General features: G+C 43.6%; 1 protein-coding gene across 1 annotated transcript; it reads left to right on the top strand.

Moving 5' to 3' along the window:
• The first annotated feature begins 12,208 nt into the window (after positions 1-12,208).
• On the top strand, positions 12,209-66,380 carry GNB1 (G protein subunit beta 1). The gene is made up of 11 exons (XM_069948987.1): positions 12,209-12,671; positions 41,395-41,495; positions 47,057-47,095; positions 47,202-47,308; positions 48,190-48,253; positions 55,523-55,685; positions 56,311-56,377; positions 57,048-57,249; positions 57,947-58,163; positions 61,696-61,807; positions 63,668-66,380. The coding sequence occupies exons 2-10, from the start codon at positions 41,439-41,441 to the stop codon at positions 61,800-61,802; spliced, it is 1,023 nt and encodes a 340-aa protein (XP_069805088.1). The 5' UTR covers positions 12,209-12,671; positions 41,395-41,438; the 3' UTR covers positions 61,803-61,807; positions 63,668-66,380.
• Positions 66,381-72,089: the final 5,709 nt, after the last annotated feature.

Genomic DNA, 72,089 nt, shown 5'->3' with positions numbered 1-72,089 from the left:
GCAGACAGTAAAAAGCTGAGTTTAAAGTTGCATAGGGCCCATTTACTTAGGAAGCCCAAGTTGCACATATGGTACATACACCGCTATATAGATTGCTATTGCTAACATATGGCTGATCTGGAGGTACCTATATATTTAGTTCTCTTGAATAAAATACATGTTCATGCACATATGTAAAGTTTATATTGAATGTGTTTGTTGGAAGAAATGTAGTTGTATTGTATTGTATCATTGAACAGCCGCAAATTCCTATAGAAAACCTCTCCTGCTCTGGACAGTTCCTGACATGGACAGAGGTGGCAGCAGAGAGCACTGTGTCAGGCTGAAAAGAAAACAATATTTCCTGCAGGACATACAGCAGCTGATAAGTATGGGAAGACTTGAGATTTTGAAATAGAAGTAAATTACAAATCTATATAACTTTCTGACACCAGTTGATTTGATAGAAAAAAGATTTTCAATGGATAACCCCTTTAATTCTGACAAGACACTTTAAAGACTGTGGGGGGTGGTTTAGTCGTTATTCTCCTGTCCTGGCAGGTGAGAAATCCCCTTTAAGATCTGGATCAAAGAAAAATAGCTAAGCTCCGGGTTTATACACATATATTATTGTAAATTATTTGAATTGTCTTTTTTACCCCGTTCTTAGATAAATTTAAGTGAAAAATAATAATGTTTGCTTGCCAACATAGGCCGATGCAATTGTCTAACTCTGAAATACAGCCTATGCCACAGTCATGCAAAGTATACAGAACCATTTCTCCCTTGATATAAATAAAATCTTTTTTTGCCGGCTGAGTCATTCATGTGGGAGCTGCAGGATCGGTAATAAATGTCCATGCCCAGAGGACACGGGTAATATATATTTACACTGCTTTACCTTCCACAGCATATAGAGATTTTACGTCATTATGTTACAGACACAGAGAAACTGTGATAGCGACAATGACAATCTCAGGTAATATAACTTCTATATAACATGCGAGTCAATCGGATTTACCTAGGTTAAAGTCTTCCCTAAAACAGACGATTTTGCCAGGGAAGATATGGACTTTGGAAATTACACCTATGAGGGGAGATTCTTGCATCTGTGCTATGCCCACAAGTCCCAGATGGAACCCGGCCTGTCAGCTGTCAGTTTGGGTCAGCAGACCTGTGATAAGACTAGGACTTGTATGAGGGCCTGTTCACATCACGAAATCGGCGCTGAAATTCTGTTTGGAACCCTTGCCCGCAGACTACGCACTGAATCCTGTCTGCTATCTCTTTTAATGGGAGGTCTCACATTCGTTCACTCTCCGCGCCTCTCCGCTCAAAGAATTGACATGTAAATTGTTTGAGCGGAGTGCTGCCGAGACGTGCAAGGCCTCCCATTAAAAGAGATAGCAGGCAGGATTCGTCTCGGAGTCCGCGGGCGGGGTTTCCGAGCGGAATTTCAGCGCCGATCCCTTAGTGTGAACAGGCATATTGGATATTGGATTATACTAGTATGAACCCACCCTTAAAGGGGTAGTGCGGTGTAAAAAAATTTTTCACAAAATAACACACATTACAAAGTTATACAACATTGTAATGTGTGTTAGTTATGTGAATGGCCCCCGTCCCCATGTTTCCACCCCCCGCCGCTAGACCCGGAAGTGTTATTCTGCATACTCACAGAATTACTGTCGACCCCTTCAGTGACGGCCGCCATCTTAGGACAAATACGTCACTCTTCAGGAGGCCGGCCTGACTGCTCCAGCCTTCCCTCATGCAGGCCCCCCTCCAGCGTCTTCTGTTATGCTCAGCCAATCGCGGCTGAGCAGCTGATGAGGCGGCATGAGGGAAGGCTGGAGCAGTCAGGCCGGCCTCCTGAAGAGTGACGTATTCGTCCTAAGATGGTGGCCGTCACTGAAGGGGTCGGCAGTAATTCTGTGAGTATGCAGAATTACACTTCCGGGTCTAGCGGCGGGGGGTGGAAACATGGGGACGGGGGCCATTCACATAACTAACACACATTACAATGTTGTATAACTTTGCAAAAACTTTTACACCGGACTACCCCTTTAGGTGAATGGCCAAGGATAACTTGAGTCCACCAGAACAGAAGACATTCCTACAGAATACCTCTCTGTTCTGGCTCATAGATGGGCAACCTGAGCAGGAGAACTATGATGTCCATATGCCCTAATAGCGTATGTAGGTAGGGGTTACTGATGTTGCATAGACGCATGCAACAGCTTCCAGGTAAGGGCCCTATTCCATGGGACGATTATCGTTCGAATTATCGTTACATCGTTCGGATCTAAATGATAATCGTTCGGTTGAATAGAAGTTAACGATTAAACGACGAACGAGAAATCGTTGATCGTTTAATAAGACCTGGACCTATTTTTATCGTTGCTCGTTCGCAAATCGTTCGCATTGAATAAGACGTTGTTCGGTCGTTCGCAGTAGCAATGGACGCAATAGCGACGACAAGACGACCACGAGAACGATCATAAGTAACGATTATTGTTTCATGTAAATGAGTGAACGATTTCAGGCCGTTCGCAATAGCGGTCGTTTGAAATTGTTTATCGTTAACGATTGATGATCATCCCGTGGAATAGGGCCCTAAGACAAAGTTCACATTAGTATTGGATCTATGTTTAAGGGCTCCATCACTGATTCCAGAAACATGAAAGACCCCATTGAAGTCAATGGAATCTTTTTGGGATCCATTGGTGTCTGTTATGCAACAGCCCCAAATGTAATCTGTGATAGACTGTCCTGAGCAGCGTTCCAACACAGCTGTAAACCTAGCCTAATATTGGTAGTTGAGAAGCAGTAGCAGTCAGCCTTGGCCCTGATATCTAATGGGGTCCAAAGGTCCCTCTTCTATATAAAAAGATACCAGTCATATAAATAAAGGTTCTGTAGATGATGGGAGCAAGATTTTGCAACTGCTGCAAATGAATTCCTGCCGAAATGCAAATGATGATGATCGCTATGGAATATGTTGGTGCTATATAAGCAACAGGAGGAAAGACCTATAAAAATGATTGCATAAGTATTTAATACTCCTGGTTCCTGTTGTCTTATGTGACAGAGGAGAGTTTGGGGCTGCAGACATTCGAGCTGGGTGTGACTCCCCCGCTATGCCCTGAGCATACTAAGCCATGATAACACTTCTATCCTACATAATAATCACTGGTCTCCAGCACGGGCGATGCGTGGAGATCACAGTGACCGCCAACTTGGCAGACAATTCATGTAATGCAACTAATGTGAAGCTAATAGAAAGATTCCTGGTGGCAGAATAACTAACATATGGACTATTCACAGAATTTATAGCAAGCTGCCATAGATATGAAGCAATCCGATCTAGATCTAATTGGATTTTCATCAGATTTTCATGTTTGGGCAAAGAGGACTGATCCTGACCTCTAGTAATCCACCATTTTGGCACGGAGCGTCAGTGTATCATTTACGCCTTTCTCTAATATACAGTTCTTTAGCTAATAGGACAATAATTCTAGGTTTTATATAATCCCTTTTATCCCCATTTGTGGAAAAGAGTAAATTAATAAAGGTATTTTATCTATATGTGCTGTATACTGTATTAACCCTGAACATGCTGGTGATATGGTTTTGGCTTTCATGCGGTCCAGAGTACATGTATGGTTTACATATTGATAGAAAGCCGAAACCATATATCGTATATAAAACCATACATTTAGGGGATCATGCTGACTAGTCGTTCTTATTGTCTCTTATTTATCACAACCAGTCTTTTTCTGTAGACATTTTATGGCATAAACGCAGCCTATTACGTGGCTCGACTATCATACGGACATACATCACGGCTGTTGTACAATGGCCGTGATCATTACGAGAATATACGTTGCATTTCTGTCCACGGGATCCCGGCCGGAGCTTATACACATAGTATACACTCTGGCCGGGATCCCTAGCGGCGCCGCAAACAACTGACATGTCAGTTTTCTGCGTCCACTATTCATTGAATAGTGGGCGCAGAAAACCATGTCAGTGCACACAGTGGAGCGATCCGCTGTTTCCATAGCGTGCAGTGTAAAGTTCTGATGTGGGCGCGCACAGATAATGTTTTCAGAGACTGTCCGTTTCGTGACTTGGCCGGGTCACGGAACGGCGGGTCTCTTACGCTATGTGAACATAGCCTAAGGGTCCATTTACACAGAGAGATTATCTGACAGATTATCTGCCAAAGATTTGAAGCTAAAGCCCGGAATGGACTATAAACAGAGATCAGGTCATAAAGAAAAGCCTGAGATTTCTCCTCTTTTCAAATCCATTCCTGGCTTTGGCTTCAAATCTTTGGCAGATAATCTGTCCGATAAGCTTTCTGTGTAAATGGACCCTTATAGAGCCCATACAGCTGATTCAATGATCCACATGTGAAAAACATTATTCAGATGCCTAATGGTGGTTTTACACGGAGCGATAATTCGCCCAATCGCACGATTAACGATTTTGAATGAACAATGTTTTTTTTTATAACGATCAGCGTTTAGACGGAACGATAAATCGTACGGACAATTCGCTATGCGATCGCTTTGCGATCGTTTAAGCCTATCTCACACATAGGTGAAATCGTTAAAAGACTGTTTACACTGAACGATCTGCAAATTTTTTGCGAACGATCAACGATGATTTGAGAACATGTTGAAAGATCAAAATGAACGATTTATCGCTCGTCGTTTGATTGTTCGCTGAGTTTAAAAGTACGATTATCATTCGAATTCGATCGTTATCATGCAAATTCGAACGATAAATCGTTCCGTGTAAAAGGACCATTAGTGCCAAAATGACTTTTACCACCTTTCTGGCAGGTGATGGACGCCCCTACATGGGCCGAATATTCTTAGACCTCTTTGTGCAACACGCTATTCAGTGTAGCTCCCAGTTCCCTCAAGAAACCCTATAAGCTGTTTCATTGCCTTTTTATATTAGAGTAAAGGTCATATTACACGCCAAAGATACTGAGAGGAAAGCGAGTGCCGACCTGTCAGGTCAGCGTTCGCTTCCTCCTTGTTCCCCGCTCGTTACTTGTGCTATTATACACAGACAGCGAGCGGTAGGGACTACACAGACGATCCTTAGATCGTTCAGAAGGCCCATTGGAGTCAGTGACGCTATGCCGCCATTTCTATTACAAAGAGCATCACGCAGCAGACCGTGTCATGAACATATTGAAAAACCATGATCAGCCGACATTGTGCATCTTGGTCATCATGGTCTTTTACATGTCACATGTTACACCAAACAATTATCGGCCGGAAATACTGAGAACAAACAACAATCGTCTGGTGTAATAGGCCCTTAAGGGTGGTGTACAGAGAGATTATCTGCTATTCAGGCCGATTCGGGCAGATATCGCTCCATGTAATAAAGGCAACGATCAGTCGAGGAGCGGATCATCGGCTGATCATTGTCTTTGAACATTTTTAAACAACAGCGGGCTCCGACATCACATCGCTTCGTGTAATAGCTGATACAAAGGCAACGTCCAATGACAGTGTAAAAATATTAATAAATACGTATACTTACCTGTCCAGGCTTCCCCGTGTCATCCTGGCTTTGGCGTGCAGCCGCCTCTGATGCCAGGAGACACCGGGAGCGAAGAGAGGTAAGTGGAAGTATTATTTTCTATCTATGCAGCAAGGACTGCTCTTCAAGCCTTGTAACATTCTTGGTAAGTGAGCTTACAGTTACAGTTACCTCTCTACCCCCCGCTGATCTCCGTATGGGGTCCCGCTGGCTCTGTTATAAGTAGAGCCACGGGTATGGCGCATGACCCACGGTTCTATTTATTCCTAGGGAGCCGATGGAAAGGGACGCTTTTCCAGCGTACTCGGCTCTTTCCGTCGCTCCATAGAATGTATAAAGTCTCGCTCTCCTAGTTTTCCCTTATTCTGTGGATAGGGGAAAAGTCATTTTTTTCCTGGAATACCCCTTTAATGTATTCCCTATATACAGGATACTACAAGAACCTACATACAACCTTCATTAGTTCTGCATTTATTGAAAGGCGTTGTACAAAGTGAGAAAAAACATGGCTGCTTTCCCCAGAATCCGCAATACACCTGACCATGGGTCGCATACAGTATCACCACTCAGCACCAATAAAGTGAATGGGACTGAGCTATATCACCACACACAAACCTTGGACAACTAGGGCAGCGTTTTAAAAGGAAGCAACCGCCACTCCTGCAAAATCCAACACCAATTTATAAAAAAAAACAAAAAAACACTACTATCTGGTTGCATCAAAATTATTAACAATGCTCACAATGGCATGAATACATATAGTACATACTAATGGTGGAAAGTTTTTGAATGGTCCAACTAAAAATAGTATCCAGACATAGTGTAATATGAGACTATGTATATATATGTGAGTTACAGGTCATGACATCAGGTTTAAAATGTCCCTGTCACTTTAAAAAACCTTTGACCTATCACACAGACATGTCAAAAACTTTGGATCGGACGGTGTCTGGGTGTTCAAATCACAATGGATCATTAGGTAGAGGTGGGAGAAGTAAGCGAATGTGTTCTTCACTCCCTGACTCGCTTCTCTATCCAACTTATTGCAGGAGATGGGTTCCATAGACTATATACAAGACAAGCTCCATAGATTTACAATGGAGACTATCTCCTGCGGCTAGGCGGGGTGTGCAGCAACCTAGGGGGAGATGTGCGCAGCTGCCAACTCACTACTTATGGTTCTATCTAGTGATCGGTGGGAGTCTGAACACCCAGACCCTGACCAATCGAAACTTTTGACATGTTTAAAAAATTGTTTTTTTTTTGTTTTTTTTTTAAAGGACAGGGACACATTTAAGATAAAAAAACATTCAGTGTAGCAAGTATATAATAGCATAGGATGTCTGGGAAGGATCAGCTATAGAAATATACAGTATATACTTCATGTATATACTGTATATACTTCAGCATGTCACTGAATTTCACTGGTGAAGTTAAGCAGGCCTCTTTCAACAGAGCAAAAATTTTCAAAAAACAAACAAAACACGATTTACCGTTATGTTCTGGGGGAGGGACTGCAAAAGTGTTGGACAAACAACATGTCAAATCCACCACGAAAGTCACAAAGTGCTAAACCAACATAAAAGTAGAACAAACCACTCATGCATCTCAGGTGGTAAAGTTCAGACATAGACTAAACAAACCTATCGTTCTAATACGGCAACTGAACATCTGATTAAAAAAGAAGAAATTACCTGAACCTGTAGAAATATTGGAACCTGTACGCAGCATTTGATTACTGGTGGCTGAAGAAGTTGGATGTAGCCCTAAAGCTGCCTGGAAAACATGGATACAGCCATAGGCCACAGGCTGTATCTATGCTATGCAGGACTCCCAAGGGTACGAGAGTATCAAGGATGGATAGCCCCTTAAAAACAAATGTAACATCAGTACATTCGCTTTAAAGTGTCACTGTCGTTTTAGTTTATTTTTTTGTGCAGAAATCAATAGTCCAGGCGATTTTAAAAAAACTTTGTAATTGGGTTTATTAGGCAAATATGCCATTATCTGCATTCAAAAAGCCTTTCCCCAGGTCCTCCCCTCCCTCCTCTCTCTCATCCACTGCTCATTATCAGGAAATTTCAACTCTTTTACATCAGTCGAGCCCTGTGTAAACTATGGAGAGGGGAGGGGGGAGGAGGGAGATTAGTCTGCAGCAGAGAACAAAGGATTACACAGCAGGAGCTGCATGAAAGATGGTATTCAGAGGTCAGAGAAGTCAGTGCTGACTGTCAGAGGAGAAAGCCTGGTGATGTAGCTGTAAATTAACTCTTTGTTGTCCTGTTTTGGTGCCTCATCTCCCTCCACCCCCTCCCTTCTCCATAGAGAACAATGAAGACAGGGGGGAGAGATTCAAACTACTTTTTCATGTTAAAAATGCATTTTTTGGCTAATAAAAATTACAAAGTTTCTTAAAATCGCCTGTACTATTGATTTCTGCAAAAAAAAAAATTAAAACAACAGTGACACTTTAAGTTTTGCACATGAATAGACTGGCGCTGGAAGCGGGCCGGCCCACCTTCAGTTCTTCAGCTCAGGCCTGTGCTTGGCAATAGCCTGGCGCACACCGCGGGAAGCGGGCCGCTGTTCAAAAAAAAAGACAGCGGCACCGGCGCCATTCTATTCATGTGCAAAACTTAAAGCAAATGTACTGATGGTACAGTACATTCACTTTAAGCGACATACTGTATCTCCGGATCTGCCTGCCTACCATTACTCAGAACTTGCTACAGCTGTGTTTGTCAGCTAAAGAAAGCTCATTTGTTTAAATTTGCATACTCTTCAAAATGTAAATCTTGCATACAGCTAGTTACAGTATTCCAGTGTAAAGTCAACTATGGAAATTCATCTTTTTTTGTGTGTAAGAAGCGGTATGTATTGTTACATGGAAATAGCGTGGTGTGTGCGGTTATAAAGCTTATGCGTGTAGCACCAGCCTATATGCAAGAACATGTTAGACCTCCTTCATTAGCCGAGTGTCTTTATATATTTTTTTCCCACTGGCTTAGCTATAGGGAGTGTTTATGGGTTGCCACTGGGACTTGGTTATTGCCCAATGGTCTTCTACAACGTTCTTCTTATTTAACGGTTCAAGACATTGTTAAACGTATTATTGCTCACAATCGTATGTGATGGTTGGAGTACTTATTAAGCGTGCTTTTTAAAGGTTTATTGCTGACACGCTTGTCCTCAGTTTATACTCCAGCAAGTTTTCCATTTATGCAAAATCTGCCGAGTTATGATGTTGTCAGCTCCCGTCTATAAGTAAGGGTACTATTATGGTGCGTTCGAATTTTAGCAATAGCGATCGCATTTGAGCGATAATCATTCCGTGTAAACAAAGCGAACGATCAAGTGACGAGCGAGAAATCGTTCATTTTGATCTTTCAACATGTTCTCAAATCGTCGTTGGTCGTTCGCTAAAAATTCGCAGATCACTTCGTGTAAACAGTCTTCAAAATCGTTAAACGATCAATTGGGCAAATTATAGCTTCGTGTAAACAGACCATCAGATGACCCGATCAATAATGTAAACTACTACCAATATGTTAGATCAGCACTCGTTTACTAGGCCTATTACCTGGCTTAATGATTGTTTAGCAAGGGTTGCACAGACATCGTTAGCGATGTCCATGCAGCCCTTAACTGTATAAAGTACCTGTCCACAGTCCCGGGGTTCTTCTGCCCTCTGCTCACTTCCCGGAGCCACCACGGATAGTGATTGTCTGAACGGCCTGTCAGTTTAGAGACCGCTTTAAAGTTACAGCGGCAGCTCCAGCAAGCGAGCAGAAGCGGAAGAACACTGGCAGCGTGGACAGGTAAGGTATACAGTTATCTTCCACAATCGTCAGCCATAGACTGCGCATTGTTTTTACACGTAATGATGCACAGTTGGTGGCTGATTTTATGTGAGGACCAAAAGACACGATCAGCCAATGACCATTGTCATCGCCTGATTGTTGTCTCTATTACATGGAACGATAATCGGCCGCGGAGGATCAGTTGATTTCCTAGAGCTGACCTACTGACAGGACAGCACAGCTAATTATAATATAGACGGTCTGGACTGCCGCATGGACTGCCCGTATTTTATTCTTCTGTAGGACGCATCAGGCACAGGCAGCGTGTGTGATGTCACCATGCTGCCTGTGCAGGGAAAACAACTCACTTATAGGCCTGCGGCCTAACGCTGCCTGTGGCCTAACGCTGCCTGTGGCCTAGAAGTGAGTTATAATAGAAGGTGGCGCAGCGTCTCAGTACAGGCAGTGGTGGAGACATCATCACAAACTACCTGTGCCATGTGCAGGGGGAGAAGCCGAGAAAGGTAAGTTCAGCCCATTCAACTACAGGGGAGAAGCAAAGTACCATGTTGGGCACTAATGGGGGGAATAGTTACTATGTGGGGCACTAATGGGCAGAGTAGTTATCATGTGAGGCAATAATGGGGGAAGTAGTTACTATAAGGGGCACTAATGGGCAGAATAGTTACTATGTGGGGCAGTAATGGGCAGAGTAGTAACTATATGGGGGAACTAATGGGCAGAATAGTTACTATGTTGGGCACTAATGGGGGCAGTTGTTACTATATGGGGCGAAAAGTTACTATGTGGGGCACTAATGGGCAGAGTAGTTACTATATAGGGGAACTAATGGGCAGAATAGTCACTATGTGGGGCACTAATGGGCGGAGTAGTAACTATATGGGGCACTAATGGGGTGAAAAGTTACTATGTGGGGCACTAATGGGGGAAGAAGTTACCATGTGAGGCACTAATGGGCGGAGTAGTAAATATATGGGGCACTATTGGGGGAAGTAGTTATTATGTGGGGCACTAATGGGGGAAGTAGTTATTATGTGGGGCACTATTTTGGGAAGTAGTTATTATGTGGGGCACTAATGGGCGGAATAGTTACTATGTGGGGCACTATTGGGGGAAGTAGTTATTATGTGGGGCACTAATGAGGGAAGTAGTTATTATGTGGGGCACTAATGGGGGAAGTAGTTATTATGTGGGGCACTAATGGGTGGAATAGTTACTATGTGGGGCACTATTGGGGGAAGTAGTTATTATGTGGGGCACTAATGAGGGAAGTAGTTATTATGTGGGGCACTAATGGGGGAAGTAGTTATTATGTGGGGCACTAATGGGGGAAGTAGTTATTATGTGGGGTTCTAATGGGGGAAGTAGTTATTATGTGGGGCACTAATGGGGAAGTAGTTATTATGTGGGGCACTAATGGGGAAGTAGTTATTATGTGGGGCACTAATGTGCAGAGTAGTTACTATATGGGGCACTAATGGGCGGAATAGTTACTATGTGGGGCACTAATGGGGGAAGTAGTTATTATGTGGGGCACTATTTTGGGAAGTAGTTATTATGTGGGGCACTAATGGGCGGAATAGTTACTATGTGGGGCACTATTGGGGGAAGTAGTTATTATGTGGGGCACTAATGAGGGAAGTAGTTATGTGGGGCACTAATGGGGGAAGTAGTTATTATGTGGGGCACTAATGGGGGAAGTAGTTATTATGTGGGGTACTAATGGGTGGAGTAGTTATTATGTGGGGCACTAATGGGGGAAGTAGTTATTATGTGGGGCACTAATGGGGGAAGTAGTTATTATGTGGGGCACTAATGGGGGAAGTAGTTATTATGTGGGGCACTAATGGGGGAAGTAGTTATTATGTGGGGCACTAATGGGGGAAGTAGTTATTATGTGGGGCACAATTGGGGGAAATAGTTATTATGTGGGGCACTAATGGGGGAAGTAGTTATTATGTGGGGCACTAATGGGGGAAGTAGTTATTATGTGGGGCACTATTGGGGGAAATAGTTATTATGTGGGGCACTAATGGGCAGAGTAGTTACTGCATCAGGGAGCTTACTACTGGGACATTAATAAGGGATTACCGACAGCATGGGGGAAATAATGGAGTAATCACTGTGTGGGGGGCAACTACTTTTATGGGGCAATATTAGGGGGTACTATTAAGGGAATTAATACTGCATGGGCTACAGACGGGGCATTTTTACCATTTTGGGCACTTGTATATAGGTGGGTAGGAGGTGTTATAAAAGTGCAATGCCTAGGGTGAACTAAAGATATGACATGGTAGAGGGGGCAAGTTCTGTGGACGGCTCAAGGCCCGTGCTTCCTGCCATAGAGGAGCCAGCATACTAGGCTGCCACCCAGCTACCCCATAGGACACTGGTACCTGCTGGTACATACTGGTAAATGTCACATGGACACTTCCCTGACAGTGTCAGGAATGCTGCTCGACACTCTGGCAGTGTCCATTCTGGCCATTGAAGTAAACAGGGCCCATGGCTCCCCTAGATAGGTTGCCAAGGTAGAGCTGATTAGTGATGACTTTGTCACCATAGCAACATCTTTCACGTTACCACAGCTATGGGCACAGACGTTGCTATGGGCAACAGTCTCTCTTTCAGTGTTATCCCTGTCCTCCATTGCTTTCTAGCACTCTATCTGCCCTCCAGCACAGCTATTCACTAGCTGCTATCAGAGTTCCTACTGTCCCCCTCTTCCCCCCTGCAGCAGCGTGCTCCGGAAGGAGCGCTGCGTCATGACGTCACACCCCTCCCTCAGCTTCCACTGGCCCCGCCCCCTCCCTATTAGCACCGCCTGCTCGTGCGTGGGGTTTCCCGGCGCTGTCCGCAGGGTTACCGCGCCCATCTCTGCTCGATGGCTGAAGGGATCTGAGGGGGACGGCGGTTTTGTGCGCGTTGTTTTTTTTTTTCTCCTCAGTCTTCGGCGGCAGTGCGGGCTGTGACACAGCACATCCACCGAGGAGGGGGAAACCTACCGGCAAACCGACGAGAACCGAGAGAGAGGAAGCCGCCGAGCCCGCCCGTCACCGCCCAGCACGTCTCCTGCTCCCCTCATCCTCCCCGTCCCCCCCCTCCCTCCTCCGGCCGCCCTTCACCTCCCAAACGCCCTCCTATAGTCTCGGAACACGCTGTGGGCCTCCGGGGGGAAAAAGGAAGGAAAGGAAGGAGGACTCCGGCCATAGCGGATTGCAGCCCTTGGGGCACGAAGAGAGAGGCCGAGGAAGGGGCGACGAGATAGCCGTGGATGGTCACACATTGGCCGGAGAGGAGGTAAGATCTTCCGCCTTGGCCCTTTAAGACCTCCGATCCATCGCACGATACGGTTGGGGGAGGTCGGCCGCTCTGTTCTGTCTATGGGCTGAGCCCAGCGGCATCAGTGACCCCCGCCACCCCCCTACTTTATCATATTCCACATTTCAGACCCCCCCTCCCCCCACAGTGGTGGCGCCCAACGGTCCTCTCGTTCTATTTCTCTTTCTAATCATAATATTTAGAATGTAAAGTATCCAGTGGCTACAATGTATCAATGTATCACAGGTGGCAACATTGTATCCGCTCGCCCTGCTCCGGGGCTGGTAAACAATGGCCGTCACCATAGGGCTCCTCCAGCCCAGATTGGGGGGTGAGGTGGGGTACAATCTGGGGGGGGGGGTGCCTAATGGAGGATTGTGGGGGCATAATTTAGTAATCCTTCTAGGTGGGGGTGTATTAGAGGGCACAAGCCTGCCAGGAGGGGGGAAGGAGGAGGCGGTAGAGCAGGAGGAGGAGGTGGTTTCACTGGAGACATTTTGTTAGAATCTGCTGTGTTCCTTATTTACACGGCTGTGGGATTCGCCCGTAGCCTAGGGGAAAAAAATAAACCTAGGGGAAGTGGCTTTTTTTTTTTTTAATATTTTATTATGCTAGTCAATCTGGGCGAATGATGAGGCGGGTATCCTAATCTGTGATCGATGCCAGGAGCATGCACGGCTGCTGCAGAATTCATCCGAGACGGTGGGTGCAAACATAATGGTGTGGGATTTTTTATTTTTTTTTCCTTTACCCTTGAAGGCAACGGGAAAAGGGAGGGACCTGCAAGGCAGGAATGTCAGTGTCTAGATGTATATAGATCATGGTGGATGCAGGAACAACTACACATCCCCCTGTTGGTTGCAGCCCCCCACCCCCCTATTAGGATTTAGTAGGGGGTCAGTGTAGGCCTTGTACCGGTTTACCACTGCAGCTTGGTACAGAATGACAGATGCAGAAGAGCCGCCTATTAACCCCTTCCTATGTGCATCTCAGATGCATCCCAGCCCCCCTCCCCAGTCACATACTGCCTCTCATTCTTCATTCTGCTTATCTTCCCTTTTGGTCTCTGTGTATTTCTTTTGACAGGAAATGGTAAAATGGGGAAGCTTGCTGGTAACGGTTAAATCCTGCCCCCTAGTACAATGAGCATTCATGGTGCGGCCCAGCTGATAACCATTGCAACAAACAGCCGTATAATCCTTATCAAGATGGTATACTTGATATCGACTGTCCTGGCACCCGATGCAATGGGGGAAATGGGCATATTTTATTTATTTTTTTACTATTTTTTTTTTTTTTCTGTGTGGAGATTAAGAGAGAAACCTAAGAAGCAGACACCTTCTAGTATTCCTTATTAACCCCTCCCCTCATAAGTGGTGAATGAATGGGAAGTGTCAGATCCTAGGCCCAGTTACTGCAACAAGATGGCGTCTCAGCCTTTCGTTTTACATGTTAAACTCCTTTTCCTTGTGACAAGGCAGCTTTGCTTCCCATCTTGGCCTTGCATCTCCCTTAGTTACAGTTTTCCCAGCGTCAGCTTTTAGCAGCCTGGAATCTTTCTCTTTCGTGCCTGCTTGATGTAATTTTTTTTTCTTAACCCCTGATTTCTATTTCTGGTCTTAGTTTCCTCCACAATGCTGGTGGGAGGAAAGACATATCCATGATTGAGTAATATAAAAAAGTGTGCCAGTGCTTCCAAGGCTTGTACGTTTTCACCTGACCTTTGTATGGTTATTCTTTTGTATGTGAGAGCTTCAGGCTGATGAATATGGAAATGTAGAAGAATAATAGTTGCTGGCACTAATTGGTTAATAGCAGCTGATTTCTGTCCGTGTAGAGGAGATCGGCATGCCTGGTGGTTGCAATCCATGACATGATGTATACATTGTCTATGTGGCCTAGTGACTTACATTATTATTTTTTTTTTAGTAGTTTTAATGGAGTTTGCAGTTCAATGGTCTAGGAACAGTGGCACATTTAAAGGTTTTGTCCAGTGTATCCATCTTGCCATAAAGACATTTAAATTCTGCAATAATCATATCTATCTTGCGTATTGGGCCTGACACTTCCCCCATAGGTGTTGCTGGCACCTGACATTTTGGAATAATTTGTGTCTTTAAAAGTCCCCTTTGCAGGACCCCTAAAAATGTCTCAATGACTTCTAGAGTAGTCTGGTTGTCTTCCAAAGGTTACATCATCGTCCATCCCTGTAGGGCTTTGTTTACATTAAGTTTATGGCCCCAGTTGAACGTATATGCTGGGATGTAGACTTTAAGCAGACGTGGTGGCATCTGTCACCCATAGGGCCTCATTATAAGAAAAAAAAAAAACCTTTATACAGTTAACATTACCCCTCCCCCCCAACACACACATTCTCCTTAAGTATATAGTTTAACCACCCAGGTGGATCCTGATACTTTATGGCTCTGTGCTGCTAATATAACCCTATAGATAGGTTTAGCATGATTTGGATATATCCTAAAGCTGGCTATATGCATACCATGGATCTGTATACAGTTTGGCTCAGCCAACCTTTCGTGTTTTCAATGAAGGGAAGGGTTAAAGGGGTTATCCAGTGCTACAAAAACATGGCCACTTTTCCCCTTTTCTTGTCTCCAGGTTAGATGTGGTTTGCAATTAAGCTCCATTTACTTCAATGGAACGGAGTTTCAAACACCACCAATCTGGAGACGAGGGGGGGGGGGGGGGAAGTGGCCCTGTTTTTGTAGCTCTGGGTAACCCCTTTAAGCCACTGCAATTGAAATCAAACATGCCTGATCTCCCCCTCCCCCAATCCCATACACTTCAGACAATTGTCTGCGATCATAGATTCACTTTTTTTCCCCCTCATGTTTATAGGGACCCTAAATCTATTGAAGGCTTCATATTACAAGTTTCTGAACTCCTGGTAGACTCTTACATCACAGCAGGGGAGACGTTTCGAGTATAGACCTGCAGTTTACTCCTAGGCGTTGTAAACCTGTAAACCACAACTGACACCCAAACCCACAAGTGGCAGCGCTACACAGCCCTGCGCCTGTGGAGGTCTACAAGGTCACAGCCTAGTTACTATGGTCACAAACAAAAGCCAAAATAAGTCACAATTTTGGCTTTTTAGCATCGTAAATTGGTATATTATAGACTTGAGCAGGTTTTTTTTTTAAATGCCTAGTTTTGATGCAAAATAGGATGGAAAAATCTAGGCATGTGCTGTGATATCACTCATTTATCGCAAGAGGCCTTGATGCTTGTATCAGGACCTAAAGACCATTGTCTGTGACGGTCATACAGTAAGCGGTGGTTAGCCCATTCACCTAAACCAGGGATGGGGAACTTTTGGCCTGCCATCTGTTGCAAAACTACAATTCCCGTCATGCCTGGCAGCCGAAGCTTTCGCTTCGGCTGCCCAGGCGTGATGGAAATTGTAGTTTTGCAACAGCCCGAGGGCCGAAGGTTCCCCATCCCTAACTTTAAACTAAGATATCATTTAAGACACGGGTGGGGAACCTTCAGCCCTCCATCTGTTGCAAAACTACATTTCCCATACTGCCTGGACAGCCAAAGCGCTGCCCGTCCAGCCATGATGCAAATTGTAGTTTTGCAACAGTTGGCTGACCGAAGGGTTCCCATCGCTCATTTAGGGCATCCCCAGCTTTGGGTTTTGTGTAATATATAATAAGGCTTCTGGTTAGTGCATCATTTTAGGCAAACGAGAGCCTCTATGGGAAGCATTATTTCAGAGGCTTTTGCCCAAGGGTGTGTTAGAAATCTTTTTTCTAAAGGTAATGGTGGACTAGGAGACTCATGCACATCATGTATTGATCAGCAGTATTCCTGTATAGCAGAAGGTTGCAGCCATTCACTTCATTCTTTACTGACAGTATATGTACTGCAACCTACTAGAAGGATCCTTTTCCTACCATAGGCATATGAAAACCATGCTGAATTAAAGGGGTTATCCAGTGCTACAAAAACATGGCCACTTTCTTTCAGAGACAACACGACTCTTGTCTCCAATTCAGGTGCGGTTTGCAATTAAGTTCCGTTCACTTCAATGGAACTGAGCAGCAAAACCTGCACCCAAGCTGGAGACGAGTGGCGCTGTCTCTGGAAGAAAGTGGCCATGTTTTTGTAGCGCTGGATAACCCCTTTTAAGTAGTCCACAAAATACCTATCAGTCCATATTAGCCTTAAAGGGGGTTATCCAGTGTTAGAAAAACATGGCCACTTTTCCCCCCTCTCTTGTCTCCAGTTCAGGTGCGGTTTGCGATTAAGCTCTATTTACTTCAATGGAACTGAGTTTCAAAACCTGGCCCAAGCTGGAGACAACAGTAGGGGGAAAGTGGCCATGTTTTTGTAGCGCTGGATAACCCCTTTAAGGCCCTATTACTCTAATAGAAGACAACAATCAGCCAACATGAACAATGTCTGCTGATCGTTGTGGTCGTTTGTCTTTTAACATGTTTAAGGACAAACGACCAGGATAGCAACGATCTGCTGCTTTTGCTCTGTGGAACAGGAGCGGCGGCAGCGGACCGCCGCTATATCCTATCCGCTGCCCGGACGATCTAGCGATCACCCGAGCAGCTCCCCGCAGTCACCCCCCGTCTCTCACTCACTGGCGACATGTGTAATAGCGACGGCAGTGAGCGGGGAACGAGGAGCAAACGAGCACTGACCAATGTGGCCCCATGTAATAGGGTCTTTGGCCCGCCCCATGTCATTTCATATGCAAAGAAGTCTCAAAACAAAAGTAATACATCCATAAAGTGCCTCTGAGGCTTACTGCCATACAGTATGGGCCCATAGAAGTCTATGGATGGTTACGGTTGCGCTACCCATGAAATGTTAGAGACTGTTATAGAGAATGTGTCATTAGTACATCCCACTTTAAGTTTTGCACATGGATAGAATGGCGCTGTTGCGGGGAAGCCAGTGCCATGGCCCACCTCTAGTGCTTCACCCCCAGCTGGTGCCCAGGAATAGAACAGCGCCGTATGCAGGAACCGGGCCACAGTTTGAAAAAAGCGCCATACTATTCATGTGCAAAACTTAAAGCGATTGTACTGATGGTATATTCGCTTTAACATCCTTCCAGTTGTGTCTGTTTGAATCTGTATCCTATAGTGCATATAAGGTATACTGTTACCTGCCACTGACTTCACTTACACTATTGGGTTAGACCATTTGCATTTTTAGAGGACAATATGTAGTATTTAGTATGGGATGAGGTTTCTGTAATCCCAACTTCCTGCGCTGTGGGGGCAGGAAGTCTATTGTCAGATTAGGAAGCAGCCAGTCGTTGGAAGTAAACTACGTAGGGTTAGGGTGCGTTTACACAAAGATCTATCTGACAGATTTTGGAAGCCAAAGCCAGGAATGTATTTGAAAAGAGGATAGATCCCAGTCTTTCCTTTATGACCTGATCCCTGTTTAGAGTCTGTTCCAGGTTTTGGCTTTAAATATCTGTCAGATAAATCTGTCTGTGTAAACGCACCATTAACTATGTCCAGATAGATTTCAGCTGGTTCAGTAGGTGAACATATTGCATAGGTTTTTGATGTGGTGGTCCCATCCAGTTTCATATTCTCCCAGACATTTTTCTGCACATTTGTTGCGTTTTAATGCAGATGGAGCAAATATCTATTTATTCTAAAGAAAGCAGAGGACCTGCAACCTAACATTGACTGCGGTAGACTTGTCATGTCGGTGACTACCAGGAGAGCTGGGTTGAGGCCCCCTACTGTCTGCCAATGTCACACTCTATATTTGATGTAGAAGGTGCATACATCTGAAAGAACAGTTTTCTGCATGCTGGTTTGGATGCCCCTCTACATTAGTATGCATCCTTGGGTAAGACTTTTTTTTTTTTTTTTTTCCCCAGCAGGATAGGGAAATAAGATGCTAGCATAGTTTCCCAGGACTGGATCCAGCTTTTCCCAGCACCCTGGAGGAGCGGCAGTGAGTTAAAAGGCAGCCAACTGATGAGTGTATTGCAGAGATCAGATAACAAAGTGTTTTGGTCTATTAGGGTATGTGCACACTATGGAATCCTGGCAGATAATTTGTGCCCGTGCCATAGACTCCATTTTGTGCACAGGTGGATTCCGCCATTCACCCAAAGAATGAACCTGTTTATTCTTTGGGCGAACGGTGGAATCTGCCAGTGCATAGAATGGAGTCTGTGGCATGGGTGGAGCTGCAGAGGCGAGCAGCAGAATCCCAGCGGGTTATCCGCCCGGATTCCATATTGTTCACATAGCCTTACTGTAAATTCGCTCCTCTCTAGGTTTACGCTGCCTGAACCATGCCGAGTATAATACAGGCGCTGGCTCCCTACTGCAACCAACTGTGATTTACGCTGAAATCTTTTTCCCTTTCCTGTGAACTTGTGGTTTACGTTCTAGGTGCAAGTCTTAAAAACATCCAGGCAGATGTGTGACCTGAATGGATGACGCATGGTCCTAAAACTTCTGAAAAGGAAGACAAACAAGCTGGTGGTGCTAATATTAGCCTACCAGATGCTGTCATTTTTTTAAATCTGGTTTGCCGTGTATGTGTACATATGTGTGTGTATTTAATATACACCTTTTGGGCCCTAGAGGTAGGTTTCTTTTTAACAACCCATTGAAAACAAACAATCGGATGACTTGTCCTGGTGCGGGATGTCATCCTAGATCTAATTGATCATGTAAGTGACAGATCTCACCATAGACACTGGGATCATTCAGCCTTTATCAGACACAGATGATGGGAGCCTATGGCAGAAAGCAGCCGTCTAGGTTCTGTTAGCTGGATCATTTTTTGTTTTCTCTGCGAATTCATCTCCTGTAAATGGTGAAGAGTACAAACTCTTTGCTTGACTGTTCTGGGCGCCATAGGCTGGGTTCATACTGGCCTAATACGGATGCATTTCTGTGTCCCTGTTAAGGCCACAAGTTCCTGCCTGACGGACACGTTGGGTGATCTTCTGTTGTGCTCCTTGGAGTTGAGATCTTAGTATATTGCTTGCCGCCAGAGTTTGCCCTTGTTGTAAAGGTGAGGACATATCCTAGCATAGTTACACTGCTAGGTAGGATTCCCCTATCTTCTAACTGTTTACTTTTGATCCAGGGATGCGGTGCACTATCTGCACCAGCCGTGGCCCTGTCTGCCATGTTCACCCCGCCATCTTTTATTTTATTTTTTGCCCTTCCCTTTGTTTGAGTGATGAATAGAAAGACATGTCTAATGGAAAGATTCCTGCTATAAATAGGGTCCGCTTCACCTTAGGCTTGTCCTACTGCAGCGCTTCAATGGGTGCCTATCATTCCCCATAACAGTTTGTGTAGCTACAGGGTCTATTCCTGTGTAAACCATTAGTGACAGAGGACCGTGTGCTGTTATGTAATAGCGCCCAGCTCCTGAATGAATCCTATATGCCCATTCAAGAACTTTTCTCCTTATTCCCTCTGAAACCAGATTTTTTTTTTTTTTACAGCATTCCTCCTCCTATGCTTACATTGACACAGATTCCAGATAACTCCGTGGCGGATTACATACCGTGCGCGGCCTGGAACAAGCAGACGACGTGTGCGAGCCGTCAATCCCTCCATACCTTCGGCGTTTATTCCTAATGTAATTGCTAAGCTCTTCTCTGCACCATAAGAAAAGGTCACGCTGGAATATGGGGCCCGGCGGATGATTTAGTCCCTGATGATGGGATTATATTCTTACTAGGCCCGGATTTTGGCTTGTTGCATCACTATCTTTAATAATTGGCATTCTCTTTGGTTACATCCAATTAAAACCCATATGGCAAGCTTTATTATCGAGGCGTCAATGCAGGAGGCCTGCAGATTGAATGGATGTGGATGACTTTTATGATATATATATCTCTATCTATCCTTGGTGCTCTAAGAAGTTCATAGTTTAGAAAATATTGCTTTCTAACTGTAAATGTAACACACTGTAAGGCTGGGTTCACACTACGTTTTTGCTATCCGTTTTTTTTGCTATCTGTTTTTTGAAAAAAAGGATGAGAAAAAAAACATGCATTTGTGTGCATCTGTTTTTCCATTGATTTCTATTATAAAAAAAAGATCAAAACTGCTTTGATTTTTTTAACGTACACAAAAACTTAGTCGACCTCATTTTTGTGTCCGTTAAAAGAACGGATCCTTTTTGATCCGTGTTTTTTTTTTATTTATTATTTTATTATTATTATAAAGGAAGTCAATGGAGAAACGGATGCGCAAAAACGCATCCGTTTTTCATACTTTTTTATTTTTTTTTTGCAAGAGAACGAATGAAAAAAACTTAGTGTGAACCCAGGCTAATACAGTTATCAACCCCTATTATCCATGCAGCATCTAATTCATTAAGTGGTTGCAAAACTAGAACTCCCAGCATGACCGGACAGCCGTTGGCCATAAGTGAAGCCATAACAGCCATAAGTGAAGAACCACTTTTTTTTTAAAGGGATTCCCACTGTAACAAGTGCCCGCTGTGTAAATGCTATGTTACGTCTATACAGAGGACATTGAAGGTGGCTCGGATGTAGCTTCAGGCTCTTCTGACTGTAGATCCCTGGTAATAAGGACACTGCGTGTATACGTTGTTCCGTATCCTAGTGTGGCTTGTCTTCAGCCCCGATCTGCATTGTGCTGTAATCTAGCCGAGTGTTTCCTGCAGTTGCTATGAGGACCGAGTGCATTACCAGCTTAGTCTACGAAAGCTGCAAAATGGAGATCTGCTGCTGACACGGCTGTTCTTTACTGACAGGAAGCTGTCTCCATATAAAGCCTTACAGTATGGATATAGGACAGATGCACACTCATGCCAACCCTATAGATGGGCACATGTATGCTGCTGCCGCATAGGTTTCCGTATACATTGTCAGTGCATGTTCATTGTGTCTGGTTTATTTTTCCTATTCTTTAACATTAGTATATTGGAAAGATGGGGGGTCTTTTTTTAGTCTATAAGCTGGGAGAATGGGTGTTTTTTTTTTTTTTTTTTTTTTTTTTTTTTACTTTACACTATTCTGGTTTCTCTGTAACGTCTGACAAGTCTCTGCTCTCGTGTTTATAACTGGGGTACTTCACTTGAGTGGATAAATACTGTAAGGGTACGTTCACACTTATATTTTCTGCTGCAGATCTGCAGCAAATTTCATTTAAATAACTGAACACCGCATCAAATCTGCACCATCAAATCTGCTGAGGATCCTGTAGGTGTGAACGCACCCTAAGGGTCCTATTAGACGAAGCGGTTTTTAACGATAAACAATGGCAAACGGGATTGTTGTTAATCGTTAACCTGAAATCGTTCACCGTATTACACAGAACGATAGTCGTTGGTTACGATCGTTATTACAATCGTTTATCTCATCCCAGCAAAAGAAGGAACAATGTGGAACTACACTGAACGATTGGTGACCAAATGCGGAATTACAACAAACGATTAACGATTTTTAGTCAGATCTAAATCAGACACACAAATGATTTTTCAATCGTTGCCTGCAATTACACGGAACGATTATCGGTTATGCTGTGTTTACACGGAACTATTATCGTTCGAATTTTCGTAATAACAATCGCATTTGATTGGTCGTTCCGTGTAAACACAGCAAACGATCAAGCGACGCGCGAGAAATCGTTCATTGTGATCTTTCAACATGTTCAAGATTCACCCTATGTGTGAGATGAGATTTTCTTATGAATTTTCTAACAATTTATTCGTCTAAACGCTGATTTGTTATAAAAACCAAATTGTTGCTTCAAAATCGTTAAACGATTGGGCGAGTTATCGCTCCATGTAAATGCAGCATTAGTTACAATTATTACTATCGTTTACTCCATCTGGTCCCAGCAAAAGAAGGTAAGATGTGGAATTACACTGAACGATTAGTGAACGAATGCGGAAATACAACAAATGATTAACTAGTCTGATCTAGATCAATGACACGCGATTTTTCGATCGTTGCCTGCAATTACACAGAAAGATTAACATTTAAATTCGAACGATATACTGATTTCCTGCATGATGATCATCCCCTGTAATAGGGCCCTAAGACCTTGTTTGCTGTTGCCCACCTAAACCTGTGTGCTCATTTGTGTTAGAAAAATTGTGGCGAGTAGTAGTATGTATAAGTTCACACAGGAATCCATTGCACAACTTGTTCTTATTGACGGGAAGAATAGTGCAGCTTGCGCTGGCGAAATGACGGACACCATTATCGGTCAGCAGGGACGGTCGGATGTCTTCATTGTCTGTCATGCCACACTTTGGAATCTGTAATTTGTCTTTCTGCTCTTGTGACGGAATAGATGACGCAGATGTGAACTTGGCCTGAATGTTTTGTTATAGTCAGAGAAATTGTCTAACAATGATCCTCAGAGGGTCTCCTACTCGGGTACACCCAGAGCTGCTGAAAGGGAGTAGTCTATTGGCTTAGACCACAACCTCTCCCAGTGAAATCTGGTGTGGTATGAGAGGACTTATTGGAGCCTTAGGCTAAATTCACAAGTTTATTAGTTTTTTCAGGATTGTGTATTATGTGCACAGTTTTTACTCCACTATATGCAAAAATGCATCTGATGTCCGTATAGTGGGGGGAAAGTAAAAAGGGTGACACTAGCTAGAATTATGGATCTGTATTTAATGTCTGCGAAAAATACTGGTCCTAAAGACTATTGGTGTCCGTGCTGCAATTATGGTTGGTGCTAGGGCACTGTACTTTGCACACAATTGCGGATCTGCGACCATCAGTTGTTGAAGGTGTATGAGGACCTTAAAGGTGCCCATACACCTCCCACTGAATTCATCCAAACCACAGGCGATTGGCTGATTGTCTAAGGCGGAGGTGAGGAATCTTTTCCCGTTGAGGGCAATTTCCCTTCCTGTGATGACCTTGGTAGTCCTAGTTAACCCCCAGTGATGCCCCTAGTAGTCCGACACCCGCCAAATACAAGAGGGCAATGTGCATCAGAAGATCTTTGGGACTAAACGCGGCCCGTGGGCCATAGGTTCCCCACTTTTGCTCTAAGATGTATGGTGTACTTCTGTCCACCACTAGTAGATAGACGTGTCAGGCATGTTGGATTTTCACTCCTTGACCCATTCTATAAGATGTGAAGGTTCATAGCAGTAGCATGACATCTAAACAAGCGGCCGGCGGTTGTCGAAAATGTATAGATGCCTTAAGACTTGAGCTAACCCCTTTAATGTGAAGATTTTTTTGGTTTATCCTAAGTAGTCCATACACCCAGACTTTCACTAGAGATGCCTAACCAGGGCTATGTCTGTAACTACAATGACTTAATTCTAGATAACACTGTCCGTATGGTCTGAGAAGCTTGGTCCTCCCCCTCCATGGTTTGCACATGATCTGTCACTTGTTTGGGTGTGGTTGTGGGTTTAGTGCTAAACCTCAGCCAAGTGATCTAGAGAACTAGCAGCCCTTCTCCACACACAGATAAATCACTTAATCACTAATATTTTGCAAACGACAAGCGATTTTTAATTTTAAAGGATAACCATTTACACAAGGTGATGAATCGATATGAAAAGTCGTTAATGCGATTGTAATTGCGCTTGTATCTATATACTGTGAACGACTAGTGTTTACGCTCAACGGTTAACAATGATTTTGAGGTCCGCTCATAAGATGCGATCAATGACTAAGGGTCCATTTACACAGATTATCTGCCAAAGATTTGAAGCCAAAGCCAGGAACAGACTATAAACAGAGATGAGGTCATAAAGGAAAGCCTGAGAATTCTCCTTTTCAAATCCATTCCTGGCTTTGGCTTCAAATCTTTGACACATAATCTGTCGGTTAATCTTTCTATGTAGATGGACCCTTATGAACAAATTTCTGTTCGTAGTTTGATCGTTGCAGCGTTTACACTAGAAGATTATTGCTTAAATTTAAACGATTTATCGTTCTTGGGGGTGGTTTTATGCAGGATAACTGGCCCATGTAAAAGTCCTTTTAAGATATTATGTGATATATTTAAAACCGCAATCCTTTAGTTTATGGGTTAAGGCCCTGTGACACGGCCTGATATTAGGGAGCAAGTAAGCGCCGACCTGTCACATCAGCACTTGCTTGCTCCCTGCCCGCTGTCTGTGCTTTTACACTCCGAGACATTGAGCATGGGGAGAGGGGCTGTCTGGACGATCCTTAGATCGTCCATGTGGCCCATAAAAAAATAACAGTGGTCTGCTGCCACCTTTTCTATTACACGGAGTGACTGCCTGCAGACCACCGTTATTGTCATTTAATAGAACATGTGTTAAGACAATGATCAGCCGACATCGTGCATGTTAACGTCTTCTTTTAACATGACCTATTATACCAAATGATCATTTGCCAAGTAAGGTCGATAATTGTTTGTTGTAATAGGGCCTTTATAAGTACAGTGTGTCGTATATAAGGCCCCATTCACACGTCCCTGTCAGTTTCTACTGGCAGGAAATCTTGATCAGGAGACATCAAATGTCATCAGGAAAGTATCCGGATTTCCTGACCGTAATCCGTTTTTACCTTCAGGAAACCATCAGGGTAAACCTTCAGGATTTCCTGAATGAATGGGGTATGCGCCGGGGGGGGGGTCGGGTGTGCCGCAGGCGGTCAGGAGTTTGCACTGGGGGTGCTGCGGGGGTTTACCCGCGATGCTCTGGTGCAGGGAGGGGAGGATTAGGCAGTGGAACTCCGGACGCTTTCCTGATGTGCGTCATCCATAAAATACTGATTTCCCTTTAATGTATATGGGCATTTTGGACATGTTCAGATGTGTTGGGTTTGATGCAGATGTTCTCTCTTTCACTGCCTTTTTATACGTGTACTGCAGTCAGGGTAAGTTCACACATGGTGGATGTGTGGCAGCATCTGCAGGCAGGTGGATGACATTGTAGATCCATATTGTATAGTTAGAGCTATAGATATATATTTTTCTTACAATTTCTTCATATTTTACCCTGAATACATCACCCCTGTTAATGTAACGTGTGAAATCCGCTGTGCATCTGGAGCATAATAATTCCTTTATTTATAATTTATCATGCAACGCATGCAGATTTTGCTGTGGATTTACGGAGGAAAAATCTTTGTGGCGAGGCCTACCCTTATAGCCCTCTCACCAGCATCATTTTTTCTGGTTTTCAGTTGGATTAGAATGACCTCCAGTGATGTACACCATGGTTAGTCACCCTCATCTCCATCTTCTAGAATTCGGTCACACCTTGTTTGATTCAGGGGGAAAACTTCCATTTGGAGTGCATCTCGAGCCTATGGCTGTATCCATGTCTTCTTGGACTTCCAGCTTCCGAAGGTTGTGCACATCTCTACTCTTACTCCCCCTAAACCCCATTAAGTTTAATATGGTACTAGTAATCTGCAACAAAATCCACTGGTTGCGAGTTATATGTGATTTTTGCAGAATAATTTGCACAAGTAGCGCTGACACAGTTGTCACACGTGACAGAAGTGTTGTCATGGGAGCGCCAGGAGGACTGGTGTGTGTGTTGAGTGGTGTGGTAGATCCCCGGGAAGGTTCAGACAACTTTGTTATCCTACAATTTGAATGGTAAAAAATGCAAACAGCTGTATATCTTTTTTTTTTTTTTTGGGTGGTTTATGTCACCAACTTTAGAGGAGAGTTCATTGTACAACCGAAAGTACACATCCAGCATTGGGGATCAATAAATCAGCTCAGTCCAACAAGGCGAGTGCCTTTACTTTGCAGGTACATGACTATTGTTCAGGGTTTTATTTTAGTAAGTTCCAAGCGTGCAATGGTATTTAAACTTTTTTTAAAGGTAGTTTTTCTATTTAAAGGAAAACTTTTAGCTGGAAAAAATGAAAGATACCACAAATGGCTTACATGGTGGCTACAGAGCTATGTATGCAGTGAGAAAATGTGTAACTTTTATTGTAGTTATGTGAGGCTGCAATCGCCTAAATAAAATGCTTTTTAATAATGCTCTGAAGTGCCATAGAGGCGGGGTTGTGGCATTTTAGGGCACTTGCCACGCCCCTGTGACACTTCAGAACTGCAATAAAAAGCATCTTTAGGTGATTTCAGCCTTGCACAACTACAATAAAAGTCTGGGTAGGCTCTTTGTATGGATATATAGCCACTATATGGGGATTTGTATTCCTTGTATATGGCTGGACTACAATTCATCTTTTATTTATTCATAGCATGTTTCATGTGTCTTTCAGGAACATTTATTTTCTTTTAATCCTTTAACTGTGAGGATTGGGTTTCTCTTTTATACCTGGTTGATGCCCAGTTATATTGTTTACAGTGTAGTTGGTGTTTGGCAGGTGGCTCCATTGGATTGTGAGCATTGGAATAATGCACATTATTTATTGTCTATAAAGTATTTTCTGATCACTGAAAATGTCGACTCCAGGAAAGGTGCGTCTGACTTGTAAAGTCTTCATCGTGCCCCTTAGACGAGAGATGTTCCTTGGTTGAGTGTGCAGGTGTGGAGTACGATGTAGGGACAGCCCTGGCAGCAGCTTTTACCCACTTAGAACAATAGGAAATAGATATGGTAAAATCCCCCAGGCTTATCCTTATTTTCCTGGCTTCTGCTTCTGAGAGACTTAGGTACTCAATATGCTTTGGTTGGGTCAGCTGATCCCACCAAAATTTGTAGATTTGACCACCTTCCCAGAGCAGAAAGTTAGTCCGAGTGATCTCAAGCTCCCTACTATAAGATGCTTTATATATTTTCACATGTCTGGATCGGTCAGAAAACATGTTTGTATTTAAGTTTTTTGAAATTGAGTATGTATCACTAGGCAAAGATAGTTGAGTGACCGGTGACCCAGCAGAGGGGCCACCACTATCATCCTTTTGTCATTTTAAGAGTACCTGTCTACACTGTCATTGGAGTGGTCCCCGGTGGCTTTGGCCTGCCCGCCGGCCATGAGTTATACTCTCCCTATGCCAAAACAAAGAGGGTCAATCAAGGCCAGAGTGGTGGGGAGAAGCTGCCCTGGACCACCCTCATGACATGTGGTTCGGGCAGTATGAAAGCGATAAATGTCCCTTGTGTGGAGAGCCGGCACCCACTTTTTAAGGGCATCAGTTCATTTAAGCTTTACGAACGAAATATCTCTTGCCAAAACTTGAGGGAGTGGTGTCTGATGCAGGGATTCATAGACCTGTCCTGCATTAGCTGCCAATCTTACCTGAATGTTCCTTTTTTTTTTCTCTCCAGAATTTTAACATAGATGGCCTATCTTTAGGCTAGACCCTCAATATCATAACAGTGGAGGGCTAACGCCTAACCAGCTTATTGAAAAGAGCTATGGTGCTTGGGTAAGCGCTTTGGACTCCTCAGAATCGGGCACAGCGCCATTAATTTTGTAGTGTCTATTCCTGGTACTGCACCTTACTGCAGCCCAGTACTATTCAAGCGAATAGGGCTGAGCTGCAGTACCAGGAGTAGCTTCTGCACTATGCCTGGTAATAAGTTATCCCTTTCCACAGGATAGGGGCAACTAGCTGATCAGTGGATGTCCCCAAAGTAAATGGAGTGGTAGCGTGCATGTTTGGTCATAGTTCCAAGTTCAGCAGTTGGAAATCTCATAAGGAATGAATGGAGTGGTAGCTAAGTATACACACTGCTGCTCCATTTACTTACGGACAGTTGGCATCTGTGTTGGTCCCAGTAGTAGAACCCCCCCCCACTATACTCATCAGCTAGTTATCAGATGTGGATGGGACTCACCTTTTTAGTAATTTAGTGTCCCTTTAATTCCAACTGTAATATGTCATATGGTTCATCATCTGTATTGTCCCGTGTGGCTCAGTACTCTTTGGTTATGGATGAAGTAATAGCATGATCTATCTGATTTAGAATATTGGGCGTATGGCGTTACTTGCTTTTTCAGTGTTCGATGTCTACACCTGCTGAGGTAGCGCATGAACCAGGCTTTTTTCGTTTCAGAAGAATCCTAGATTCTCAGATTTGTTCCTTCCTTCCCCTCATTTATTTCTAGGATTGGTGTCCCTTTAAGCTATAGGCCAGGTGGGCGCATTGCGGTCCACTGCATCTACTATTGTAATTGCCAGTTACTAGAAACACCGTGCGCCATAAATGAGGCCGCTTCCTGTAACAAGATTTACCTCTCCGTAGATAAGACTGAGGGGGCCGGGGGTTTATAAGGGAATGTGTTAACTCTTGAGTCTACGATTCATTCAGTAAAACTTCTTGCGGTGTCCTAGATTCTTTTTTGTTGTAATCACCCCAAGGGAAGACTGTGAACTACTTTTCAGAATAAGGTTATTTCATGGAAGCGGGCTCCGCCGGCAGAAGAGTGCATATGACATTCGGACGTAACGGTGTACACCGCAAACATTGTGATTGTCCCTTTTAGCTTATGAATGTCTGCTCTGTAACATGGGTCAATGACATTGCATTGCTGTGACTGAAATGTCGGATGACGCATCGTGTACACACAACATGTCACGAGCTGTGGCTGTAGTTTGGAATATGGCTGCGTACAAACTAGATATATAAAGATTAGACCAGTGGGTCTCTGACTGTTGCAAAACTACAGTTTGCATCATGTCCGGACAGCCAAATTTGTAGTTTTACAACAGCCAGAGACATTTGGGTTTGACCAAACTGGTGGCCACATGTAGCCTTGTACTTGGTGTGGAGGTGGCTTGACTCTGACTGACTGTGTGTGTGGTCCTTTGGAGTTAAAGGGGTTATCCAGCGCTACAAAAACATGGCCACTTTCTTCCAGAGACGGACCCACTCTTGTCTCCAGCTTGGGCGGGGTCCTGCTGCTCAGTTCCATTGAAGTGAATGGAGCTTAATTGCAAACCGCACCTGAACTGGAGTCGTGTTGTCTCTGAAAGTAAGTGGCCGTGTTTTTGTAGCACTGGATAACCCCTTTAAGGACCACATTTAAGGCCTCCTCAATGTGAGGTTGACAGTCTAGCCATGTACGCAGCTAGATGTCACATTGTACAATGATTACGTTGCGACATTGGCACGGGCCACCAACAACTAAGTCAGATCCCTCTTAATGTTGTTCCAAACCCTGAATTCTCCATAAATGTCAGCTCTAAGAAGTGTTCTTCCATTGGGAAGCTTGGTGGGATGGACTCCGGCGTCTTGAGGAGGTCTGATCGCCGTTGTGCTCGGAGGAGCTGATTACTTGTTAGTTACCAGGTGTTTGGTTTGCGGATTAGTCGGCGCCCTCACCCCACAGTTTACCCAGCGGAGAGACCTGTTTGTTTGGCAATTCTCCTGAGGTGATGTACTTGGCAGAAGGAATAAGCACCTGAAAAACATGAAAAGGTTATGAGATGCTGTGATTGTATAAAAGAGAACCGATGCTGTGAGCGGTAAAGGAGTACAGAGTGTTTGTTTTTGTGTTTTTCTGAGCATAAGTAAATGGGTACAAGGTGTTTTGGGTATGTAGTCAATGTGGACTCATTGGGGAATAGGCCATTCTAAATGGCACGGATCAGGTTGACAGAACCATTTAATTTTCATTTATTTTCTACATTTTCTTAGCAAAGTTGTCTTGCTTTCATCCTTACTGCAGAAGTCGTCATTCTTGACTACTTTTGATGTATTGTTTGCAGGGAGTTACTACCATTACCATTCGGCTAATCAGCCGAATCTGCCCTATCCGGCCGATTATCGCTCCATGTAATAAACACAACGATCAGCCGATGACCACGATCATCGGCTGATCGTTGATATAGGTTTGGACCTATAATTGTCAGGCGCCGACCGTGCATCGCTATGATATGCATTCAGTACATGTCCATGCTGCAGGGCTGCTCCTGTGCTGTGCTTCTCCCCCACTCCCGTGCCCTCCAGCTTCAAATAGGCCTGTCTGAGCTGACAGGTCACTCGGCCAATCACAAGCAGGGACTGTAGCGGCCTGTCAGCTGAGACAGACCACTCTGAAGCTGGAGGACGCGGGGAGATGCAGAGCGCAAGAGGAGCCCTGCAGCATGGATAGGTGATGTATACAGTTTAAGGCTATGTTCACACTACGTATGTTTGAGGCTGTATAGCAACCAAAACGAGGAGTGGATTGAAAACACAGAAAGGCTCTGTTTACATAATGTTGTAATTGAGTGGATGGCCATCATTTAATGGCAAATATTTGCTGTTATTTTAGAACAACGGCTGTTGTATTGAAATAATGGAAGTTATTTACCGTTATATGGCGGCCATCCACTAAATTACAACATTTTGTGAACAGATCCTTTCTGTGTTTTTAATCCACTCCTGGTTTTGGTTGCTATGAGGACCAAATACAGCCTCAAATATACATAGTGTGGACCCAGCCTTAGCAAGGGTTACAAGGACATTGGTAACGATGTCCATGCAGCCCCTGTTAAACGATTATCGGGCCATGTAATAGACCCAGTAAACAAGCGCCGATCCAACAGATTGGCGCTCGTTTACAGTTATTATCGAGCCCCAATCTGCCCGTGTAATACTACCCTAAAGGTGACCATTAGAGATGGGCGGGACTGGAGCATGCTCGAGAGCCATCACTTGGCATTTGAATACCGGTGGCTGACAAAGTTGGATGCAGCCCTAGGGAGTCCTGAAAAACATGGAGACAGCCATAGGACTCCTTAGAGCTGCATCCAACTTCAGCCACTGGTATTCAAATGCTGAATGATAGAACATGAGCATGCTGGAGTTGCTGCTGGCCAATCTCCCTATACATGTGAGAGTCCCCGACCCATCTCCCTATACTTGTGAGAGTCTCCGACCCAATGTCAACTGCTCTCCATTGAGAAAGAAGAGCTATTCAACAACCAGACCGCTCTGGCAATGGCTTTTCACTGAGAACAAACATGTCGGGCAATTGAAATCCAACAAACCCAACTCACCTCTCCCTGACACCATCTGTCAGAGCAACACGGTCATCAGTTGTCCAGTCCTGGCAGGTTCATGTGACTTGACTAAAGTCACCATACACCATTGCTTATTGCCGCTCATCAATCATTCATGTCACTAGGAGCTATGGGGCAGCCCCCAACCCCCCACATCCCATTCATTCACAGCGTAGCACAGGTGCCAGAGGTATCCGGAACAGCTAATCTGTCATGTTTTGTTCACCCGTATCATTTAATGTTAATTAGCGCAATTTGTGCAATTGCGGTAAAGTGATATTTTTGCCTTGAATTATACAGTTTGCAGCAAAATTGAGTGCTGTCTGTCAACATAGGCTCAGTTCTACTGCCAATCAGTGATAGATGGCCCAACCTGCGGGTAGGCCTTAATCACTTCAACACGGAAAACCCTTTTTTAAAGGCTTATACAGGCATAGGAAAACATGGCCACATTCCTCCAGAAACAGCACCTGGCTGGTATCAGACTGGTACCCCTAGCAATCGGACACTTATGACCATCCAGTGAAGTGTTGGTTTACTAAAGGTTTTTTAGTCTAACAGCGCCTCTAATGTGGCTATGTCTGGTATTGCAGCCCCACTGAGTGAATAGACTATTGTAGACAAGCCCATACACTAGGGAAGGGGTAGGAAACCTTGGCTCTCCACAACTCCCATCATGCCTGGACAGCCAAAGCTTTAGCTTTCCAGGCATGATGGGAGTTGTAGATTTGCAACAGCTGGAGAGCCAAGGTTCCCTACCCTTGGACTAGAGGCATCGTGTGCCTTGGTTTTGACCACCTAGACAGCATTGATGACACAGTAGTTTTGGATTGTTGCCATTAGCTCCCTAAAGGGCACTAAATCACACCTGTGATAACTGAGAAATGAGACCTTGCACAGTACTGTTTTTTTTTTTGTTTTTGTTTTTTTCCTCCCCCTGGGGGTAAACTGGGTAAATGTTGTGTTTGTTTAATTTTTATCTAATAACTGACTAAAAAAAAAACACTTTAAATGCTGTCTTCCTTCTGAATCTGTGTTGGACGCCTGATGTCTGAGAGGCAGCGGAGGTAATTTTTTTCTTACTCGCTTTAAGTTCCTTTGAATGAACAGAGAGCTTCGGCAACTATTCCCATTGAGAGAACTAATCCATCGTAAAATGATTTTTAGTTCTGCATGATGGATGTGGCCCGGAGCACATCCACTCTCAAATGGCTTAATAGAAGTTTGCGGGTCTGTAATGGATCCAGAAGCCACTAAACCCGTACTTGTGCAGTCCGGCGAGGCTGCACTATCTGAGGTTACTTGGATCGGAGTTCCTCCTTATTCGTTGTCTTATTACAACATGTATTCTGCAGCAATTGCTTTCATTGTGAACCCCTCACCCAGTAACAGCAGGTTCATGCCACGAGTCTGACCGACTGGGTGTCAAAAGAATTTTGGTCACTGACCCGTCTTTCAATATCCGGATCAATGTGTTTTCCTCCTGCTCTTTGACCTCAAGTCAGAATTGTCTCCTGTAATGGATTTTTTTTTTTCAGCGTATCTATACGGTGTTCCTGTCATTTCAGGTAACTGTTTAGGATAAGCTGCCGTGTATATACAGGAGGAGTAGCACTATTTCCGGCCTCTATATACCTTAACTATAACCAGTTTTATAATCTGTAGGCTCCATTTCAGCTGGTAGGTGTAGTCTAGCTGCTATGGGGTCTCCCATGCACTACAGAGGCGATCCTGGCTCTTTAGCTGCTTATTGCACTCCTTAAGCCTTTACAGAGCAGTACTGAGCAGTGTAAGCTGTCTATCAAGCATAGAGGTGTTTCATTACTCAAAAGCTCCGGCAGTCGGTCTATTTGCTTTGGTCTCTTTCCAGCCACTCAACTTACACTCCCTCCCATTTCCATAGACTTAAATAGGCAGTTGTAACATGATACTCCATTTTCTAACTATCAATAACCTCTTTAAAAACAAAACTGCAGCGTTTGCCTTGAATTTGTGATAATTGTAGGGAAAAAAACACACTACTGGATCTGAATATACCCCATCTAGCTGTGTTGATGTAGTTACGTCACCATTCTTGCTTAGATTTTTGCTACTATGCACATTCTTTTGGTTGAGCTGCCATGTTCCAGTTTGCTTTTTTGGTTATTCAAAGAGAAAAAAAAATTAGGAATGAATCCAAGGAGACATATTCTTTCCTAAATTTAGCCGCCTCCTACTGCTGCATCAAACTGCTCACTGTAAATTGGGCTTTTTAAAAGTACATTTGCGTTTTGTTGCTTAGTCGAGTTACATAACTTTCTCTCACATGGAAACATGGCTCGCAATGGCGTCTGCTCACGCTTCATGTGATAGAAGTTTGGTCTGGCGCTGCCTTTATAGGTGGTGGTGTTGGGGACAAAGGAAACCAGTCTAGATCATGCTGGTACGAACCTACAGGTATGCGCTCAGGCTGCTGTGGGCTTGTATGAGAACATTGTTTTTGTAGGTTATCCGACTGTCCTTAAAGGGGTTATCCAGCGCTACAAAAACATGGCCACTTTTCCCACTCTCTCTTGTCTCCAGGTCTGGCGTGGTTTGCAATTAAACTCCATTTATTTAAATGGAATGGAGTTTGAAACCACACCCAATGTGGAGACTAGAGAGGGGGGAAAAGTGGATAAGTTTTTGTAGCACTGGATTACCCTTTTAAGTCTTCACAACTTCTAAACATTGTTATTTAGGTGAGCGGTGGGGGGCAGGGAAGATCTTACATCTAGATACAGGGAACAATTCCTCAGCAAATGATGTATTGTGTAATTCACAATGTATAATTTTTTTTTATTTTATTTTACTCTCAAAGTGGCTGCTGGAAAGTGATCTGTACAGCATAGTAAGTAGCTAGAGCAAAAATATACATGTACGGTTTTGCCTGGTCTCCCCTAGAGCCTGATATAGGGCGACTTCCTTGAAATGTTGCTTTTGAACATAACATAAGCACAGTAATATCTTACAATACTGATAACTGTAGTAAACACCTTGGATTGTCAACTTCTTTTTGCTGCTCTTGGGCGATGGGAGGTGTACCACCACTCTGTCACTCAGTTTGTGGGACTGCATTGCTAGAGATAGACTGACTTGACTTAGTGCTATTGTGTCTAGTAACTTCTAGCATGAAGTGAAGCTGGTCATACACCTTTTACGTGTTGTCCAAACTTGACAGATTAGCTCTATGCTGTTAGGTTGGATGTACACCTAAGACAGCTGTGGGCCAACTATTTTCTCACCCAAAACAACCATATTAGAGATGAGCGCGACTAAAGCGTGCTCGAGTCCGACCGTTCGGCATTTAAATACCTTTGGCAGAAGAAGTTGGATGCAGCACTAGGGAGTCCGGGAAACAGGGACTCCTTAGGGCACCATCCAACTTCAGCCTTTGGTATTCAAATGCTAAATGATAGGACTCGAGGCTTGGCTGATTTGTGCTCTTCTCTAATATGGTGGTTTTGGGTGAGAGAATTGTTGGCCTCCAGCTGTCTTACGTGTACATCCAACCTAACAGCATAGAGCTAATCTGTAACTCCTCTTCCTTCCTCCTGTCTACCAGAGGCTCTAGAAGAGCCACTCCCGTTACTTCCTGGCTTTGGTGTGTTAAGAGGAACAGCTGTCACATAACAGCCCTTCTGATTGGTTAACTTCCCTAGTTCATGGGCACTCATGCCAATTATTACCCAAGGGAAGACACTGCACCCTATCAAGCCAGCCTCTGCCTGGGCTTCAGCGCACACAGGTCTGGCCCTAAGCGCACACAGGTCTGGCCCTAGTCTACCACCTGGGCTTCAGCGTACACAGGTCTGGCCCTAGTCTACCACCTGGGCTTCTTTGCCTCTAACATTTTAAAGTAGTCCGGCCTATTCTTGCTGTTTGTGTTTAGATACTGTTTGTAGCAATTTAGTAAGAATTTATTTGGCTGGTATGTATTAAAGGGGTTATCCAGGCTTAGAAAAAGATGACCGCTTTCTTACAAAAACAGCACCTTTATGTCTTCAGTTTGGGTGTGGTATTGCATCTCAGTTCTATTGAAGTGGATGGAGCTGAGTTGTAATAAAACACACAACCTGACTACAGGGGTGGTGCTCTTTTTGTACGAAAGTAGCTGTGTTTTTTTCTAATTTTGGATAGTCCCTTTAAGGTCTTTTGTGGTAAGAGTATAAAAGCACAGGTTGTATATAAGTCACATGACTTATCCTGCCCATCATCCTCCAAAGCTTTAAAGGGGTACTCCAGCGGGGGGGGGGAGAGGGGGCACTTTTTTGCTGGGAGCGGGGAGGAGGTGGCTGAGGGAAAAGATGTCCACTCACCTCCCCGGTTCCTGCGGCGGGTCCCGCATCACGGCGCTCCAGTGCCCGATTTCTGGCTGCTTCCGTGTGTCTGACGCGGGCCCGAGACGTGACGTCTCAGGTCTGCTCAGCCACTCAGTGAAGGAGGCGGGATCTGAGCGGACTTGAAACGGATCCCGCCTCCTTCACCGAGTGGCTGAGCGGACCTGAGACGTCAGACACCCGGAAGCGGCCGGGCACCGGAGCGCCGCGATGCGGGACCCGCCACTGGAACCGGGGAGGTGAGTGGACGTCTTTTCCCTCGGCCACCTCCTCCCCGGTCCCTCCTGTGTGCAGGCCTAGATGTGGCGCCGTCCTCGTAGTATAGCCGGTGACAATGCGCCAGGCTGACACAAGTGGCCGTCGTATTTAAGCCTTAATGTTGCAGCTTTGGCCCTATAAACTACATGCCACTTGTAGTTTGGATGGTGTTTTGCTGTTTGTCATGGTGAAACAAGTACTTGTGATGACTTGAGGAACCCACACCCTGGACTGATTTACCACACCTTTTCCTCTCCGAGCCGCAGCAGAAAGCTAATCAGCAAGTATATGGAGTACAGGGCTGGATGGCGTACAGAGGGTTTTCTAGCAAACATCCTGCGCCCCCGTCACCACCATGAGCTGCCGAATCGCCACAATCCACTTTCTACACTGACTATTTGTTTTCTGATGCGTCCCCGGAGACTCGTAAGAGTAGATCTTGTGAAGATGTGTAACCAGTGATAAAGCTTTGTTACCATTAAAGGGGTTATCCAGGATTAGAGAAACAGCGCTACTTAAGTCCTCAGCTTGTTTGATATTGCAGCTCATGTCCGTTAAAGTGAATAGAGCTGAGTTTTAATACCACACACAACCTGAGAACAAGTGTGGCGCTGTTTTTGGAGTAAAGCAGCTATGTTCTTATTTTGTCTAACACCATTAATGTATAGCAGCACATTTTCTTTTGGGCTTTAGGCTGGGGTGTATACATTTAGTTATTTACGCATACTGGGAACAGATTCCAGCACTTGAGATGAGAAAAGGGTGCCATCTTAGTTAGGGTTAATAAATGTGGTGGAATTCAACGGCAGAGCATTCCGACACATTTACTCAGTGCGAATATACCCTTAGACTGGGTAGGCCTGAACGTAACTTCTCTCATTCACTGGGATGAGGGTTGTTCAGGTTGCTTTAGAGATGATGGTGATGGATTGTCTGTCAATTTTAAGAGTCAAAACAGGACGTTTTGAACGGTTAATCTGTCCAGAAACCTATCTCTTGAGCTTATAGTTTATGAGCACGTGTACTGCACAAGAGAAAACTGTCAATACCCTAACCTTTTACCTTAAGGCTTTGCCTTGCCTGTCACCTGTAAAAATGGCACACAGCTCTGACTTTTTAACTGTATAAAAATGCTTCCTTTAAGGCAATATTTTCTTCAAAAGTTAAAGGGGTTATCCAGCGCTACAAAAACATGGCCACTTTTCCCCCCTCTCTTGTCTCCAGATTGGGTGGGGTTTGGAACTCTGTTCTATTGAAGTAAATGGCGCTTTATTGCAAACCACACCTGTACTGGAGACAAGAGATGGGGGAAAAGTGGCCATGTTTTTGTAGCGCTGCACAACCCCTTTAACATGTTTTCCAAAAATACCGTATTAAAAAAAAAAAAACACATCAGGGCAGAAATTGGGAACCTTTGGCCCTCCCGCTGTTGCAAAACTACAATTCCGATCATGCCCTGACAGTCAAAGCTTTCGAGACATGACAGAAATCCACCAGTCTCTTAGGGTGGTATTACACGGAACGATTATCGTTCGAAAAATCGTTAAATCGTTCGGATTTGAACGATAATCATTTCGTGTAATAGGCAACGATTAAACGACCAACAAGAAATCGTTGATCGTTTAATAGGATCCGGACCTATTTTTATCGTTTGATCGTTCGCACATCGTTCGGTGGAATAAGAATTCACAGCTGAAACGTACGCAATATCGACGACTAAACGACCGCAAGAACGATCATAAATAACGATCATCGTTTCGTGTACTTGGGCGAACGATTTCGGGTCGCTTGCTTTAGCGGTCGTTTAAGATCGTTTATCGTTAATCGTTAGTCGTCGGAAAATTGCTTGGTGTAATAGTACCCTTATTCTCATAGAATCCGATTGCCGGGATAAAGGAAACCTGCATTTAGTCTGGTAGTTCAGAGTGTTAGAATGGAGTCGGTATGTTTGTAGGGTTGGTCTGGGTTATCACCACTTTGCAGGTACTCTTTGATCCTAGATACTCTATAATAATAATAATGGCATGAAGTCTTATAGAACTTAGCATATTCATCTATCTGTCTGAATCACGAAACCGTTGGCTCTTCTCTGTGGCAGCCCATGTTCAGAGACCTCGCAGAAGCTTTGTAGATCTAGTCAGACGGCTCTGGTGGCTTTAATGTACACTTGTTCCTCCCCCCTTCCCTTCCCCAGTTCACTGAAAGTATAATCTTCTATTGTCCTAACACAGCATTTTCTCAAGATCCTCATTACAGCATCTTAATCCTTTGCAGGCCTCATGTTGGGGCTGAAAAAAATCCACTGAACTGCTTGTGGGTCTTCTCCACTTGTCACTTCCTCCTCTGCTCCTCCCCAGGGGTCTTTCTAGGAAGTTCTTACCTAATGCCCCAGTCACTAAAAACCCTGTCTGAAGTTTAGATAGGAAAGGAAGTGTTAAGTTTGATTTAACTTTGGAATGCCGCCCTATAAACATAAATTTGCCTGTGATTCTTCTGCCCTTTCCAATCGGCATGCAGTTGCTCCTGCAGCTGGAAGATGGTGTAACCCTAGATAAGTGGACCCTGGGTGATTTCTGTGCGCAAGCTCTATTGAGTGAGAATAGGGCTCGTGCACAGAACCCATCCAGCATGGGAGATATCTATGGTGACCCAATTTTCTTTCGGCAGGAGCAACAGCGCATCAATCAGGGAGAGCAGTAGAATGTTGGGGGACATGTCAAAAGTTTTGAACGGTCTGAGTATTGGGGCTGAGACCCTACTAATCAGTAGAACAAGCGAAGAGTCTGGCTATGGGGCCTGTCCAGTAAAGAGCGCAAACTCTTGAATCTCCCTGCTCGTTCTCATCGGTGCGGGACTGATCACAACTGGTGATATGTTGGTTTATGTCACGAGTACTCTTGAAACATTACTAAGAAGAGATGAGCATGTTCGAATCGGATTGTTCGGCATTTAAATACCGGTGGCCGAAGAATCCCTAAGAAATCTGGGCTACAGCCTATAGCCTGTGGCTGTATCCATTTTTTTTTTTCTGGTCTCCATAGGGGTGCATCCAACGTTAGCCACCTGTATTCAAATGCCAAATGATCAAACTCTTATGGTGCGTTTACACATACAGATTTATCTGACAGATCTTTGAAGCCAAAACCAGGAACAGACTATAAACAAGGATCAGATCAGAAAGTAAAGACTGGGATCTATCCTCTTTTCAAATCCATTCCTGGCTTTGGCTTCCAAAATCTGTCAGATAAATCTTTGTGTAAACGCACCATTAGTTGCGCTCAACTCTAGTTACTAACATATCCAAAGGCTTGTGGAGCTAACTAGTGGACCAAGACCCCACCAGTCGTACGAACAGGAGTCCCTTGAATATTGTATTTGCACCCTCGCTCATACTCTCTCGATAGGAAGAAGGTAGGGTACAGCTATGTTCAGTTTGAGGTACTACTAAAAAGGGCAGAGTGTTATAGAAACAAAGCCTGTCATTATATCTTATTCCTTGTAGTAAAGTCTGAAAATTAGTTTTTATAAAGTGTCTGGATCGGTTTCTACGACTTGGCTTAGTTGACGTTGCCCAAATTTTTCTTTTACCCAAGTGCTGATCAAACCTTAAAACTGTTTAATGGATCAATAAATGTCAATGTTTATTTGGGTCATTATTGTAACTACCGCTCATTGTGACCCCATTGGTTACCTCCTTTCCTACCCTTGTTGTGAACCCTGGAAGCCGTCCGTCACAGAACGACGTACGTGACTCGTGGACGCACAATGCTTGATGGTAAATGTCACTTTAAGGAAACTGCCACCCTGCCAAAGGGAGCATTAACCTGGAGGAATATTTTCGTCAACCAGATTAAGGGGATTTACACACGGGAGCATTTTACTAATTGTGTCTGCGTTTCATATGAGCATTGGGAACCGAAAGGTGGGACAGGAGGACGGAGGTGAGCTGGGTTTGTTACCGGTTTGCAGATATTGCATAAGGTTTTTTTCGTGTTGTATTAGGTAGGTTATAACTCCAACTATATCAGACCTAAGTGGCGTGTTCTTAATTTTGACATGTATGTGTTGTTTGCATAGCGTACCCATCCAGTGGCTTCAGACGGAGCAGTAAGCTTTAATGGTATAGATCTCTGTGATGAGGGGATTGGCATTAGTTTGTACTTTGCAGACCTTCTTATCGGGATGTTTTTAATGATTTAAGTATATTAGCCTGGACTCTGTGAGCCATCTGGAACATTCACACGTTTTCCCCACTTACATGTAGTTTCACTCATAGTTGCTTACCTTCTCGATATCTCAAAATACACCTGTACGAATATACCAAGCGCTGCGTCACTAGTGCAATGTCAGCTAGGAATGTTTTTGTCAGTACTTTCAGCAATATTGTAGCACTAGGCTGTATCGTTGGGGTCTATTGGCCGCAATATAAGCCCGTAGACCCCCCCCCCCCCCAACCTATGTACATAGTTCTCACTTTACTATCCTACAGGGTTCACCAGATCCGCTGCTTTTTAACTGTTTTTGTCCTTGAAAGCCTGTAAAGAAAAGCAAACGTTGGATTAGGGTCAGAAGGATAGTGGACAATTTAAGACTCTCAGCCGGGTTTTGTGTTAACCGGATTTGAATGAGTAACTCAGATCTATTCGGGCTTAAAGATGACATTGTATGGAGGACAGGTGAAAGGGCTGTAGCTGTAGAACACATCACTACGCCTTGTTGCGGGACTTTACGGCTGCCTAGACCTCTGTTTCAGGGGAATTGTAAGTATAATACTGGACATATTATTGAAATTGGAGAGAAGCCATCTACACAACAATACATGGACTCTTATAGATGTGTTGCATTTGTATCGGTAACCGGGGAGGATGTATGTTAGAATTATATTGATGGGCGAATGGATTCTGGCACCTAACTTTTATGGTCTACAAAATTTCTCAACGTTGTGTTAGCTTTTGGAGTGGTATAAATGGCTCCACTTCATGCCATCCCTTAGTATAGAGGAACTTTCATTAAATATCTGTGTTGGGCTCATATACTATAATGCATTTCAATGTCAGCAGGTTGTCTCCCACTGTAGCCAGGGTCTTCCTTTGGTGGTAACCTCCTTATAGATTCTGTATGACTGACGGGAGTGATCAACCTCTCAGGATGTGTACAATTTTTATTGATGATGAATCCCCTTTGTTCTTCTCCTTCCAGAACTGAGTGTTGGTGGTAGAGAAGCTTCATCTTAGAGAAGAACCATGAGTGAACTCGATCAGCTACGCCAGGAGGCCGAGCAACTCAAGAACCAAATCAGAGTAAGTAAAGGAATAAGCTGCATGGCTTTCAGTGAAATTTCTTATTTTAGAGTTGCCTGCTGGGTGCACTTTACTGGGCTTTATATTTCATTATACAATATTAGTAGATTGGTGGGGAGGGGGGGCTACTTTCAGGCTTTTTCATTCCTTATTTTTCGTTGATCTGGGACGGATCTCTTTCAGTAGCTCCTCGCTGTTTGAACATGAGGTTACAGCCGAACTCCTAGAATATAAATAAAATCCATCCTTCATCCCCGGCGCCTGCTTTGGCTCTAGCAAGTTATACGCTGTGGAGTGTTTTTTTTTTTTTTTTTTTTTTTTTTTTGCAGACTGCGTGGCAGCCCAAAGATAAACTTTATACTTTTGTGTTTTGGTTGTTTTGCATGCCTCACATGTACAAGATTCCTTATTGGAGTTGTAATTGTGGAAGCGTCGTCTTCAGCCTACCTGCTTGCTGCTACTTTAAGAGCCTTTTCCCAACACCTGATGAAGCTCACTCCAAACCTTACCTCAAAGAAACCTGCTGTAGAGGCGAAAACACACATTATATTTGTCTTACACTATATTTTTGTAAAAGTTGTCATCTCTATTGTAAAAGTCATAGGTTCCGCTATGCGGAGACACAAGTTCCAGGGAACCTTGGTTGGGAAACGCTGGCCTTAGTGCAAATTCACATGGATGCATTTTAAGCCTTTGTGGTGAACGTTTTTTTTCATCTGTAGCTTTTTTTTTTTTTTTTTTTTTTTTATAGGGAAAAAAAAATTAGATTGGATACTTGTAGCTTGGCCAGCCTGGAATTTTTGTCTGTTTTAGAAGGCACTAACCTAAGCCTCCATGCTTTGCAGACTTTCTAGGGATCAGAGCTATGTAGGCTTTTGGAACAGATTAAAAAAAAAAAAATTCTATTGCTGAACACCTCCTAAAATAGTTGGCATTTAGTGATCGTTCCCAAAATACACAGTGGGCTATAATCCAAGGCATGGAGGAACCAAAGAATGATAGGAAATATCCTGCGTGCACCAGGCAGGGTAAACATGCACATGGTTGAAATCACCCTGCACGCTTTGCTTGTGGATTTGCACACCTATAATCTGGAGCGGATTTCAGGACCAGCCGTGCGGATGAGATTTAAGTAAATCTAATGTGCGTGCTGCAGAATTTTTTTCTTTCGCACAAATTGATCTGCGTTGCAGATTTTTGAGCCGGTTTTTGACTTGATTTTTTTTTTCACTGCATATTTTGCTTCTTTCTGTACAGTAGTATGCAGGGTAAGGGTATGTTCACACTGAGCAAACTGCAGCGGAATCCCCTCTGCCTCAGTGTCTCTATGGAAGGGCTCGCGCACCTCCACTTCTGTCGCTCTCTGTTCAAAGAATTGACCTGTCGGAATTCCGCCGCTTTTGCTCAGTGTGAAGCATATTTTTCTTCTGTAGGAGAACTACCTTACATACTTTGTCCACATAGAGCATTGCATGGTTTATAAGACTCTATAGGCCTGTTTGGTGATCTCCTCATGGAGAATACCCATCTTCGAGGGAAAACATTAAAGGGGTTATCCAGCACTACAAAAACATTGCCACTTTCCCCCTACTGTTGTCTCCAGTTTGGGTGGGGTTTTGAAACTCAGTACCATTGAAATAAATGAAGCTTAATTGCAAACTGCACCTGAACTGGAGACAAGAGAGGGGGAAAAGTGGCCATGTTTTTGTGGCTCTGGATAACCCCTTTAAGGGTAGCTTCACACACACTGCACCACAGTGGATTTTCTGCTGCGGATCCGCTGCAGATTTGACTAAAGGAATGAGCACCGCATCAAATCCACACTGTAAAATCTGCTGCGGATCCGCAGCAGATTTGATGGTGCAGATTTTATGCTGTGTTCATTCATTTAGTCAAATCCGCTGCGATACGGTACGTGCGAAGCTACACTTAAGGCATATTCTCATCTGACGTTATCCCTTATCCACAGGATAGAGGATGACAGCCTAATACTGAGAACAGGAAAAGAATTGGCTCAGAAATGAACAGAACGCACCTTGTGTATGTGGCCAATTCAACATTCGTCCTCTATAAGCTGCTTAGCTTTGAACAGCAATGTTTGGGGGTATCGGTGAATAAATGGTACACATGCGCCATGTACAATCCTGGGGCAATTTTGTCTCTGTTATCGGGCTAGGAGGATCCCCTTATGCTAAGGTATCTTCCATCTTCTGCAGATGGATATTTCGCTTTTGAGGGGTTATCCAGGTTTGAAAAATATGGCAGCACCACAACACATTTCTGAAGTTCTATTGAAGTAACTAAAGATGAATTGTAAGGCCCCGTTCCCACTGAGGAAAGGTAGCGGAATTCCGCGACGGAATTGTCCGCCGCGGAATGCCGTTAGCCTCCCGCTCATAATGGGAGTCTATGGGAGGTGCGCGCTCCTGCCCTGTCCGCGCTGAAGAATGAACATGTTCATTCTTCAGCGCGTACAGAGCAGGAGCGCGCCTCCCATAGACTCCCATTATGAGCGGGAGGCTAACGGCATTCCGCGGCGGACAATTCCGTCGCGGAATTCCGCTACCTTTCCTCAGTGGGAACGGGGCCTAATACCACACAAAACCTGGGGACAGGAGTGGTGCTGTTTTTGTTTTTTTTTTTATCCCAAATCCTGGATAACCCATTTAAAAGGCTACCTGACATTATTTCTCTCCCTATTAGCGTGCATTCTCTGTCGCTGGATGTTCGGGTAACACTGGATACGGCATATCGGATTGGTTTTATGAACAGGCCCAATTATGATTCAATAGGGCTCAAGCATGGAACTGCCTCGGGTGCATAGTTACCCAAACTTCCTTCTAGTGGCAAAAGCAACTGTGCTCCTATAGGGGGAGAAATCTTAATGATCGGCATGCTTTAAATAGAGAATTTTAAAGTGCTGGACTGGAGGAGAAAGCCCCTCAACTGGATATCAAGCTAGGCTGGTAATGGGTACGTGAGGGTAGTGTGAATGACCCTTCTATGAAAGTTGAGGGATGTATATTTCATGGTCTAGACCAGGCATAGGGAACCTTTGGCCCTCCAGCTGTTGCAAAACTACAATTCCCATCATGCCTGGACAGCCAAAGCTTTAGCTTTGGCTGCCCAGGCATAATGGAAATTGTAGTTTTGCAACAGCTGGAGGGCCGAAGGTTCCCCATGCCTGGTCTAGAATTGTCCCATACCCCACTTTTTCCATCTAAAGCTGGCGTGTTCCTTTAAGTATAGCAAGAACAAGTCTTGATTTTAAATTTCAAAAAGCACAAAATTTTAAGAAATTCTGCTTTTCCTCTTCCTTCCTCTTTCACATTTTACAGCTTGTTTACAACAAATGTTACTCACCCAATCCCAGTAGTAGAGATATCCCAACCAGTACTGATGGCTACCATAGAGAATGCCAGATCCGATAATGTATCGGAACTTCCCAGACCCCTAGTAATAAGACATTACTTCTCATCAGCTCTATAGGAGTAGGAGATGACTACTATAGATGGTCAGATACCTGACCGGGAACGATTCCGGGGTCTCTTGTTTTATCTCCCCGTACACATCAGCTCCACAGAAAGCGAATAGTTTTCGTCCTTCATTAATTCTCGACTCTTCTAAACAGTTATTAAAAGCTTGGCTCCAGCCAGCAGCAGACTTCCTGGATGTCTTTAGTTTAGTGTATCCGCTAAAAGGTCTGTTTTGCAGAAGTTGTGACATGTATTAGTTATGTACATTTTTCTTTTTTCCCTCCGGAGAGTCCCCCCCCCCCCCCCCCCCCCCTTTATTGGTTATTGGATGGTTGAATTTAATCGAAACTTTTTATATAAACGTTTGTACACTGGACCAAAGCGCCACTTTTATTTTGCATTACTTTGCATTTGTACCAGTGTAAGCTTGTGTGGATATGTGCATGCATCTGCTGACCAAATGCAAAAGAGTATACAGGGCGTCTTATCTGAGTGACTTACGGGAACAGTATTAATGTTCGTTTGATTTTGTTTTTTACTTTTTGGACTAAAAATGAAGCAAATATCCGTTATTTAAAGGAAATACATCCAGGTGCATTAAAACCTAATAAACCATCACTTACCTTTAGCCAGACCTGGAAGCCTTGGCATTTGACTATCGGTGGCTGAAGAAGTTGGATGCAGCCTTAGGGGGTCCTGGAAAACATGGATACAGTCTATGGTTGCATCCAGTTTCAGCTACCGGTAATCAAATGCTGAGATGTCCGGGTTCGGATGAGCATGCGCAAATTGCACTCATCTCTACTACGCAATTGACGCACAATGTTACACTTGTTTTGCAGTCTTAATAACATATAGATAACATAACTTAAAGGGGTATTCCGCTCAAAGTATACTTTTATGCTGCTCTTGGGTGAACATAAACTTGTCCTCTTGTGTTATATTCTGGTCCAAGCTGAACGATCCCGTCTTCACTTGCAAAATGGACTTGCCCGGCATTGAGAGCCCGCTCAGCCAATCACTGGCTACAGTGCAGTCCTGTCCCGGTCAGTGATTGGCTGAGCGGGATGTCACTGCCAGAAAAGCTTGTCTCGCAAGTAAAGGTGGGATCGTTCAGCAGGGATCCGAAGATGAGGGTGCCAAGAAAGTGCGTGGAAAGGTAAAAATGAGCTGTTTGTTCTTTCTGAGGGCAGCAGCATATTCAAAGTTTCGTTTGAACGGAATACTCATAAACATTTTTTTTTTTAATTTTTTTTAATGTATAATTTTAATTTACTCATTTCACACAGGTATTGAGTTTAGCATTCTCTAAATATGGTTATACACATTTTAAAGGGATGTTCTGGTGACACACAACTGATTTTTAAATTGTCTATGCCCCATACTCTCCTGCCCCCCATCCCCCTGTGTCCCCCAGTCAGACAGCTCCTATTGCCCACCGCCTCCTCCTTTCGATAACCTTGTTTCTGTAGTATATGGCTGTTCAGTCAATCGCTCTAATAAGGCAAATTACCGCTGTGGCCAGTAAGGCTAAAAGTAGGCCTTTGCTACTGTGATGTCATAGGTAGTAGGAAGCAGCGAGCATTAGGAACTGCATGGGATCAGGACTGCCGAGTATCGTGTGTTTTCTTTTTTTCGTTTTTTGCTGGTGCTGGGCCAAATGTCGTTATAAAGGATCGAAATACTAAATTACTACATGTCCCTTCCATTTTCTGTCGGGAGAGCTACCATATCAGGCAGTGACATGAGACTCTTATAAACTTTTATTTCTACCGTACATCCCATGTGCATGAATTATCATGTGTACTGAATGGGTACAGGGGACATGTTCTGACCATTCTGTCCAGAAATATCCTCTGAGAGGCCTCCATATTAGTAAACAATTAGCTGTGCGGCCTAGTGTGAATGGAGGCCTTTTCTCCCCATTTAAAACACATGCGGGCCAGACCTTACTATGCTGACCTATGGGGGGGAAATAGGTTGAAATGGAACAGTGTATCCTCAATAAGACCTTGTAAGAACGGCCGCCTGCCCCCTCCTCCTCCTTCCTTACATTGCTAATGACATGTTTCCCTTTCTTCCTAGGATGCCAGGAAAGCATGTGCAGATGCCACTCTGGCTCAGGTAAGGCTTCCATTCTTTTTGTTAATATTTGCAGCTTTCAGACCACATCCTCCCCTATTTATGTGACTATTACATGCTAATTTTTTTTCCCCCTTCTCTAATTTAGATCACAGCCAATATTGATCCAGTAGGTCGAATTCAGATGCGCACTAGGCGTACACTGAGGGGCCACCTTGCGAAAATCTATGCTATGCACTGGGGCACAGATTCCAGGTAGGTCTGGTATAACCTGAAGTCTTTTCGGCGGCAGAAGTTTTTGCACATAGCAACCTGTTAAAGGAGGGTTATCTAGAATTATAATCGCTGCTTTCTTCCAGAAACAGGGCAATGTCTGTCTTCAGGGGGTGTGTGGTTTTACGACCCGGCTCTATTCACTTCAGTAGAACTGACTTGCAATACCACAAGCAAACTGAGGACGAGTGGTGCTATTTCTGGAAGAAAGCAGTGTTTTACTAATCAAATTCCGATTCGTAGCACAGTCCATGCATGGACTGTAATTGTGTAACCTGTGATTGCCCCCTAAGATGACTACCAATCTGCAGCCTAGTAGGGCTAATGGACAGGTGTTGTCTTTATTCAAGAACCCCTTTTAGGGTACCTTTACACTTACCGGATCCGCAGCTGATTTTCTGCTGCGGATCAGCAGCAGATCCGCAACAGATTTCATTAAAATAACTGAACACAGCATCAAATCTGCTGCGGATCCTGTAGGTGTAAACGCACCCTTAAAGAGGGTTATCCAGGATTACAGAATTTTTTATTTTTATTTTTTGCAAAAACCGCACCACCCATGTCCTCAGGTTGTGTTTTTAGTATTACAGTTCTGCTACATTCACTTCAATGGAACTGAACTGCAGAACCCCACACCCAAACTGAGGACAGGAGAGGTGCTGTTTCCTGGAGAAAGGGAAAACAGCCATGTTTTTCTAAGCTTGGAGGACCCCTTTAAGCCCATGCATCTATATAATTGGATAGTAGACTAAGGTTTAATTGGATACATTCTATTTTATTGAGTAGAGTGCAATATATCATGCAGAGTTCTGCTTCCTCGTCTTGGCTAACGTCCTTGTGTTTTTGTGTGCTTTTCCCTGCAGGCTGCTAGTTAGTGCCTCCCAGGATGGCAAGCTTATCATCTGGGACAGCTACACCACAAACAAGGTGCGTGATGGTCTGAGTTAGCTGTGTGTATATGAATAGCACAAGTACAGATCTCCACCCCAGACTGTTGCGGATTAAGCTGCTAGACGGCAGCTTTTATAGGGTGCCACTCTTATAATAAATGACAACCCTTAGTCTTCCCAAAAGAGCACTTCACCCTCTAACAAAACATGTTATCCGAAACGTCAGCCGCAACAGTATATTGTTTTTAAGCACATCCTTGGATTCCTTGGCTGAGGCACTCCGAGGATTTATGTCCGCTTTCATGGACAACTTGGACACTCACCCAGACCCTCCAGTGTTATGCTGAAAGAACAGTGTTCCATAAGAAACTTAGTTTGGTTTAGTAGACCCACAATACCTATGGGCTGTTAGGCCCGCATGAAACCGGCCTTATCTGCATTTGCTCCCTAGTTGAATGCAGTCTATTGTACCCTCCTATCGGCTTTTTAAGGCCGACTTTGATCATTAGAATAACTCACGGCAAGTTTTGAACAAAATTTCGCTCTCGAGGTCATACACTTAGATGCGTGCATTGTATTGTAGGTATTCCCAAGCTTTGTGTTCGGGTTAGGGGCCCCACTAATGTACATACCGACCTACATTTATAAAAATAGAAAAATGCCTGACACTTCCTGCTTTCTTTTAAAGATGTGGTAACCTCCAGCCACCACTAGGGGAGCTCTCTGCATAGAGATCTATACAGCTCCCATTTAGTGCAGTCATTTGCAGGAACGCCCCCCAGTGTTGGTTACAGGAAGACAAATTTTTCTTATACATGGGATCTGAATCCGTTTTCTGCAGCTTCTCGACTCTTCAGCGTGTCACGGAGGGATTTAGTAGTATGCATACCATTTGCAAGCTTTAAATAGTTTTCTAAACTTGCCGACAGACTCTCAGTTCACGCTGTAAATTCCTTTGGATGCCGAGCAGTATTGTCTGACCACTCCTCTGCTATTATGCTGCTTTATACAAATGAGAGATCAATACTGTCAAAGGGGCTTTACTCATGGTCTCTCCTGAGGTTAAAGTGTCACTGTCTTACTTTTTTTTTCTTTTTTTTGAAGAAATCAATAGTAGACGATTTTAAGAAACTTCGTAATTGGGTTTATTAGCCGAAAAATGAATTTTTATCTTGAAAAAGCAGTTGAAAGCTCCCCCCCTGTCTTCATGCTTCTCTTATGGAAAGGGGAGGGGTGGAGGGAGATGAGGCACCAAAACAGGACAACAAAGAGTTAATTTACAGCTACATCACCGGGCTATCTCCTCTGAAGCCAGCACTGACCTCTGAATACCAGCTTTCACACAGGTCCCGCTGTGTAATCCTTTGTTCTCTGCTCTCTGCTGCCGACTAATCTCCCTCCTCCCCTCTCCTTAGGTTACACAGGGCAAGACTGATGTAAAAGAGTTGAGATTTCCTGATAATGAGTAGTGGATGAGAGAGCGAAGGGGGGAGGGGGACCTGGGAAAGTCTTTTTGAATGCAGATAATGGAATATTTGCTTAATAAACCCAATTACAAAGTTTCTTAAAATCGCCTGGACTATTGATTTCTGCAAAAAAAAAAAAAAAAGACACTTTAACCTCTTAACCTCTTAAGGACATAGGACGTACCGGTACGTCCTATGTCCTCATTAGCACTTCAAAGCGGGGCCGCGCGGCGGCCCCGCTTTGAAGTGCCGCGATCCCGGGTGCCGCGTGTAGCCCGGGACCGCCGCTATTAGCGGGCACGGTCCGATCGCCGTGCCCGCTAATTAGCTAATCGGAGGCAGCTGTCAAAGTTGACAGCTGCCTCCGATTACCGGAGGCAACCTTTCCCTGGTGTCTAGTGGGGGAGATCGCTCCTCCGGGACCTTGTCCCGGAGGAGCGATCTCCGTTACTGATGCCGGCCGGGGACGCGTCCAAGATGGCGCCGTCCTCGGCTCGGCACTCGTTTGTTTCCGGCTGCAGCAGCCGAAAGCAAACGAGTGCCGATCTCATGGATCTCTGCAGCATATCTATGCTGCAGAGATCTCTATGAGAGATCAAAGTGTATATACTAGAAGTCCCCCAGGGGGGCTTCTAGTATATGTGTGTAAAAAAAAAAAAAGTGTTGTTAATAGTAAAAAGCCCCCTCCCCTAATAAAAGTCTGAATCACCCCCCTTTCCCCAGGTTTTAAATAAAAGTAAACAAATAAATAAATAAACATGTTTGGTATCGCCGCGTGCGTAATCGCCCAAACTATTAATTAATCACATTCCTGATCTCGTACGGTAAACGGCGTCAGCGCAAAAAAATCCCAAAGTGCAAAATTGCGCATTTTTGGTCGCATCAAATCCAGAAAAAATGTAATAAAAAGCGATCAAAAAGTCGTATATGCACAATCAAGGTACCGATAGAAAGATCACATCATGGCGCAAAAAATGACACCTCGCACAGCCCCATAGACCAAAGGATAAAAGCGCTATAAGCCTGGGAATGGAGCGATTTTAAGGAATGTATATTGGTTAACAACGGTTTGAATTTTTTACAGGCCATCAGATACAATATAAGTTATACATGTTACATATCGTTTTAATCGTAACGACTTGAGGAACATGCATAACAAGTCAGTTTTACCCCAGGGCGAATGGCGTAAAAACACATTTCCCCCAAATAAAAGAAATGCGTTTTTTTTTTCAATTTCACCACACTTTGAATTTTTTTCTGGTTTCGCAGTGTACTTTATGCAAAAATTCAGCCTGTAATTGCAAAGTACAATTAGTGACGCAAGAAATAAGGGGTCATGTGGGTTTCTAGGTGGAAAAATGCAAGTGCTATGACCTTTTAAACACAAGGAGGAAAAACCGAAAACGTAAAAACGAAAATGGGCCCCGTCCTTAAAGGGTTAAGCCTTCCGATAACGTTAACAGGGGTCAGATGCTCTGCAGCCAGTTTGCTGATTTTGTAAGACAACCCCTTTAAGTGATTCATAACTTTATAGTATGGCTGTATGGGATTCTATAGAGAGATGAATGCATTCATAGCGCCTCACCTTCCAAATACCCTTGTGGCCCTAGTGTGTCCAGCACTGACTAAATCTGTGCACAGCTCTGTTCACGCTAGTGCCATTCTCCGTTAGAGGGGATTTGGTTAGGTTCCTAGCAGACTCCTACAAGTCTGGGGAAAAAAAATAGTCCTGAAAATGAGTGGTGCATATGTATTGTGTGTACAGTGCTCTGTTCATTCTTACTGGGAGTGCTGGGGAAAGTTTTGTTCCTGTTCTCTGGATCTTTGGGGGTCCCAGTGGTCAGACCCCCTCCAATCAGCTTATCCCCTTATCCTGTGGATGAAGGATAAAGCCATCAGATGGGGCATTGTTTCTTCTATTGGATGACAGCCATTATCAAATCAGACCCTTGCCCATTGTATCTAGCGTATTGTCTTGTCACTTTCCTGGGCCAGTCCCTATGTTGTCAGACCAGGCAAATATTATACCAGCCTTCGTCCTCTATTCACATTGGGGGAGATTTATCAAACATGGTGTAAAGTGAAACTGACTCAGTTGCCCCTAGCAACCAATCAGATTCCAAGGTCAAAGGTGGAATCTGATTGGTTGCGAGGGGCAACTGAGCAAGTTTCACTTTACACCATGTTTAATTGATAAATCCCCCCCCCCATTGTAGCCATGTTAACAGGAAAGGAGGTTTGTGGTGATGTCACTTATGGTTACGGTGAAACCGCCATCAGGGTCTGGTGCAATCCTAGGATCCTCTTTAAGTATGCACGCTATACATTCAGAGTTTATACTGAGGGCGGTAATGTTGAGATAGCGTCTGATGTCATATGCAGCCTTCTGGCAGGATCGGGAGGGCCTGGCTTACATCAGCTCTTCCTGCAGTGTCTCCTGTGATTTATGGTGGAGGGATACAGGAAACAAGTGGTGCGCTAAAGTAAACCTGGGCTTATGTAAACTATGGTGTGCAAGGCTTTGTCTTCAGAGAGCCCCAAGTATACATGAGGTGCTCAGCTGGTACGCACAATTGTATATACAGTACGCCATGAAGATCACTATGCATCGGCACAGCACTGATTTTATAAAGAAGTTGCAAAAGAAAATGGCTCCTGTTGTAATCCGAAGCCGCCTCTACTTCTCGTCTAATGTAGTTTTTCTTGATGAGCAACTTTTCTTCCCTTCCTGGCATCAGTGATTGGGTTACTCGATGTTAGAGTTCCTGACCTCTCTCATTTGCGGTTTGCAGCTTCTTCCTGTCTCAGTCAACACTTTTTAGCTCTTAGGAGCTGCCTGCATAGGGTTGTATTTCATGCTTGGCACACAGCAGGGTTTCAAGTATGGACTGGCCTCGGGGTCTGATTTAAAGTGACACTACACCTTTTATTATGCTCGCAGGCCCAGAATTCTTTTCAATTTTGTTTTATTGTCAGAGTTGTTAGTTGTTTTTTATTTTTACCTAACAGACTCATAGATGTAAAAGCTGACATGCTGACCACCTGCCACCTCTTATAGAGGAGGCTTACCTATGGAGTTAGATGGTTGGCAATGAAAAAGGTCCATCGAGTCCAGTCTATAACTGTATTGTGTAATGGAGTAGAGCACAGGTGTCATACTGTGACCCTCCAGCTTTTACAAAACTACAATTCCTATCATGCCTGGACGTCCAAAGCTTTGATTGTCCAGGCATGATGGGAATTGTAGTTTTGCAACAGCTGGAGGGCCTGAGTTTGAACCCCCTGGTCTAGAAACGTAAGAACTATATTGAAGCAGATGCCAATTGCCCCATACTAGGGGAAAATTCCTCACCCTTGCCAAATATAGCAATTGAAATAAATCCCTGGATCAGTGTCCCTTCTCCAGAAATCTATAACCCATATCTTGCAATATTATAATTTTCAAGTAAAACTTTGACTTTGATGGAATTAGCCATTACAGTCATATGGCAGAGTTCCATGATCTTACTGCTCTTACAGTAAAGAATCACTTCCTACAGTAAAGAATCCTTTCTATCAAAACTGTTGACGGCCCAAAGATGTTTGAGAGAGAAGTCCATACACCGCTATGGCCCCAGTGGATGGAAAACCCCACCCTTCTCTGACGCATCTCCATTCATTCTAATTGAGCTGCATCACACAGGGGCGGGGGTTTCCTCCCACATGAGGTGGGCTGGCCGGTCTGCCTCCAGTGCCTCAGCCCCGGCGGGCCATGGTTTGAAATAAGGACTGCGGCACTGGCTTCCCTGCGACATTCTATTCATATGCTACACTTAAAGCAAATGTACCTGATGGTACATTCGCTTTAAAGGGGGTTATCCAGTGCTACAAAAACATGGCCACTTTCTTTAAGAGACGACACGACTCTTGTCTCCAGTTCAGGTGCGGTTTGCAATTAAGCTCCATTTACTTCAATGGAACTGAGCAGCAAAACCCTGCCCAAACTGGAGACAAGAGGGGGGCTGTTTCCTGAAGAAAGTGGCCATGTTTAGCGCTGGATAACCCCTTTTAAGCATAGACCTTCACTGGCCATACAGATTAGACTTACACAAGATGTCAGTGTGATCAGCCTGACTGCCCACCAGTGGGCTGAGTATTCCGGTGCTTTCCATTAGAATGCATATCCACTCACCATACATTTTATAGAGCGGTCAGAAGGGAGACGATACGTCTGTTGCCGACTTTACACCCAGACACCACCAGCCATGGATATTGGGCCTAAAGAGAAGAGCTTCATCAAGTAAATGATTGTAGTGTCCACATATGTATGAAGGGACATGATACATTCTAAGGGCCCTATTCCACCGGACGATTATCGTTTGCATAATCGTTAACGATTAACGATCTCAAACGACCGCTATTGCGAAAGACCTGAAAACGTTCAGTCATTTCCAAGGAACGATAATCGTTACTTATGATCGTAATTGCGATAGTTTCTCTTCGCTATTTATTCGCTATTGCGTTCGTATCTATTGCGAACGACCAAACGATGTCTTATTCAATGCGAACGATTTGCGAACGAGCAACTATAAAAATATGTCCAGGTCTTATAAAGCAATCAACCATTTCTCGTTCGGTCGTTAATCGTTAACTGCATTTCAACCGAACGATTATCGTTCAGATTCGAACGATTTAACGATAATCTGAACGATAATCGTCCGGTGGAATAGGGCCCTAAGAATGGGACGTTCCATACACTAGAAGTGCGGGTTATGACCGAAAAAAACCTTCCGTCAGGTCAACATTTTATAAAGTCCACAGCACTGCCTTATGCTTCTGGTGCTGTGTTTTCAGTACGGTTATGGCCCCGTTCCTAGAAAAAGCTGTTGTATAAACACACGCAGCGCTAATAAAACGCGTCGTCTGGTTGGTATGCCGATTGCATACTCCAGATATCTTCTACACAACCGTTTTGTCACTGCAGAGTTGTGGGAAGGAGGGTTCACAAAAAATAACTGACTTCACTTGGGCTTGGGAAATTGTAACCTTTGGCCCTTCAGCTGTTGCGAAACTACAACTCCCAGTATGCCCTGACAGCCGAAGGCTGTCAGGGCATGCTGGGAGTTGTAGTTTCGCAACAGCTGGAGGGTAATCACTGGTAACCAGAAAAAGGGACAATCATTGGCACCAATGGCGTTAGACTGTTCACAGTTGTTACAGTGTAGACAGTTGTTTACACCATAACAAGTAGTGTTCATACTGTTCCCGGTTGTGTTTGCATATTACACATATCCATATCCTACACAGAGAATCCATTTTTACCAATGGTTGTAAAAAATAAGTGCACCTCATCCCTGAGGCAGCAAGGACATGGCTAGCCAAGATTGGACGTACCCATAACCGGCATTCATACAAGTCTGTGAATAGTTCACATATAGGTATATAGTATCCAGAACAACTACATCCCCGAGCGCCTGTGACTGCCTCTCCCCAGGGGTGAGCACTATGGAATGAGGAGTTAACTCTGTAGTAGTCATGGTTTCTTTCGAACCATCAGCCGTAACAGTACAACAAGCTGCCTAATATTGTGGCCCTAGTACCATTTTAGCAGCTCGGACCCATCAAGACATGGACTCCTTAAGACCTGTTAAGACTTAAGGCTGTTTCTTGTGGTGTCTGGTACCAAGACATTAGCTGGTCCCTAGGTCGGACTTATCCTTCAGATGCTTGAGTAGATTGCACTAAATACAGAAAAATGTTTTTAGCTTATTGGCAGAACATTAATGTTAGAATTTTTTTTTACTAGTTAATTTTTATTTTATAAAAATTATATAATGTAATCTTTTTTCCCCCCATCCTAGGTTCATGCAATTCCCTTGCGTTCTTCTTGGGTGATGACATGTGCTTACGCTCCATCTGGAAACTATGTGGCTTGTGGTGGTCTTGATAACATTTGTTCAATTTACAACCTGAAAACCCGTGAAGGAAATGTGAGAGTGAGCCGTGAATTGGCTGGTCACACAGGTGAGTGTAGCGGCTGAAACCCCCCCCCCATAGACCTTAAAGGGGTTATCCTGCGCTACAAAAACATGACCACTTTTCTGCCTACTGTCTCCAGTTAAGGTGCAGTTTGCAATTAAGCTCCATTTACTTCAATGGAACTGAGTTTCAAAACCCCACCCAAACTGGAGACAACAATAGGGGGAAAGTGGCCATGTTTTTGAAGCGCTGGATAACCCCTTTAACAAGAGACTGTAGGATACAGGGACCCCCCCCCCCCCCATAATTGAGTCTTTGCAAACCTCATAAGGAATATTCCCACCGTTTAACATCTCCTATGGATAGCGTAAAAAAATGGGTTGATAGGTGGGGCTTTTGCTGATACTTTTGGTTTTTGTCCCAATATTTTACTAGAATTTTTAAGGTGTTATCCAGGATCAAAAGAACATTAGTATTTTGCTCTGTGTGTATGTGTGGTATTGCAGCCTCTATTAAAGTAAATAGTCATTGTGTAATACCACACACAACCTGTGCACAGGAGTGGCACTGTTTTTAGACGAAAGCAGCTATGTTTTTCTAATCCTGGTTAATAGGCAAACCCCAGAATTAATGGGAATTACTTTTGTAACCGTTCTCCTTGCCTTTGTAGGCTATCTGTCCTGCTGTCGCTTTCTGGATGATAACCAAATAATTACCAGCTCTGGAGATACCACTTGGTTAGTATATCATCTAATATGTATGTGGCTTGGTGAATTCAGTTTCTTGACTCTATCTTTGCATGACCCTGCTCGTAAAACAGATTTTTCGAGTGGATTTTATCGCAGTCTGTGCACGGATTCCATATGGGAATTCATCAGTTCCACTCACAAACTGTTCCATTGTTCCGAGTTGGAATGTTCTTTGAAGAAACTTTCAGCTTGTACTCGCACAAAGCAGATTTTTCACATGGAAAATTGTGGAATGCGCGTTGGGTCTTACAGGACACCCTCTTGTACAGCAGTGGTCTGGGTGTTATATGTGGATTAGGCTTGGTTTGTACATTGTATGGAAGAATATGCCCATTGCATTTCAAGACTACCCTTTTTGCTTTTGCACTTTTTTTTTTATATATATATTTTTGGATGCACACAACCTGCATTCATAGGGGCTACGGTGTGTTCTGCTTTCCTGATGCTTTTTCCCACGCTGACTATAACGTGTAACAGATCTCTTGTCCGCATGTGCTTGTAAACGGTTTTCTTATTTAAAACAATGGAATGCATGTTGCAGGCGTCTCTTCACTCATAATCTGGATGGCCTAAGTGTTAAATGGTGCGATTAAACAGTAGAGTATAATGTTTATAGACTACAAAGCTTATAACTTCTTTGTTTCTCCCTCGTGTGCAGCGCTCTTTGGGACATTGAAACTGGTCAGCAGACAACCACCTTTACAGGACACACTGGGGATGTAATGAGCCTGTCCCTGGCTCCAGATTCCAGGTGCTTTGTGTCTGGGGCCTGCGATGCCTCAGCCAAACTTTGGGATATCCGAGAAGGGATGTGCCGACAGACCTTCACCGGCCACGAGTCTGACATTAATGCTATCTGTGTAAGTATTCCCTACGTATAAGGGAGCGTGAAAGTTTTTAGTGTTTCACCAAGTATAATTGCATAAAAATAAGAAGTGTTAGGCCTTAATCCCATGTTCCATAAATATGGTCACTGTGCTACGGAATGGAGTTCAAAGTTCCGTGAACTGTGATTTGTTATGATGCCGGGAGTTTAAATTGTCTTGTGGCTGTGTCGGTACAGTAGCGGGAAGATTTAATTTGATTTGGAGCTCCCGGCATAGTAATAAATCACAATGGCAGGAGTTCAGTGGTTCTGGGCCGTAATCATGGAACATGTAAATGACCCCTTTAGCCATGGGTCTCCACTCTGCGTCCCTCCAGCTGTTGCAATACTACATTTCCCATCATGCCTGGACAGCCAAATCTAAAGCTTTAGCTGTCTGGGCATGATGGGAATTGTGGTTTTGTAACAGCTGGAGGGCCGCAGTTTGGAGACCATTGCCTTTAGCAGTTTTGGCTAAGCGCACAAGGTTAGCTCTTCACCTCCACCTTTTATATGACAGATCCACCTGAAATAATGGTCACAGTTGTATACAGCCTGTCTGTGTCCTGGGACCACTTATGGCTATAATAAAATTTGTCCCTGATGTACATTATACAGGGAGTCGGTGGGTTGACTTAAAGATAGTATTTGATTTTTTTTTTTTAAACGTTTCTCTTCTTTCTCTTTTTTAGTTCTTCCCCAATGGCAATGCTTTTGCCACTGGCTCAGATGATGCCACATGCAGGCTCTTTGACCTTCGTGCAGACCAGGAGCTGATGGTTTACTCTCATGACAATATCATCTGTGGCATCACCTCAGTAGCATTCTCAAAGAGCGGACGCCTCCTCTTAGCCGGTTATGACGATTTCAATTGCAATGTCTGGGACACACTTAAGGCCGACAGAGCAGGTATAACTATATGTAGTTAATCTTTTCCCTTAGTCATCTATGTATGAGGTACTCCTAATATAGTGCCAATGTATCTACATCCTTGACCTATGTGTATTCTGCATTGAACATTACCTGCCCTGAAAGGGCAAGAGCGGATCCTACTTTGATGGGCTCACCACGGATATAGCATCATACTACATGTGACATGTGACTATGGCAAGGTCTGGCCAGAAAAACTGGCCAGAAAAACTATCTTTGGCCTTCATCTCTTCATAGGGGTAAGGCAGGTAGTAGTAGCACCTTATTACCTGTTTCATTAAAGGGCTACTCCAGCTAAAATCTTTCTTTCAAATCAACTGGTGTCAGAAAGTTGTAAAGTTGTGATTTGTAATTCCTATTTTTAAAATTTCAAGTCTTCCAGTACTTATCAGCTTCTGTATGTCTTGTAGGAAGGGGTGTATTCTCTCCAGTCTGACACAGTGCTCTCTGCTACCAACTCTGTCAGAAAACCTCTCCTGTTCTGGACAGTTCCTGTGTCGCTGGGGATTTACTAAAGTTTTGGACAGTTCCTGTCTCGGACAGAGGTGGCAGACTGAAAAAAATACACCACTTCCTGCAGGACATACAGCAGCTGATAAGTATTGGCAGACTTGAGATTTTTAAATAGAAGTAAATTACAAATCTACATAACTTTCTGAAACCAGTTAATTCGAAAGATTTTCGCCGGAGTACCTCTTTAACTCCTCCTGGACTGGTCCTATCATAGTGCTTTAACCGCTGAGCACAACATTGCTGGATCAAGAGTGGGGAGATGCACTCCTGTGGGTAAAACTTTTGTCAGCTGACATTTCTTTACTGTGTCGGCTTTATTGATGAAGAGCGAAGAGTTAAGGACTGCGACTGCAGTTTCAGGATAATGCAAAATCAGATTTACATAACAGCAAAAAGAACATGGCACAGTTATCATCATATCACATATAATCCACATTAGGTAAATAGGAATTATCAGAAGGAAATAACACCAAAACATTAATAACATGGAAAGTATATGGGTCCGGTCAGGACTGGAAATGATAGAGCATCAAAACCCTTCCCTCCTTGCATGTCACTGAGGGAAGTAAAAGAACCTGGGTATAGCTGGGTATAACTGTAATGACACAGCCGCACACAGAATGTGGGAATAAGCCTTAAAGAGGCAGTTTACAAAAACTTATTATTGGCCTCCCCGGTAGGCGCTGGCACCGATACTCACCGCAGCTGATCGGTGTCCCACGTAGTTCAAATCCGGCGCGCGCTCTCATCCGCCTCTCCTGTGACGACTCTGTCCTGTGATTATACGCCGGAACTCTTGCTTCCATGCGTTCTCTTTGGAAGCGCGTGCATTCCGGCGTTCAATTACAAGACAGAAAAGGAGTCACTGCAGAAGCTGAAGTGGGCGCGCGCCGGATTTGAACGGCGCAGCAGGACGCCGATCAGCTGCAGTGAGTATAGGTGCCAGCGCCTACCAGGGGGGCCAATAATATATATATTTTTTTCTTTAAAGTTTATGTATTTGGATCTCATCCCTTTAAGGGCGTGTTCATGCTTTCGTATTTGTCTCTTTCCAATTTTGTTTTTTGAACTACATTGCCTCAAAAAAAACAAAACTCAACATGTTGAAATCTTTGATACATCATTCTGTGTTCAGACCCCACTAATGGCTAGAAGAAGCTGGGAGAAGTGCACAGCTGAGCGCTTCTCTCCCTGATCGGTGCAGGAGTTTATGTGGCTTGGAGCCCGTATCCTGCAGTGAGACAGGGAAAGAAGCTGGAAGGCCGAATTTACTAGTCTGCAATTTTGCGGACCTTACGGATGGGGAAGGCAAGTAATGAATTGGTTCCCCGCATGATATGAAGTATCAATATCACGGTGGTAGCGGGGAAACTCTTTGAATCACTGTCCGCAGTTCTGTTATTACAGTGCTGCGGAGATTCGAACAGTTTCCCCACTGCCGCCATGATATTGATACGTCATGCTGTGCGGGGAACCAATCCAATACTTGCCTTCCCCATACGTAAGGTCCGCAAAATTGTGGACTAGTGAATGCGGCCTTAGATGAGTGTTTCTCCTCACTTTATGGCAGACGTGTCAAACTCAGGCCCTGCAGCTGTTGCAAAAGTCCTAAAGCTTTGGCTGTCCAGGCATGATGGGAATTGTAGTTTTAAAACAGCTGTAGGGCCTGATTCCAGCTGTCCAATATGAAGGTGTGAATGAGGCCTTAGAAGCACACTTCTGACAGTATTAATCTGCGTGCTCTTGGCCTTTTCATGCTGGATTGCAGTAAGGGCTCTTAGTACATTAGTGACCACTCTGCCGTTCTTGCTGATCACTGAATTGAGGAAGAGTGGAAAGTCTAGTGAGTCCACAATCTAGAATAAGTGAGAGATTACAATGGGCCGGTGGCGGAGCCCCCTCTGTTTTGATCCTAGATGGGGTTTGGAGCTCTCCGTTATGTTTATAGTAAGACCAACCTCTAACTGGTATTTGACATACCTGGTGCATAAGTCATGACTCTTATAGATGGGAAGATGAGCGGCCATCAGACAGTATTAAGAACACATGCACATGCTGTCACGCCCAAGGGCTTAAAGGGGTTATCCAGTGCTACAGAAACATGGCCACTTTCTTTCAGAGACAACATGACTCTTGTCTCCAGTTCAGGTGCAGTTTGCTATTAAGCTCCATTCACTTCAATAGAACAGAGCAGGAAAACCTGCACCCAAGCTGGAGACAAGAGTGGGGCTGTCTCTGGAAGAAAGTGGCCATGTTTTTGTAGCGCTGGATAACCCCTTTAGCATAAATACATACATGTGCTTGACTTTGATGTAAACACGTTGCAATCCAGGCAACCACTACCCTATCAGATTGTCTCCTGGTGACAGAATTAATCCCGCACTTATCTTACAGATTGGTGCACGTCCTGGATAAGCCCTAATGAAATGGCTAGCCTTGTGTTGCTCCATGGCAATCTGACCTTGCTATATGTCTCCATGTAGCAGCGATGCACTAGGTGTGTTTGCTCTCAGGAAGCGCTTATTGATCTTCGCCAGTATTACTGCCTGTAGAAAGCGTAATGTTATCTCTCGTACAGGAAAGTGGTTGGCGAGTAGAAGAGGCCGCTAGTGCTTTGCGGTGAAATAAGCGTGGTTTATTTGCTTTCTCCAGCTGCCTGATACTGTGCACTGGTTATCTCCTATAGGACGCTCCCCAAAGACCGTCGGGTATACAATAGTTTGGTCTATAGGTGTAGATGGCGTCCATAATAAATGCTGGTTTATGGGGAGGGGGGCTGGCGCTAGGCTTTTTGTCGACGTAAGTGTGGTCTGGAATAGCTTCCAGCAGTTTGACCAGCTGTTAGTGCAGCGAGCTTTCTGATGGCATTGTGAATTATTTAGGCCATCGGGCTACTCATGCATTTCTAATGTCGTCTGCAGCAGAGATCAGCAGACAGTGTGTTAATGTCTTAACCTTGCTGAGCTCACCCGCTTTCCAATGTTTTTCTTCTTTCAAGGTGTCCTGGCTGGTCATGATAACCGTGTAAGTTGCTTGGGAGTGACAGATGATGGCATGGCAGTGGCAACAGGGTCATGGGACAGCTTCCTCAAGATTTGGAACTAAAGTCTGTAAGTATCAGTAGCATTGTTCTCCTTAGTCGTCGTCTCCGGCAGGTTTACTTTTCAGGACGGATTTCCTTAAACTATTCCGATTCCTGGTAAATATTTATAGAGAATCCAATTCCTTGTCAGGGTTTATAGACACTGGAACAGAGGTGTTCCAGTGTTAAGAAAATGTTAATCCATAGTGCGATTGCTTACGGCTTCACAATGGACGCAGGGGGAATTCACACCATATATACGAAAAACATATGTATAGATTAGAGAGATTAAGTGTCTGCATTTGTTTTCACTTGTCTCTAAAACACATAAAAATAGTTGAAGTGCAAAAATAGCAAGTTTTGATGGGTCGTGGTTTGGATGTCCAGACCGCCCGTAAGGTCATTGAGTAGAGCCGGGAGAAGCAAGCGGCCAAGCTGTTTTCCATCTTGCTGCATTAGACCATCTTTGTAAACTATCGCTTAGTGGGATGGAAATCACAGGGAGAGAAGCATTAAAGGGGTTATCCAGCGCTACAAAAACATGACCACTTTCCCCCTACTGTTGTCTCCAGTTTGGGTTGGGTTTTGAAATTCAGTTCCATTGAAGTAAATGGAGCTTAATTGCAAATTACACCTGAACTGGAGACAACAGTAGGGGGAAAAGGAGCCATGTTTTTGTAGCGCTGGATAACCGCTTTAAGGTTAGCACTTCTCCCACCTCTAATTGTTGCAAAACTACAGTTTCCATTATGTCTGGATAGTCAAATCTTGTCTAACTAGAGGGAGTCTGAACCCCTGGACCCCAACCCCTCAGATGGCCCTAATACGGACATGGGGGAGCAGGCATAACTGTGATCCGTAGGTCTAATTGATATCAGTAAATCTATTACAAATATATAGGTATGGATTCAGTACATCTGTCATGTGTTTTTGAATGCTCTTGGCACCTACATAATGTGTATCCACATGGCCTCTATACATCTTGCTGATGGCAAGAGTGTTCTTTTTGCCTGTGTTCGACTGCTATACATTAGTATAATTTATGTGGTGTAGCAAGGTTTGAGTCACTGTTCTAGACAGTTTATTACGCACTGCAGAGTTGAGTCCAGCTCCATTCATTCTCTATGGACGCCGGAACTCCACAGCGCGCGCCGGCTTCTGACCAGGATATCTCCGTCCTGGGAGCCGTACTTGGCGGGATGAGGTCAGTATAAGGGGACTATGGCTGAAACCTTTAAAGGGGTCCCACAGACAAATGTTGAAGGTGGTAGCAAAAGATATCTGTCCCTTAGAATGCATACCTCACTGGGCCTGATCCCAAGTTTCACCCAGGGTTCTGCTTTGGATTATACTCACCCAGGGTTATCCAGGTTTACAAAAAACATTGCTGCTTTCTTCCAAAAACAGCACACCCCGAGTTCTTCTGCTTTTGATAGTTGAAGAAGTTTGATGCAGCCCTAGGGAGTTCTGAAAAAACTTGGATATGGCCTATGTCTGTATCCATGTTTTCCATACAGCCTCCCAACAACTTCAGCCACTGGTAATCAAATACCAAGTTGCTTGAAATCGGATAAACCTGATCATGCTTGAGGTTCACTCATCTCTAGTAATATGTCAAGTTTAGGTTCCTCTATTTTGTGTTTAAGCTGAGTTCACACCAGCATTGTTTTTTCATAGTTTTGCTCCTTCAAAAGAGTCAAATGGTTGTGTTTCCAGTATGTCTGGAAGTTTAGCAGCACGGTGCAATATTTTATTTGGTATTTATATAGAACCTATAAAGGAGGCACCAATGCAGCCAATGAAGGTGAGAACAGTATGTTTTCTTGAAAAGAAAAAAAAAAAGTTTTATAATCTGCAATTTTTTGTTTCCTCCTTTCTCCTTTCTTAGACACCCAGCGGACTTCTCCATGACTGGAAGAGCATTCCAACCTTCGAAATTTTAAATCATAGCATATCCGATCCAACCATACTAACGTGGACACCCACTCTCCCTACTCCCATACATCAAAGGGCAGAACCTCTCTTCTCATTTTTGCTGAAAACAAGAGCACAATTATTTGCTATAGAAAGAATTGTTTTGTGGTTCTGAAACCGAGAATTGTGCATTCCTTTTGGGACCATTTCTTTTTAATTTTATCTTTTTTCTTTTGTTTTTGTTTTTTTTTTTCTTCATCCCCCTTTGTTCACCTTTTTATTTTATTTTTTTTGTCTTGAATAATGATACAAAACACTATGCGCCGTAAGAGATAACCAAGATATAGCTATACCCAGCATAAAGTCCATTTCATGAATGTTAATCTGAAGGTTCTAGAGCAGTGAGTCTGGATTTTCTTTCGTCATTAAGGCCGGATGTTAATGTGAGAACTGCAGTACAGAATTGTAAAATAACAGTTAACAGGTTCTGTTTCTTTTTGTTTGTTTTTTGCTTCTTTTTTTTTTTTTCATTTTTTCCTTTTTGCGCCCCTTCTTTTATGGTCCATTAAGTGAAGGTGGGATGTGATAGACCTGTGAGCCAGGGCCTCTATAAAATGCTGTAATCTGTCCCTGTATTGTCTGTTGTAAAAAAAAAAAAATCTGTTGCACAGGTACAGAACCCTATGAACATTAAAGAGCATATTAGACATCCACATGCCCTCCATGTAATGGTCATATGTAATATCTGTCAACCCTCCCCGGGTAGGTTGCTCCAGTAATTGAGTTACTTTTGAGCACCAACTGCTTGGGAAATGTTAGTAACCCAATGCCTGGAGTGCCTTCAGAATCTTGTGTCATCTAAGAATATTGACCGTCCATGTTGGGACTCTGCAACAGATGCGACTGGAGTGTTGGAAGGACTCGGTTAACCATTGTACAGTTCTTTATACCACCGATGCCAATGAACTGTGTTCTATTCTACGAATGCATCTACACCACTCCACCTTCTCCTTGCACCCAACACACTATTAGAACTCCTTCAGGGATCGAGAGCATGCAAGATTGCGGAGCAATGTTCAGCTCACCCTTTGCTATTGAGGTTAACCCATAGTTCTTGTTTATATATATGTATATTTTTTTTTCTTCTGGGTGGGGACGAGATTTATTTCCCTTTTTTTAGAGCCAAGCTGGCAGCATCTCTAGCTATATTGTAAAGCACCTACATCAAGCACCAGTCATACGTGGTCTGTTTAGCGTGCTCCTTTTTGAGCAAAGACATGTACTTCTAGATGGGCATCTAGTAGTCTTGTTGGTGCTGTATGATGTTGGCAGATCTTTATTTTATTTTTTTTCAGTTTTTTATTTTGTCCTTCACAGTTTAGCACATGTCAAATCCTTTATTCGCGTAACGACCCCCCGAATCATTCAGACCCACGTTCCCTTTCCGAACACTTTGTTCTGTTAACACTGGGAAGCGAAAATGAGACGTACAAAGGGTATATTTCGTGAACACTACCCTGGGTCCCGTACTGATAGATTAGGAGCAGCAGCCGTGGACAGAAGTACATGTCTGTACTCTTTGGATATCAAGTCAGATGTGTATGAAATGATGTACAAATTAATGTTTTTGAAAATAATGATCTTGAACTTTCTAAGTTAAAACTTCAGAAAGCTTTTATTCTTCTGTTGGCGGGGGGTGGGGGTGTGTTTGCCATAGGGATGGGTTTTCCTCTTAAGATTGCATGCTGTAGAGTTGCTTAATAATGTGCAAATAGAGAGTCCTTTAGATGTTTTGTTTTTTTTCCCTTTTTTTTTTTTTTTTTTTGTTCACTTTTTTTTCCCTTTTCATTTTAAAAGAAATAACCTGTTTAAAAAGAATGAAATAACTATTGCGGTTGTGCTCGTTTTTTTTTTTTTTTATTTTATAATCACAGCTACTCTTATGTATACATTTTCGAAAAAAAATAAAATAAAACGTTCAGTGCAAAAAAAAATGAGCACTTTGACGAGTAGCTTAATTCACTTTTTTTTTTTTTTTTTTTTTAACAAATAAAAAAAAACATCCTGTTCAAACGATTGCATAAAATCAATAAATAAAAAAAGATTTTTTTCAGGAAGGGTTGGGAATTGTGACATTAAACTTTACCCTGGTTTAAGTTGATGCTTCTCAGCCTGTTCTTGTAGAAAGAGGATCTTGCATCTGATTTTGGGTTTTTGTTTTTTTTTGTTCTTCCAAGAACAGCTTTCCCTTCTATTTCCCTCCCCGTTCTGTTCAAGTCTATTTGTTACTGTAGAGATCTGGACACCAATACACAGGAACTGCACCTCTGTTCCACGGTCTGTGCAGTAAGAAAGTAGCACATTTTTAATTTCATTAGCTTCTTCCTAATTGTATATGATCGATACTCAACCTTTAGCAGTAGAGGCTTTTTATTTTTTTTTTCTCCTCTTTCTGTACAAAAAAAAGTGCTGTAATTGTGCGTTAGGCCGGGAACTGGCAAAGAAAGATGCCCCGCCCACTTCTTGCATAAATTACTATGTAGAGCTCTCTTGCACCCCCTACTCCCTTTCACCTTTTGTATTTAATTTTAAAGTCAGTGTACTACAAGAACGCTGGATGCAAGATAGATACTATATTAAAATGTACTGTTATTTAAGATGTAATAAAGCAGTTTGACATGAGTTTATTACTTGTAGTCAGTCTCTTATTTTAATGGGACCTGGATGGAGAGTATTAGGGGCAAGTATTGAAATGTCCATCGTGAAGGTGCAGCGTTGGCAAACGTTACAATGTCATTACATAAGTTTTCACTAGTAGATCAGATGTATAGTCTAATAGAGATGAGTGCTGGCATCAATGTGTTCCCGGACTCCCTAGGACTGCATGCAGTGTGTTCAGCCACCAGTATTCAAACGGCGAACGATTGGACTCGTCATCTCTATTGTCGACCTGTCAGAAAGGTACCAAGTGTTACTAGCATTGTCACAAACTGTACAGTGATCTGTTGGGCATTTTAAGTCTTACGAAAGTATATGTGCAGGAATGGCCTGAATGTAGTCACTAGGTGATCTAGGTGATAACCTACATGGAGAGTGGCATAAGAAGCAAGTCTGCATTCACGTTACGTGTTCTGCATGTAACTGATTTTTTCCCCCCACCTGGGCAGCATCTGTGATAAGATGCTGAGAGCGGGGGAACTGTACAGATATGCGTTGCACCGTAATGAATCAGCCGTGTGGCTCTGTCATTACAGCGCAGTGCATATCCAGTTCCCCCGCTCCCAGCATCTTATTACAGATGCTGCCCAGGCGGGGGGAGAGTCCGCAACAGGCATTCCACGTCCGTGTTCGTGCAGAGAACAGAATGTGTGAATGTGGCCTTAGAATAAAGATGAAGGCATACTCTCTTACCCTGATCCCCTGCAGCTGCTACTCCCACACTATCGCAGTCCTCTTGACTTCCTGGTTCCTGATAAAGAGTAACACTTCTGTGACTCATTGACTAAGTAGGGCAAGTCCTATGAGGATGCTCTGTCACCAGGAACCAGAAAGTGGTCATGAGGACAGGAAATTTGAGTATTTTTTTTTTTACTTTTGCACCATCCTCAAATATTAAAAAAATATAAAGATCTTTGCACAACTACTTAGAAGTAGAGATGAGTGGAGCAAAATTATAGTGAAAACAAAGCAAATCGCTTCATTTGCTCAGCGGTCGGCCGGTTGCCTGTGCCTGGAAAAGATGGATCCAGTCCTGGGAAACTTCTCCCAGTTCCCCTGGACTGGCTCCAGCTTTTCCCAGTACCTGGAGTGGCACGGCACAGACTTCAAGGCTGACAGGCCGGCTGCTGAGCTAATGAAGCGATCACTTTGTTTTTATTGTAAATTTGCTCATCCCTACTTCTAAGCTCAATAGCTGCTGCTAGTACACTATAGTCCATGTTGCTAATGTATACATTATAGTGAAAAGTGATGTAAACCCACCCTTTACCCAGAACTTTACATGACACAAGTGAATGAGGGTTTCTCATATGTTACACGTTGTGGAATGTTCGGTATAGTTTACAGCATGACGCAGATTCCTTATGCGTTTCTGTTGCCAATTTTGTCTTCTGCAAATTTAGAAAATCCGGGTTTTATATGTGAATGAACTCTTGCAGTTACAGTAATAAAAAAATTGCAGTATACAAAATTGGTATTCCCAGCCTATAGGGCAAGGATGGGGACAGCTGTCCAGGCATGATGGGAATTGTAGTTTGGAGCTGGAGGGCCTGAAGGTTCCCCATCCCTGCTGTATAGGGTATCCAACTGCATGTGCATGGTTGGATATAGATATCTAATTTCTTTATATATAACTTGACCATACCCCTAAAGAAGTCATCTCTTGTTTTCTGCAAGAAGCTACTCAGAAAGTGTTTGAAGTTCTTGTGACATGGATCACACCCTTTTTTTTTTTTTTTTTTTCTTAGAATGCAAAACCATCAACATCCTGTAGACAGATGTGATAAGTTTTCTAGGGAAAAAAATCAGCCATGTGTTTCTAATCCTCATTCGCTTTTGGGGGGCCAAGTGCAGAGCTCGGCCCATGTTAACTATAGGAAATACAACCTGTAGTTGCTATCTGCCCCACCTTCGTGCATGGAGCGAAGGACATTCAGACTTCTCTTTAGTTGCATGTTAAACATGAATTTTTTTTACACCCCTTCTTCCTGCACATAGTTTGATTTTAGCTGTATGAAAAGTTGCATGTGTTTGCAGTTCAGTGTGTTCTTATTGGACTGCAACTATTGAGCAACATTTGCTACAATGGCTGTTGTGCAACAAAAAGTGGCGATTGATTCAATGCAGGTGGTTGAATGGGATACATGGATCAATTTCATTATCAAAATATTCAACTTTTTTTTTTTGTTTTTACGCAATGACTCCCATTCTCCACTTACGGGTATTGATGTTTTCCCTCCGCCATATACACCTCTTGCGGACTGGCCTTTATACTCGTACGTTCTTCCCGGCAGCGTACACCTTTGGCTCCTCATGTGAAATGCTTATTTCCTGTGCTTCCAGCAGTTTTGCTTCTTAATATAGTTTACTGTTCCTGCTAATAATAACTGGTTTAGTGAGAGTCGAGCAGACCGCTGTGACAGAGACAAGTTGCAGCTGCCCCCTTCTGATGAGGTTCTAAGCCTTGCAAAGGGCAGGCAGCAGCAGGGGCCCAGCCCAGATGAACAGAGAGTCAAGGAAGACAGACAAAGGTCCTGCCTTACATTATTAATGTATGCGACTTGCCCTCCAGCTAGCCATTAGATTCTTTTTATATGGCACATTTATTCCTTCAGCGATTGTGATGCTAAGTTGCTTTTTTGATGCACTGATTTGCAGCTGTTATTTGCCTTGTTTGGGTTTGTCCATGAAATGTAGTGTTTAAAAAGGGAAAAAAAAAAAAAAAAAAAAAAAAAAATATATATATATATATATATATATATATATATATATATATATATATATATATATATATGAATTTTTATTTTCAATTCTAGCATCAGGGAAACTATGCCCCCAGTGATGTAGAGATGGCATTTTATCTTTTGTAAGCATTGGTATAGTACTTAAAGGAAACCAATCACTACAAAACTACCTCCGCAGCTATAAACCTGATAACGCGGCTCCGAACACTGTTTCCAGCCATATAAGTAAGAGCGTTACTTATATGGATCGAAAACATACTTTAAGTCTTGCTTATATTGCCGTGTGTGGTCCTCAGCTGCTAACTAGTCACCGCTGGTGGGAAACCCTTTCATTAAACACGCCTCCCTGGGATTGTCTGTATAGGAGCCAATAACATCACAGGGGGGCCGTCCCTGAGCACTGCCACGCCCAGGCAGGCGTGACTAGTTGTCCAAAAATAACATGTTTTAACTTCTTTTATTTACTTAATTTTAATTTTGCTATATTATAAACTTTTGTTCTGGCTATAGATGAGCGAATTTACAGTAATAAAGTGTAACGCTTAGTTATTTCTGCAATCCGCTCATTTGCTGCTCCTCCCCGGGTGCCGGGAAAAGCTGGATCCAGCTTTTCCCAGCTCTTGACAAGGAGCGTCAGTAAGTTTAAAAGGCCGCAGGCTGGTGAGCGGATTGCAAAGATAGCTAAGCGTTACGCTTTATTACTGTACATTTGCTTATCTTTAGCTCTGACGGTTAGGCCTAAAACTAAGCTGTGACTTCTCGGTTGGAACATGATCTGTACAGTAGGAGATAAGGTGTGAGGTGACAGCTGGAGCTCAGCAACCCCTCTAGAAACCTCTGCACAGGTCTCACAGCATGCTTACAAACATGTCTTATTGACAGAATGGTGTCTGGAGATGCTTATTGTGTCTATGGAGCTTTAGAACAAGAAAGTAGTTAAAGGGGGAGGAGGGAACCGACTAATCTGTTAAAAAAAAAAATCTACATGTAGGTGGCATGTTTACCTAAACAAAACTTGTCCAAAGCCGTGTCCAAACTTGGGTTGGCTGCACGGATGGTCCTTGTATTTGTGTAACCCACAAAACTGTTCGTTTAAAGGAGGACGGGGTTGAAAGTGATTTGGTATGTTTACTTTTTCTCTTCCTGGGGGGAGGGATGGGGTCAGATAGCTTATTAACACACATTACAAAGATATGTAACTTTGTAATGTGTGTTAATTAAGCTTAAAAAAACAAATCGCCAAAGTACCCCTTTATAGCACCAGTGTGTATACTTCCGTCCACGCTGCTTGTGATCCAGCATCCAAGTCTTTTGTCTTCAGGCCCTGCCTCTTCTGGCTGTCAATCATTCTGGACGAGGCGGGGTCTGATGATCTGGATGCTGGATCACAACCAGTGCCGATGTAAGTATGTACTACTGCCTGTGATCTGAAATCTAACAGCACAGATATGGACATTGAGTACCTGAGAGAGAGAGAGATACTATAGATAGATAGATATAGAGAGATAGAGTTTTGAATCAGAGAAACTTATCAAACCTGGTGTAAAGTGAAACTGGCTCAGTTGCCTAGGACCACCCTGTATGTATATATATATATATATATATATATATATATATATATATATATATATAATTTTATACCATGGAGTTTTAGAATTAAAACAGTCAAATCGTTTTATTGAAAATTTCTACAATTTTTCTGCAGCATGCATGTACAATAATTCAATATAAGCTTCTCAATCCATCTGGTGCTGCCATATGTAGCCCCTTTCACTTCTTCAAAAGTTAACCTAAGAGGAAATCTAATAAGATTTAACTAGTAATAAGGGGTTATCCAGCGTTAGGAAAAACATGGCCACTTTCTTCCAGAGACAGAACAGCTGTCTCCAGTTTGGGTGCAGGTTTTGCAACTTAGTTCCATTGAAATGAATGGAGCTTTATTGCAAACTACATCTGATCTGGAGACTGGTAGTGCTGTTTCTGGAAGAAAGTGGCCTTGTTTTTCTAACACTGGATAACCCCTTTAATGCAAATTATTTATTTTTTTTTTAAATCTTTTTTCAGGTATCGATATTTTTCGTGATATCCTTTCAGTGCAAGCGCGCTGACTTTACAGCGGTCTAAAATGTGAATCGCTGTAGGTTGCAACTGCGCTCCATGTTCCAGGAAAAAATGCTAAAATTAGAACAAAGAGTAGTATTTGCCTATTGTTTGCTGAGATTTAACCAGGTTACCTCTGTGCAATGACATCATTGTGTGCCGCCATCCCCCCACCCTCCCATCTGTGTGCTCCTGGGGGCCTTAATGCCGGCTTCTCCATTAATACAAAGGAGCGGAGGTGACTTACAGCTGATGAGACAGATGGTGGAGCAGCAGACCACAGCGTTATGAGGTGTGAGGCATACACCAGCTGAGGTCTCCGCAGCTTTTTAAGTCCTAGTCGGCCTCACATGCAAATATTTTCCTCCATGGAGATCATAGTTTATTCACTAGGTGATCGGGGGGGTATATTATACATAAAGCCAGGCCTCTTCTTTCTGCCATTAAATGCATATTTATTCCCAGCTTTAAAAGCGGGTCATGTTGTTGAAGCAATGGAGCGTACAATGCAGCCTCACATACACGCAACATTAACAATGAACATAAGGCGATGGCTGCGAGACAGGTAATTGCTATAGAGAGGGAGTTAGTGGCTGAAATCTGCTATAAGCTTGACTGCCGCATGCTAATTTACTGCCATTAGTCTATCTGGTCTAGGAGATGGTGTTAGCACATGCCCTGTAATTATACGAGGCCGGACATCTAGACGAGCTATAAAACCTTATTAGCTCCCTTATTAGCGCTGTACACATGGTGATGTATGCAACCTAGCAGGAAACCTGAGCCGACGGTTAGAATATGGTTACTTAACAAAGTACATAGTAGTCCACACCC

This window comes from Dendropsophus ebraccatus, chromosome 12 (assembly GCF_027789765.1).
Source record: "Dendropsophus ebraccatus isolate aDenEbr1 chromosome 12, aDenEbr1.pat, whole genome shotgun sequence".
Taxonomy (NCBI): domain Eukaryota; kingdom Metazoa; phylum Chordata; class Amphibia; order Anura; family Hylidae; genus Dendropsophus; species Dendropsophus ebraccatus.
The sequence above is the reverse complement of the archived record's forward strand: the minus strand, read 5'-3'. Positions and strand labels throughout refer to the sequence as shown.

Bases quoted from the DNA above. Each gene is read 5' to 3' on its own strand.
- GNB1 (XM_069948987.1), top strand. From the start codon at position 41,439: ATGAGTGAACTCGATCAGCTACGCCAGGAGGCCGAGCAACTCAAGAAC. The intron at 47,096-47,201 runs GTAAGGCTTCCA...TCTCTAATTTAG, and splicing joins CAGATGCCACTCTGGCTCAG to ATCACAGCCAATATTGATCC. The intron at 47,309-48,189 runs GTAGGTCTGGTA...TTTTCCCTGCAG, and splicing joins CACTGGGGCACAGATTCCAG to GCTGCTAGTTAGTGCCTCCC.